At 51.5% G+C, this 70260-nt stretch overlaps 2 protein-coding genes across 35 annotated transcripts in view; both read left to right on the forward strand.

Annotated features, from left to right (window-relative positions):
* Window positions 1-1080: 1080 nt before the first annotated feature.
* OPRD1 (opioid receptor delta 1) lies at window positions 1081-40507 on the forward strand. Its single transcript, XM_082684906.1, has 3 exons — window positions 1081-1543; window positions 31135-31484; window positions 33844-40507. The coding sequence occupies exons 1-3, from the start codon at window positions 1323-1325 to the stop codon at window positions 34383-34385; spliced, it is 1113 nt and encodes a 370-aa protein (XP_082541032.1). The 5' UTR covers window positions 1081-1322; the 3' UTR covers window positions 34386-40507.
* Window positions 40508-50169: 9662 nt separating this feature from the next.
* The window catches only part of EPB41 (erythrocyte membrane protein band 4.1), a 189916-nt gene continuing 169825 nt past the window's right edge, over window positions 50170-70260 (forward strand). For 12 of the 34 annotated variants that reach the window (XM_082684779.1, XM_082684747.1, XM_082684780.1 and 9 more), the window contains exon 1: window positions 69517-69775. The gene's annotated coding sequence lies outside the window, so the exon portion shown is untranslated. Of the gene's footprint in view, window positions 50589-69481; window positions 69776-70260 lie in introns of those variants that run through there. The other 22 variants (XM_082684755.1, XM_082684762.1, XM_082684770.1 and 19 more) reach the window with 11 other exon arrangements.

Below are 70260 nucleotides of genomic sequence, written 5' to 3' on the forward strand. Positions count from 1 at the left end.
AAGGAGGAAACAAGCTCAGATAGAAATAATTATCATAGGGGATAAAATAGTATCTCGCCTAGACTTCTCATCTGTAAAATGGGGACACTAATAATAGAATCTATTCCAAAGTGTTGATGCATGAGTAGAGTGCTTATCACAGTGCCTGGAACAGAGTAATGGTTGGTAGAGAGAGTGCCTGGAACACAGTATTGCCTAGTAGAGAGAATGTTCTGGGAAGGCTAGGAACCCAAAAAGGAGGATGGCTCTGAACCTGGGCTGGTCAGGTTAGGGCAGGGCTGTGGGAGGTGCCCCCCTTTTCCCTGTGCTTCTATAGCAGCTGGAGTGATTCTTAGGTCTCCTTTTTGTTCTTCTGACCACAGGGTCTTTGCACATGTGGTTCCGTTGTCTAGAATGCCCTTTACTTATTTCTTCACAAACTTAGTTCCTCTCCAGACTTCACATGCTGACCTCTGAGTTTTGTTGGCCCCGCCACAGGAATGCCTTGCCTTGCTTTCCTTCCTTTTGTCTTCTGTAGTGTGATCTCAGGATTGATTTACCACTCAGCTATAAACCCCAGGAGGTAAGCTTCCTATCTCGGTTTGTGCGCTAATGAACTGATCCCCGGTAGTACGCAACTCTTATATTAAACACCCCAAAATATCTGTTGAGCAAATGAATAGGGTGCAGGAAAATCATTTACAGAGTACCTACTGTGTGCCTGGCACCGAGCTGAGTTTTTTTACCTGGGTCATCTTAATCTCCACAACAACCTTCTGAGTTGTGGTGGTGCGATGATTCGCATTTTACAGTGGAGGAAAATGAGCTTGAGAGAGATTAATTGACTTGCTCAAGGTCACTCTCTGTTCGTTAGAGTAGGAGCGAGACGTGGGATTCACATCTAGGTCCTTCAGACTCCAAAGCGGCAAGGGGTGAGGAGGTGACCCCCAGCGGGGGTCGGGGTGCACCCGAGCGCACGGAGCATACCTAGGGAGGAGTGGGAAGCTTCTTCGGCCCAGCTCCAAGCCGGTGGTGCAGCGTCCGCCCCCGGTCGCGGGCGCAGACTGGCGGCCGCCTCCGGGCCACGTGGTGCGCGCGGCGGGCGCGTCCAAGGATCCCGCAGCGGCTCGGGCTCAGAGCGCTCGGGGCTCAGAGAGCAGCCGGGCGCCGGGGGGGCCGGCGGCCAGGCGCGCGGAGGGGACTCGGGGCCGACCGGGCGGCCGTGGCACTGCAGTCCGTGGCGTCGGGGCCGCGCGGCCCTAGCCCTCGCGCATCGCTCGCATCGGTTCTCTGCGCCCAGGGCGCACGGCGGGGAGGGACGCGGCACCCCCTGCCCGGCCGCCATGGAGCCGGCCCCCTCTGCCGACGCCGTGCTGCAGCCCCTGCTCCTCGCCAACGCTTCGGACGTCTTCCCCAGCGCCTTCCCCAGCGCCAATGCGTCGGGGCCGCCGGCCACCCGGAGCGCCTCGTCCCTCGCCCTGGCCATCGCCATCACCGCGCTCTACTCGGCCGTGTGCGCTGTGGGGCTGCTGGGCAACGTGCTGGTCATGTTCGGCATCGTCCGGTGAGTCTGCTGCGGCCTGCTAACCCCCCCAGTCCCCACCCGGGGTGAGAGTGGGGACCGCGGACCGGGGCCCCTGACCTCGGACCTGGGGCTCCCCGCACCTCCACACTTCCTGCAGGGGGAGCCCGGGGCCCAGCGAGGAGACCACTTCCATTGAGAGAAGGACGCTGGAGAGATTGAGAGAGTGAGTGACTGTGTGTGTGTGTGTGTGTGTGTGTGTGTGTGTGTGTGTGTGACTAAATAACATTTGATCGTTCACATTCCCTTGCTTTTGCGGGAGGCTATGTGGGATAGTTTGGCGACAGTCTGTCACAGTGGGTGATTCTGTGTTGGGGACAGTACACAGGAATTGAGGGTTTGGACCTCTACAAGCCTCCTGGGAGGGGGCCTCAGGAGAGCCAGCTGTCCGTGCAGGTGTGGGGATGGGAGAAGGGCTGGCCGGTCCCCACCACTCTGTGGACACATTGACAAAGTCCCATTTGATGACCATTCTCTTAGGGTTCCTATGATGTGTGTGCTTATCCCACGCCGTCAGTTGGTGATTCTCTCTGTATGAGACCGTGACTATGTGACCGTGTTGTTTTTTGTCAAGTCCCTGAAACCCGTGGAGGAGGAGAGTACCCGGAGTGGCTTTGGAACCTTCTGTTTGTGCACCTGTGTGCGCATTGGCGGAGGAGGAGCCCATGGCTCCTGCATACGGTGGGCAAGGGCTGTGGGCCAGCCAGTCCCTCCCCTGCTTCCGTCCTCAGTGGCCATCTGGCCTGGAGCCCTGGGTGTGATTCAGCCAAGTCTCACCCCCTCACAGATGCCCCGTCTCATTCTCTTCTCTTCCCTGACAGGTTTTTCTTTCTGCTGGAGGCAGCACTGGTTTGTCTGGACGGGAGTGGGGTTTGTACTTTTCACCTCAGGAAGCGAAATTCTCTTCTCCAATATCGATGTAGAGTGCCGGGACTTTCTCAGGCAATCTAAAACATCATCGGCTTGCCCGGAAGCAGCCTCCTGACCCAGTTCTGCCAGCTCAGACATGGGCAAAAAGGATCGAAAGGAAACTCCTAGCCTTATAACAACAAAGATGCCCTTGTGTTTACTGACACTTGGAAATGGGTCATCCATGCAGGTTGACTGAGGGCAGAGCCTTAAACCTCTCTCTGGGCTGTGGTGCCACCCAGCAGGGCGGAGGGCAGACGGTGGACTCTGAGGTTGGACCTAGATATGAACTGTGGTGTCAGCTCAGTCACTGATGCCCATCACAGTGGGCACCCCAGGCCCCTGTCCCACCATCCACCTCATCTGTCTGTTTCCCTGTCTGAAGAATAGAGACCCAGTCTCCTCAGGTGGGAGTCTGAACTCCAGAATCTGGGATCTCTGAAGGAGAGAGTGTTGTGCCCTGGAGCCCTGGATGAGTATGTGGGTATTGAGGGAGCATTGGCACTGTTGCTCCCCCAGAATGAGTGGAGGACACAGGATTTCCTCTGTTTTTAGTGGCTCACCAGCTACGGTGGGAAGACTCCCTCAAGCATGGGCAGGATGAATCTTTGCAGTGCGTTTTGTCGGTGATTCTCCCTACTCTGTCTTTGGAGGTAGTACAGGCTTTAGAGTAGAGCCAACCTGAGTATGAATTCCAGTGACTTGGTTGCATAACTTACTCTTTTGAGCCTCAGTTTGTTTATCTATAGAATGGGGTAACAATAGAACCTTCTTCAATAAGGTTTTTGTGAAGTGTCAGGGAACAAACATATAAATTGCAGCTGGCCTGGTGCCTGGACCCAGTAAATGGAAGGTGTCTGTGTTATGACGAGAAGGAATTTTCCAGATCCCTTAGAATCTAGTGCTTTTTAAGGAAGGGAGGGTGAAAGAGGCACTTGTCCTAAGGTGGGCCTGAGAATAGCTAAGAGTCCCAGTCCCAGGTTCTGCACATATACCCTCTCTGGGGAGCTCCGGGTGCTGAAGAACGGGGAGAGCTGTGTCAGTGTGTTCTGTCCCGTTCCCAGCTCTTCTCCCGGGACTCTGGTTGTTGGGCTGATGAGCAGAGCTCCTCCACTCCCACTGAACCTGGGGAAAGCCCCTCACTTCTGACAGTCCACTTGGGGAATGTTCTGGGCTCAGTTTGCTAGGGCTGCTTCCAGCCAACCTTCCCCAAATCCCATTGTCAAATGCATCTTGCAAGCAGCAGAGCTAGCCCCCATAGGTCCCCATGTTGCTAAGATGTTTCCCGAGCCAATCATGTACGTGAGAACTGTCTCTCTAGGTCTGAATGATTTAATCCTCACCTATAAGCTGGTGGGATAAGCATTAGCATCCTCAATATGATCGCCTCATTTTGCAGCTATGGAATCTGTTGTTCAGGGAGAGGCAGGATTACTTGTTTTCCAGAGGTCCCACAGCTAGCCCCAGACCTGGAGCTAAAACCCTGTTTTTAGGACTTCAAGTCTATAACTTTTTCAAGAGCTGCCTAGGGTAGGGGAGAGTCAAAGAATTGCATGGAAGGAGGGAGCAGAATTCTGTGCTTCCTTGTGTCTCAGGTCATCTGAGAACAATGGAGACAAAGGATTGTGAAGCTTCACATTATTTGGCCTAAGTATTTTAGGCTGCTGTCCTGGGGGGAGGACTAATGATGGGGCTGGCACTTAACTCTTGTCCCCTGACAGTGAGGCTAAGGGTAGGGCTGCTGCCTGGTGCTCTGCTTCTGCTGGCAAAGTCCCAAGAGCAGTGGGAGGAGGGCAGCCCAGGATGGAGGGAAGCCCCTGATTTGTCTGCTTTCCTGGCACCCCATGCAGAGCTTGGCACAGCCCCCTGCCAAGCTTGGTAAGTGAGTCACTTGACTGGTTGAACGAATGTATGGTTGAAAGAATGAATTCTGCTTGTCAGTCCTGAGCTTGGGCAGTTGGGGGGCAGGGGCAGGTTTCTAAGGGAGGATCCAGAGAAATCCTTGGGGTGGGAAAGCGGGGTAGTGTGTGTTGGCAGAGATTGGGCTCTGGAGCCAGACTTCTTTAAGTTCCGATCCTGAGTTCAAAACCACTTACTTGCTGTGTGTTTTGGTTAGTGACTTTACTTCTCTGAAACTCATTTCTTCCCTTGTAAAGTGGGAGGAGCAACAGCGTGTCCGAGGCTACGGTGAGGGCTGGAAGGGTTGCAACTAAGCTATTTACCTCCTCTGAGAAAAGGGATTGGCACTCTGTGAAGGAATGAAAAGAATGAACTCATTCAAAAAAATTCTATGGATACACTGGGCTAGATGCTGCGGTGCAGTGGTGAGGAAAAAAATACACGGTCTCCGCCCTCATGGTGGGAGAAATGACAATCATCAGCTAGTCATCCAACGAACTTGTATTTGTGCTGAGGGAAATGGAAGAGTAGGTGGGCACTTGGGGAGCCCACAGTGTGTGTGTGGGGGGTCTCACTTGGTCAGGGAGCTCTGAGAAGACCTCTGAGGATCTGCAGGATGAGGAGTGGGTAGCTCAGTAAGTAGCTGAGGGAAGAGCCTCTGAAGAGAAGCCTAACACAGATGAGGGGCTGAGAAAAAAGAAGCTCAGAATTCCCCATCGTGAAGCACCCTTCATTCCTGCTTCCCCCACACTCCATGGATCCACTTGAGAAGCCCACTCGTCCTTCTGGATGCATGAGAGGGGCCTCTGGGAATTGTGCTTTTAGCGAACAGCCTCTGGTCCCCAAGGCTTCTGTGAAGTATGAGCAGGATTTGGGGGACATATGGTCCCCAGGCAGAGCGTCACCACTTAGTCCCACAGTGTGAGTTCAGCCAGTGGTGCGTTCACCACAGCGGTGGCACTGTGGGTCCTCAGAGCAGATGCCTGACAAGCCCTCCTTCTGGGTGTCTGTGCCCTGAGCAGGACCACCATCTCAGAGTTCTCACTGGTGGCCCACTGGGTAGGGCAGAGTGTGGAGGGTGTAGCAGACCCCCATCTCTGACAGGTGACCCCGGATGTCTTCCTTCTGCATGGTCCAGGACTTTCTGGTTTGCCTGCCCCAGAATCCAGGCAGGAGAACGGAGTCGATGCTTTTCTGCATGGCCTCCTGTCTGTTCCGTAGCCTGCCCTGTTTCCCTGCCTGCACCTCTCCCTGTCCCGGTTTCAGCAGGCTCGTACCCTGCTGTGTCTCCGACCCCCTTTCCCTCCCCTACCTGCTCCCTGCATGTAACTGGCCTCAGCCTGCCTCTTCTTGACTGTTTCAGGCCCTGTGCTTCTCTGCCCCTCGGTCTCTCCCTTGGCCCCTCTCTCTTCTGACTTCTCCTCAGATTAGATGTGGGCTCTGCTACCTCCCAAGGTTTTTAGTGAGCTGGACTGCCACCCTGCACCTTGGTTTCTTCATTTATAAAGTGTGGATCAGAGTTCCTGCCTCAGACAGACAGGACGACATTAGTCAAACAGCATGTTTATCCCTCCCATCGTGAGCGCCTCCCTCCCGGGAGGGGAGGCTGGGCTGGGCAGCCTGGCCTGGGCTGGGGTTATGGCAGATGAATGAGGAACTCTGGCTGTCCCTTCCCTCTACTACTGGGGTGCCAGGGGTTGCTGGGACAGGTCCTCAGGGGTTAACTTTGCAAGATTGGGAGCTCCGAGTCCCCACCGTTTTTCTTTGGAGGCCCAGACCAAGCCCCTTGGCTTCTTGTCTTCCTCCCCTCTCTTACCTGGGTTGGAGTCCACGGACCCAGGGTCCCCAGGCCTGGGGAGACAGAGAGATGCCAGTTCTTAACCTCAGCTCGACCACATCCCAGCGGCGGGCACTGTGGCGAACAGCTTGCCCTCCCTGAGCCTCATGTCTGCCTCTGTCACATCGGGGTGATCAGGGTAGATTTGGGGGAGGGTTAGAGGAACTCGTGTGTGTAAAGTCTGCACTGCAGCACCCAGTATCTAGTAGGCCCTCAGGTGTGCCAGATGCCATGATGAACCAGCACCCTGCTTCTGTGCCGGGAGGCAGTGCGGCACCCCGGGGTCTCATTCTTTACATTTTCTGTCTTTGGCCCTTGCCTGCTTCCCGAATTATCTGCACATCTGCTTATCCAACATGCATTTGCTGATGCTGAGCCCTGCCAGGCCCGTCCGGCCTCAGCTCGCTGAGCCCTGCCAGGCCTGTCCGGCCTCAGCAACCAGGGCCCAGACCTGCAGCTGGAGCTTAGGCACAGCCTCTGGCTTCTCACACCGCCCGGTATCTGGCGTCCTGGAGCCGCGGGGGTTCAGGGCAGGCCCCTTGACCCAGCCAGAGGAGGTGTTGCCTGTGCTGCATCGTGAAGGGGCAGGAGCAGTTGACTGCTTGGAGAGGGGTGGAACATTGCTGGCAAAGGGAACAGCATGAGCAAAGAGAGGTTCCCAGGATCTCCCAGCGCTGCAGAGGGCGGGGAATTTCACCTTGGGGCGGAGCTGAGTGAATGCCAGCGGCCAGGGTGGCTGTCAAGTGGGAAGGCTGCAGGGACAAAAACCGGATCCCAAGCAGGTACCCCTTCAGCACGGTGTGGTTGTCAGGTGCACCAGCTGAGCGTTGAGTTTTGGTGTGCCCATTCTGGTGGCGAGGGGCCAGGGACAGAGGAGCAGCCCAGAGTCAGGCCAGCATGGTCATGGTCGTGTCAGGGGCCTGCGGCTGTACTGAGGCAGGAGTTGCCGGTCCAGGCCGTGGGAGCTAAGGCTGGGTGGGCTCTTGGGTCCCATGGTAAGGTGACCGTTCTGGGAAGTGAGGGAGCTTTGAACCACAGACCATGGGGAAGAGGACTTTGGAGCAATCTGTGTTCAAAAGGATGAATGGGGTGCGGGTGGGCCTGGTGTGGGACAGAAGGGGAGGGCCTCAATGAGGGGAAATCCGAGGCCTGGCTCAGGGTGATGGAAGAGAGCTGTGCCACTTTGTCGGGGTCACTGAAACCCTGGCCTCAGTTTCCCCTTTCTAAAATGGAGTGCTGGGGCACCTGGGGGCTCAGTCAGTTAAGTGTCCAACTCTTGATTTTGGCTCAGGCCACGATCTCAGGGTTGGGAGATGGAGCCCCCGCACTGGGCTCCTTGCTGGATGTGGAGACTGAATAGGATTCTCTCCCTCCCTCTGCCATTCTTCCCCTCCCTTTCTAAAAACAAGTAACAAACAAAAAAACAATGTCCTTTTAAAAATAAATAAATACATACAATGGAGTGCTGTTAGACCTTCCAGAAGGCAGGAGGCTGGGCCAGATGACCCCTCAAACCCCCCCTCCCCCAACCTGAGCAGGGAGAGCAAGCAGTAGCCCCAGCTGGCATCTCCCAGTACTTCCTGGCCTTGTCCCCCTCCCGCACTTCCCAATTCTCAGGTTCATTTCCTGGGGAGTGTGTGTGACTCACAGAGACACTGGAGGACACCCAGAGTCCCCAAGGGCACCAAAAAGCCTCTCTTGAGCCACCGCCTTGGGCCAGAGGCTTCTTCATACCCACGACGGCCCTGCAGGGGGCGCTGTGGGCTCTCATGGATAGATGAGGACCGGAAGGCTCAGAGGGAGCAGCTGCCTGTCACAGTCCAAAAGGTGCCAACTCAGGTCTTTCCGACTTCAAACCCACTCCATGTCCCCTCCACCACTTGTCCACAAGGCTCATGGAGCGAGGACTAGTGACGTCCAGTTAGAAGAAGGGAGAAGCGGGCCGACTGCAGCCTATAAACCTCTGAGGCCTCTGCGTGGCTGACGATGGGTGACAGCCTGGACCTCGGAGCCAGAGTGACCTGGGATCCGGGCCCAGCTGTGCTGTTTCCTGGCAGAGCGAGCCTTAGCCACAGACAACCTCTCCGAGCCTCAGTTTTCTCATCTGTGAAATGGGAGTAGCATGAGAACTTCACAGGGTGGTTTTGAGGCATGATGTGAATGAAGGACTTCAGCACAGAAGCAGGCATTTGGCAAGTTTTCAGTAAACATTTTCTTTCTTTTTTTTTTTTTTCCCCTAAAGATTTTATTTATCTATCTGACAGAGAAAGAGAGTGAGCACAAGCAGGGGGTAGGGATAGCAGGAGAAGGAGACTCCCTACCGAGCAGGGAGCCCAATGTGAGACTTGATCCTCGGACCCCAGGATCATGACCTGAGCTGAAGGCAGAGCCACCCAGGCGTCCCTCAGTAAACGTTTTCCATCATCCCCTCCCTCCCCCCCCTTCCTCCTTCCTTCCTCTCTCTCTCTCTTTCTTTCCAGATTTTATTTATTTGTTTGACAGAGTGAGAGTACAAGCAGGGGGAGTGGCAGGCAGAGGGAAAAAGCAGGCCCCCCACTGAGCAAGGAGCCCGATGTGGAGCTCAATTCCAGGGTCCTGGGATCATGACCTGAGTTAAAGGGAGATACTTAGCTACTGAGCCACCCAGGCGTCCCCATCGTGTCTGTTTCAAGGGCTTGCTTCTCATTCTTTTGATTAGCATTTTTTTTATTTTTAAAAAGATTTTATTTACTGATTTGAGAGAACATGAGTTGGGGGCTAGGGGAGGGGTGGGAGGAACAGAGCAAGAGGGATAAGCAGACTCCCTGCTGAGCAGGGAGCCTGACACCACATGGGGCTCAATTTCAGGGCATTGAGATCATGACCTGAGCTGAAGGCAGATGCTTAACTGACTGAGCCACCCAGGCACCCCATCAATCAGTATTTATTGAGCCCCAGAGGAACTGGAATTATTGGGTAGATTGTATAGGGAAGTTTTATTAGCTCAATATTAGAAATTTTCTTTTGCTGTAAAGGTAACACAGTTATTTCAGAAAATATGGAGAAGTTTAACTAGAGATATACATTACCCATAATCTCACTACAAAGAGAAAAGCATTGTCATTTGGGTGTATTTCCTTCCCATCTCCCTCTCTCTCTTTTTGCCCGTGTGTGTGTGTGTGTGTCTTAATGATATCAGGATCACTGTATTGGAATAGTGATCATGTTATATATTATACTTTGTAAGCTGCTTTTCACTTGACATTATATCATGAGTGTGTTGTCACGCTCTCAAACATCCTTTGAAAACATGATTTTTTTGATGGCTACATTGTATGAATGTGTTCTATTTGGGGGGACTTATGTTATTTCCAGTCTTATGCTGATCTAAACAATGCATCTCGAACATTCTCAAACACTTAGATTTTGTATATGCCTCTTATTATTTATACAAAGAAATTTCCAATAGAGCTCTCCAGGGGTGCCTGGGTGGTGCAGTTTGTTGGGCATCTGACTCTTGGTTTCTTTTCAGATCATGATCTCAGGGTTGTGAGATCAAGCCCCTGCATCAGGCTCTGTGCTCAGCAGGGTGTCTGCTTAAATTTCTCTCTTCCTCTCTCTGCCCCCACCTGACCTGTATTCTCACATGTTCTCTCTCTCTCTCACTCGCTCGCTCAAATAAATAAATAAATAAATATTTCTTTATCTATTTATAATATTTATTTATTTAAGATTTTATTTAAATGTCAGAGAGAGAGAGAGTGCGCGTGCGTACCCATAAACAGAGGGAGAAGCAGGCTTCCTGCCAACCAGGGAGCTCGATGAGGGGGTCAATCCCAGGACTCTGGGATCATGATCCAAGTGGAAGGCAGACGCTTAACCAACTGAGCCACCCAGGTGCCCCTAAAATAAATAAATAAATCTTAAAAAGCTGTCCAAATGGGTGTGGGCTGCTGTGTAATGTAGGGAGCTTCCCATCTCTGAAGGCATGCAAGAGGACCCTGGAAAACCACTGGGTGGAGGCAGGGCACTGGAGATTTGGGTGGAGAAAAGATAAACGTAATTGTAGGCTCCCTTCCCCAGCACTGAGATTCAGAGATGCTGTCATCTCAGATTCCCCTTTTCCCCTTCCTGGCAGATGATGCCTGTCTGGAGGCTATGCAAAGGGCAAGGCATGATTTCATTAACCTCAGAGTCCTGGGACCTCTAAATCCAATTGGCTACCCAGAACATCATAACGTGCACAGGAAGAGGGATAATCGTGGGCATGAGCAGAAAGCCTGGCTTAAATTAGCAATTTACCATCATGCAGGCTGCAGCGGCCCTATTACCAGCTGGGGGATATGGGGTGGGATGGGGTGTCTGGGTTGGGTTCTATTGATTTATAGCTCCCAGTGCAGCTGCAGAAATCAACAGCTTTGTCTCTGGCCAGGGTGGGTGTATACGGGAAGAATCTTGTCTTCTGGAGCTTTCTGAGTCTTGATACATTGAAAGAACTCAAACTTCAAAGTCCTGTGAGGTCAAAAAGCCCCATCCAGTGAGTACAGCACAGGGAGAGGTGGAAATGACCTCATTCTTCTCCCCTGCCAAGGTGACCTTTTCACCAAGGTGTAGAGCTTTGAATCATGGATGATGATTCTCTTGACTAAATGCTTATTTTGTGCCAGGCAGTCTGCTTAGAGAGATAGAAGTATTACCCCATTTCATCCTCACAGACCCGTATGAGGTGAGTTTCTTATCCCCATTTATAGGTGAGGACACTTGAGGCACAGAGAAGTTCTGTTACATGCTCCAAGTCCTGTCTGATCTCAGAGCCCACGCTCTCAGCCATTGCCCTATCTTTTGCCACCTGTATGTCAAATTCAGCCCCTGTGATTGAAAAGTGAGGGAACTGAGGCTTGGAGAGGTTCAGTGTCTCTTGAGTTAGTGGATAAGGCAGGACTGGAACTTGCCTTTCCTAACCCCTTGTCCCTTCTTTGCATCTCTTTCCATGCTTGGGATTACCTGGGCTAAGAGAGAGCCAAAGGGTAGCTAGAAATAGTCATAGCCGGGACGCCTGGGTGGCTCAGTTGGTTGAGCAGCTGCCTTCGGCTCAGGTCATGATCCCAGCGTCCTGGGATCGAGTCCCACATCGGGCTCCTTGCTCGGCGGGGAGCCTGCTTCTCCCTCTGCCTGCCATTCTGTCTGCCTGTGCTTGCTCTCTCCCCATCTCTCTCTCTGATAAATAAATAAAAAATCTTTAAAAAAAAAAAAAAGAAAAGAAATAGTCATACCCAGGAGCATGGGGAGTGGGTTCCTGTACAGGGCAGCCCAGTGATGGGGGGCGGCAGCACTGATGTCTCACAGGCCCAGATAAGTCCCAGATTCCTGGGGCAGAGCCAGTATCTGGCGAGGCAGCCTCATCCTTCAGATGCAAAGAGATCAGGGTTCAAACCCAGTTCTGCTTCTTGCTGGCCTCCACCCTTGGGCTCACCTTGCCGAGCCTGTTTTCTCATCTGTACGAGAGAATGATAGAAAACAACCTACCTCACAGGGTTGTGGCAAACATGTATTCAGCAGCTCCTCCTAATATCGGGCGTTGTTCCGGGGGCTGGGCGTGTAACAGTGATCAAGATACCGTGCCTGCCCTCGTGAAGCCGGCATTCTAGCGGGGGAAAGATAGACAGTAAATGAGTAGATGTTAGGCCAAGGCTATAGGAGACCATGAGAGAGAGCGGTGGGGCTGCGGTTGTATGGGGTGAGGTCGGGGAGGAGGAGACAACCAAGAAAAGGCCTGCCACTGAGAGGAAGTGTTTTAGGCAGAGGGAACGGTGAAGGCGAAGGCGAAAGGAGAGGATGTATGGCCCTAGCTCAGGGCCTGGCCCGGAACACGAAGTTGTTGGTGATAATGGCGCCTTCTGGCTGGTTTCCCAGCACTCGGGAACTTGGGACAGGATGAAGCCAAGGGAGAGAAACAGCTTCTCCAGCTAGCCCAGATGCCCCTGCAGGACAGATGGAGATAATCTGTTTCCTTTGGTTATAAAAACTCATGCTCCTGAAGTGCTAGGAAGTGCCCCCCATCTGGTGATTTTCCGTTCCTCCCTGGGAGAGGTGGGGCAGGGACACCAAGCAGCCCAGCCTGTGACCAGAGAGGGCTGTCCTGCTGGAGGGGCAGGTAGCCCGAAGACACTCCTGTCACCTGTGCAGGCACTGTCATCCCAGCGAAGTGTGGCGTATTGACTCCACAGGACTTTACACCAAAAATAGCCCTGCCAGCCTTTCTCGAGTGCTGACAGGGTGGCCAGTTCTGTGCGGAGAGATCCTCTCCTTTAATTCTCCCGAAGCTCTGAAGCTGGTAGCATGATTCTCTCCATTTGACAGATGAGGACACTGAGGCTCAGAGAAGTGAATTCACTTGCCCAGGGCCAGAGTTGGTAAATGGCAGTCAGCCCGTGAACCGAGCCTCCCCTGACTCCCAGAGATTGTGAAGCAGTGCTCAAGAGGGTGGGATTCATGACACCCTCTGATTCCAACTGTGAAAAATGACTTTTTTAGAGCACCCGGGATGAGGAGAGGCCGTGGAGCAGGATAGACTGAGTTGTAACATTATTAAAATAATAAATTGTTAATAAATAAAGGTGAAACTTTTATGTGTCAGGCAGAGGGATATGTGATAAGGAAGGCCCAGCATGGCCAAAGGCCCAAAGGGGAGATACCTGGGTGTTTTGGCACACCTGCCTTTGGATCCTGGTTCTGTCCACTCTGTACTCCTAGACAAGCTCGTCTGCCCTGTGGGTCATTTGCCTTCTGTGAACAAAATGGGAGTATATGGGTACCCACTTCCCACAGTGTGTGTGAGTCAGAGGAGAGAATAGACGCGATGTGCTCTGCACAGGGCTGGCTTTGTCTGTTGTCCTCAAGGAGTGTCCCTTGGGGCCTGGGGACAGGTGAGGCAAACTATATCATCCCCATATTCCTCATACTGTGGTCACTAAGAATGACCAACTTGCGTGTGGTATTTTTACATGGAATTGTGGGATTTTCACTTGACGATGGTAGGGACTCAAATGATCAAGAATCCATCAAATCCAACAAGGGCAAAAATGAGCATGTGCTTTGGTAATATCACAGGCTGCACACAGAGGACCTTGCTTGGAAACTCTCAATCTCTACAACACTTTCCTAGGGGCTGGTGTCTTCGCCCCTTCTCTGGTGAGAACAGTGTGTGGCTCCCTGGCATTCATGTTAGCCTAGATCATGGCCTTTCAGGTCTGTATCAGACACGGTCCTACCAGAAAAAAAGAACCATGAGGATATATTTCAGGGAACTGGCTTATGCAGCTGTGGGGGCTGGCAAGGCTGGCCGGCTGGAAACTCTCGGGCAACAGCGGATTCTGTAGTCAATAGTCAGAATTTCTTCTCCCCCTGGGAAGCCTCAGTTTTGCCCTTTAAGCTTGAGCTTCATTACCAAGGATAACTTCCTTAAAGCCAACTGATGGCAGATATTAACTACATCCACAAAATACCTTCACAGCAACACTGAGATTGCTGTTTGAGTAAATAACTGGGTACTGGAACCCAGCCAGCTTGACACATAAAACTAATCATCACAGAATCAGACAGACTTGGGCATGAGTCCTGGTACTAGAGCCTACAGGCTGTGTGACCTTGGGTAAGTTTCTCTGCCTCGCTGAGCCTCAGGTGCCAAACGCAGTGATAGCACTTACCACGGTCATTTGTTGTGAGGAGGAAATGCAACAATGTAAATCAGGTGCCTTTGCCTGTGCCTCGCATAGAACAAGGGGAGCCACACACAAGTACAGAGGGTCATGTTCCTGAAGATCCTCCTCCTGGAGGGTGGGATCTGTGTCCTGTTCATCTTCTATCCTATTTCCTAGCTCCGTGCCTGACCCGAAGGAGACGTCACTATTTCATAAATATCTAGTTGACACTTTGTTAATGAGGTTCTTTCTATGGAGTACTTGGGATCTATAATAAAAATCCCTCAACTGCAAGACAAGAGGGAAGATGTGCCGGAACCTCGGGCCTCTCTTCTTTCTAGAATAACCCTTTGCTTCTCTGCTTTGCAAACCCCTCCTCCGGGAAGCCTTCTCTGATGCCCCCAGGCCCCCACCATGTTGCCACAGTGTCCAATGTGTCCCTGATGCGTACATACTTTTTCATGCACACGATTGCTTATCTCTCCCTCTCTCTTCCGAGGAGCAGGTGTGTGTGTGTGTGGGTGGGCGGGGAATAGACTTTGCTCACAGCTGGAGCCCCAGCCTAGGGTCTGACACTCAGGCAGAAGGTCAGTAGGTGTTTGTAGGAGGGACATGTCCTATTTCCGGAGACCCGTGGGCTGACATGCTATACTTGAGGAACTCTGCTATCTTGGGGCCCCATTCCCTGGCCCAGCCACCCTTAAGCCAGAAGCAGAGTCAAGGCGATGGAGAAGAGCTTCTCTTCCCTGGCTTCCACGTGCATGTTGTGGTCCTTGAGCTGAACAGCCCAGGCTTCTGCCCTGTTTACTGCTGAGCGTGACGTGGCCATCCCGGGCCCCCACTCATGTTCAACTCAGGGCCCTTTATTTCCATGTTCCAGCCTTTAATCTTCTCCATGACATGCCTTGTTATAATTAACCACTTTCCTTCCCCAGCCTGTGCCAAAACTGAGATAGCTAATTAATTTCTGGCGACTTGCCACTCCCGTTAAATGGTGGGCAGGGACAAAGCTTGCAGCCCTTGCTGCCCGGCGGGCTTGTTTCCCCAGTGGGAAGAGCAGCCACCCTCTGTATACAAATAGAGGGTTCCCCCAACTGGACCCCGGCTGGTTGGTTGGCAGATGCTTTGTTTAAGCTCTTTATTCTCCACTGTGGGCACAGCATCTGTGACTGGTGCTGTCTCTGTGCCTTGGCTTCCTCCTTTGTAAAACAAAGGGATTGAACTTGATACATAGGGAGAAGAAGATGCGGTAGAGGTTAGGTTGTAGGTTCTGGAGTCCGAGGACCCAAGGCCCAGCCCCACCACTCCTAGCCCTGGGAATTTTGGTGAGTTACTTCCACCCTCCGAGCCTCAACATTCCTCACCTGTAGAATGGGGCTAAAGTTCATGCCCCGTGCAGATTCAGTGGGCTACAGACATACTCGTAGCACTCATGTAGCAGCACAGCTAGAACAGTTGGCACTTAGTAAGTGCTCCATAAACAGTCTCACCTGCCGCCATTCCTTTCAGTGCTCACATTCTATATTCCTGATGGGGAAATAAGTTTTTTAGTTGGGAGAACTGAGGAGTGGTGTGATTTGAACAGACCTGGATTGCTTCTGTGTTTGAGGCCATGGCTAGCAAGATGTTTCACCCCTCTGTATTCATGTCTGCGGGCTGCCGTCACAAATGACCATAAACAGGGTGGCTTGCAATGACAGAAATGTATGCTTCACAGTTCAGGAGGCCCAAAGTTCATGAAATCAACCATGGCAGGCTCCCTGCAAAGGCTCTTGGGAAGACTCCTTCCTCGCCTCACTTCTGGTGGGTGCTAGCAGTCCCTGGCATCCCTCAGACTTGCAAATGCATCTCTGCACTTGTTGCTGCTGTTTTCCCATGGCCATGTTCCCTCCTTGTGTCTCTGTGTTTCTTCTTATAGGGACACTAGTCATCGTGGAGTTAGGGCCTACCCTGATCTAGTATGGCGTCATCTTAATGATGTCTGCAGAGACCGTTTTCAGATATGGTCACATCAGAAGTTCCAGGTCGACGTGAATTTTGTGAATTTTGGGGACACCTATTCAACCCAGGACACTTCCCAAGTCTCCGTACACTCCCTCTTCTGCATAGGGATGATAATAATAGTAGTGATTTCATAGGGTCGTTGGAGTAATTAAATGAGCTAATTTACATGAATGTTATGGTAGAATTCAGTAGAAGACGTCAGGCCCGTGTAAGCACCGAGTTGCCATAGCTACCATGATAGAGATGGCAAAGGTGATGACGGTGATGGGGACGGTCCCATCGTGGACCTGCCCCAAACTGGTTAATCACTGGACGCAGAGACCTAGGATGTAGGCATCTACTAAGAGTCGCCCTCATCAGGAATTCTAAAGCCTTGGGCAGGAGCTACCCTTTTCCCTTTGGCCCCAGCTGCCTTGAGCCCTCATCTTAGAGTTAGCTTCTAGAAGGACAGCTTAGTAGAGAAGAAAGAACTTGGCCTCTCAGGAATCAGGGAACTGACACCCTGAGTCACCTCATGCAACTATCCTTCCCTTTCCGGGCCTCAGTTTCCCAATCTGTAAAGTGGGAGAGCAGGTTGGACCTCAGACCAGGTCCTCAAGTTCCAAGTTACAGACCAGGGCTCAAGTTCTAGCAGAGGGCTCTGAGTCCCTCCCCAGTCGTGGCAGGTTACCAAAGGCCAGCACAGGAGTCAGGAGAGAGCTCGGGACTCCCAGGACAGCTCAAGGCATGTCATACCCCTTTTTCCTCCTCTGGACAGGAGAAACTACTATGATATGAGCAGCGTGTTAGGGAAATCATAGGCAGGAACAAATGAGGTTCTCGCCACACCTTCATGTGGTACGATTATTATACCCAGTTCACAGAGGAGTAGACTGAGGCTTGGAAAAGTTAGAACTTGCTCAAGTTTGTACAGTTAATTAGAGGCAGGGCTGGGGATTTAGTCAAGGTGTATCTGGTGTCAGAGGCTTTGCCCCTGGGCTGCACCATTCCTGTACTAGTTTCCTAGGGCTGCCCTCACACACTAGCATGAGCTTAAAATAACAGAGATGTATCTTGTCACAGTTCTAGAGACCAGGAGTCCACAGAGTGTCTGCAGGGTCATGCCCCCTCTGCAGGCATATGGGAAGAGGTCTTCCTTGCCTCCTCCAGCTTCTGGCGGCTCCTCGCCTGTCGGGCCGTGTGGCTGCGCCCCTCCAGTCTGTACCTCTGTTGTCCCCTGGCCACCTCCTTGTCTCCCCTTCTGTCTGTTTGTCTTTTGCAAGGACACCAGTCCCCGGCGTTAGAGCCTACCCAGACAATCCAGGATGGTCTCATCCCAAGTTCCTTAACTTAAACACGTCTTCAAAGACCCTTTTTCCAAGTAAAGTCAGTACATTCACAGGCACTAGGGGTTGGGATGTAAACTTGTCCTTCTTGGGGCCACCATCCAGCTGAACATGGTTATTGAAGGCTTGGTGGTGATGGCATCTGCCAAATCCCTAGTCCACAGTGTGGACATGCAGGGGATGGGGAATTTCTGGAGCGGTTTAGAAGGAGAAGGAGAGGAACACAGTTGTGAGCTGAGGAGGCCAGCTCGGGACATGTGTGACACGGTGGTCCTGTTTAAGCCGTTATTTGCATCGGCAGTGAGCCGTAAGCTCGGAAACACTGAAGACCGCATCTGGATATGGGCACGAACCTGAACACCTGTCCATGGACGCCGGCCCTGCTGCCTGGGGTATCGGTCCATGTGAACAGATTCGAGGTTCTAGATCCCAAAGAAGATGGATTTGGCCTCACTTACTTGCCTGGAGAGATGGGAGAAGGCCAGGCCTGAGCACCGTCTGTGTACCCATCACATGGTTGACCTTCATCATCTTTGGCCCTCTGTTAACCCAAGAGGGTGATATCCTCTGTCCTCAGATGATCACACTCAGGACTGTGCCAGAACAACTCAAGATGAGGGCACCGAGGAATGACCACGTGGCCCTGAGCAGGCAGCTAACCAAGCAGCCATAACGGCCAATGTGGCCTGAGCACTTCCTTGTGTTCACTCTGGCCTCGCCACAGCTGCATGAGGTGTGGAAATTAACACCTGCCATTTTCCAACACGTGGAAGGAAAAAGGGTTAGACATTGTGATTCTGTGAGCAGAACCAGGGAGAATCGTACCAGGTGAGAAAGAGGCAGCCCTTGGCTCAAAAAGAGAGAAAACTTGCTTCCTCTGTGTGTGGTCCTAACAACACGGTAGATTGTGCCTGCAGGGGGTGAGTCCCCCGTCTCTGGAAATACTCAAGCAGAAACTGCATAGCTATTTGTCTAGAGGGCCTTAGAGGGAATGCCTTCACTGTGAAGTTGCTCTCTAGCTCTGGGCTTCCAGGAACTTTCCCCTAGGAGATGCACAGGTATCTGTGTGCACAAGGGTGTTTATCACAGGGTTTTTTGTAATAGCGAAGACGTGGAAACAACCCACATGTCTTTCAACGGGGGATTTATTAAGTAATTTCATGTAGGAGCTTCAGTGTCCGCAGGTGAGGCCAGATCCGGCCCACAATCTGTTGTGTGGTCCTTGAGCTATAAATAGTTTTTGTACTTTGAAAGGGTTGCAAAGGAGAAAGCGAGACGGTGCCACAGAGATCCTCTGTGGCCTGAAAACCTAACATATTTACCCTCTGGCCTTTTACAGAAAATGTCTGTTGACCTCTGGATTAGAATCACAGGCAGGCACCAAAAATTATATTAACTTGTATCTATGGACATAGAGAGATGGTCACAGCATATTTTTGAGAGAGAGAAACAGGTTATAGAACAGTACTAAAGCAAGGTCCCTTTTATGTAAACCGGTATGAGTGTGTGCATCTTATCTCTAACAGTGCTCTGGAATTTGAACAGTGATTTTAATTTTTCTTTATTAAATGATTCTATGTTGTTTGAACTTTTTTTTTAAAAAGGAAATTATTCATTTATTTGACAGGATCACAAGTAGGCAGAGAGAGGGGGGAAGCAGGCTCCACGCTGAGCAGAGAGCCCGATGCGGGGCTCAATCCCAGGACCCTGAGATCATGACCTGAGGCGAAGGCAGAGGCTTAACCCACTGAGCCACTCAGGTGCCCCTGTTTGAACATTTTATAGTGAGAAGCTATTATTTTTGAGATCTTTAAAAGGGTTTGGAACCAAGTGAATTCGAAATATGCCAGCAATCCATGCTGTTTGGAACCAAACGAGTTTTGATTGAGCCCGAAACCATTTTGTTCGCTTTGTCCCCGAGGTGCCGCAAGGTCAGTCAGGCTGAGGGTTAGTGCTCTTACCTTGTTGCTGTTCTTGGTTTTGTCTTCAGGTCTCTTGCCCCTGCTTTGATCCTCATGGGCTGTGGTGTCTGAGTGGAAAACATACCCTTAGCTTCATTAGAAACAGATGAGCTACTTTGGATAAATGATTTGACATTTCCTTTGGCCACGGCAGAACTGAGTTGCTTCCATCTCAGGCCAAGCGGGGTCAGGCTCAGGCGTCCTTTGGGGGACCCGTGTTTTTCTGGGTTGAGGAGGGAAGGGGAAGGGGGAGGAAGAATTGTCCCAGTCCAAGGTCTTCAGTCTGGGGCTGGTTACTTTCCAGGATCAGGACTGGAAACTCTGGACTCCTCTGTCCCACTGGATGTCCTCCAGTAAACCGTGTCTCCTCTGACCTGGCCCCATGCTGATCCTGGGATACAATACGGAGGGGTCATGGTTCCTGCCCGAAGGATGTCCTAGTCCAGTGTGGAAGGTGCTCGTGACATTTAGTCATTTACCAAGGGTGTTGAGCACATTATTATTGGTACGAGGGACTGCTGTAGGTTCTAGGTGCCTAGTGGGGAGCAAGACACACACCATGCCTTAAATCTTAACTGTCAAAGAGAGTATGTGAGGGGTGCACAGAGCATTTTGGGTCCTCAGGGGAGAAGCTGAAATGGAAGTCAAGAGGAAGGCTCTGGGGGAAAGCACTCAGTTTGAATCTCCACTAAGCCTCTTTCTGACTCCGCAACCTTGGGCAAGTCCCTTTACTGCTCCCTGTTACTGGGGAATCCTAAATTCTCTCCACTCTGTGTGGGTCCAGGGAGGAGGAAATGAAGGAAAATGTTTTCCCTGTGCCGGCATGGCATGTCTCGGGCGTAAGGAGCACGTGAACTCGTGCCTGGGAAAGACCTGGCTCGGAGTTGTTGTCCATGAACACCGGTTGCCACCCCTTTGTGACCAGAGGTGTATGTTTTGTTCTGAATTGACCTCTTTCTCTCATGCCTCGTCACGGTGCCTGTGACATTTTTCTGATGTCTGTAGGCCTGTTCTCCCCAGCCCCACCTGGATTATGAGCAGATTGTCTGCAAACCCCCAAACCATAGCAGGGTGGAGGAACGTGTGGGAAACAAGAAGCCCAGGGAGCCCACCTGCATCCAGATGTGCTGGTCCAGATGTTCGCTCCACTTGGCCTTGGCCTCCAGACCAGGCCCTGCCCCAGGGCCACAGTTTGCTGACCTAGTGCAGGCAGCAGGGGGCCGTGGACTCTGGGAACCCGATCTGAGTTGGCATCCAATCACTGGCACTCCGCAGCCGTGTGTCTCCAGGTGCACCAGCTATCCCCAGCTCCGCTGTGCGGTGGGGACAGCGAGGACGCGGTAAGCAATCAGGCTTGCCATGGGGATGAAACACATTCGTGCGTTCACGGTTTCCGGCCCAGTGCCTGGCCAATGGAGGAAGTGCTCCTCAGAGAACACAAACACAAACAACCCATCCTAAGCCATCAGACCTGTCCCAGGCAGGCCTTGCGCCAGGGAGGGAATGGTTTAGCCTTCCCAGCACCTGCCACTCACTGCTGCTCTAACCGAGTGCTCTGGCTTTGCTGGGGGGAGAAAATTCTACTAGGGTCTTACTTGTCAGCCAAGAAGCACAGCTCTCCGGAAGGCCCTGGAGTGCTCCTGGGATGTGATGTGCTTCAGAGCACACCCTCTCTTAGTCAGGGTGAAGTGGGGATGCTCCCCCCTGCCAGTGGGGCTTGTCTGACAGACAAGGGGATGGGCCTAAAGCTGTGACATGAGCACGGCCCGTCACTCGGTGCTGCTTCTGTAGGAAGCCTCTCCAAGGGCTGAGACATGTGGCTGGGAGCAGGTTCCCTTGCAGCTGCTGAATTCAAGATGACCTAAGGGAGGATTCTGACTTAGAAAAAAAAGCAAAGGATTTCCCAAGGCCTCTCAGAGTCAGCAGAAGTTCACCAGGCTTGCTGTCCTCACCCCCAGGAATGGATCCAGTGGGAACCCTAGGAGAGAAAAGCAGAACGATATCAGGGGATAAAAGCCCAAAAGGGCCGCCTGTTCTTGTCTACATGCCAGCCAGTAAGCTAGGCAATTTCACACGTGTTATTCCTAAAAAGCCAATTACATTGAAATTGCCAATGAGGAAGCAGGTTCAGAGAGGTGAAGTCATTTATGCAAGATCACACAGTCCAGTATGTTGTGGAGCCAAGATCTAGAGGGCCTTAAAGGATTCCCACACCACACTCTTCAACTTAGGGAACACACACAGTGATGGCACGTTAGTCACGTCTTTTTTTTTTTTTTTTAAATTGTAAAATACACACAACAGAATTTACTGTTTTCACCATTTTTAAGCACATGAAGCACATTTACACTGCTGTGCAGCTGTCACCACCATCTCTCTCTAGAACTTACTTCATCTTCCCCAGCTGAAACTCTGTCCCCATTAAATAACAATTCCCCATTCTCTCTTCCCCCAGCTCCTGATAAACCCCCATTTCACTTTCTGCCTCTGTGAATCGGACTGCTCTATGTACCTCATTATAAGTGAGGTCACACAGGTTTTTGGTCTTTCGTCACTGGCTTACTTCACGTGGTCCGGTGTCCTTGAGGTTCACACCTATTGCAGCAGGTATCAGAATTTACTTCCTTTTCAAGGCCAAGTTAATGTTCTGTTGTATGCCTGGGCCACGTCTTGTTTATCCATTCATTTGTCAGTAGACACTTGAGTGGCTCCCACCTTTTGGCTCTTATGAAAAGTGCTGGTTTGAATGTCTGCAGACACCTCTTGGAGACCCTGATCTTTGTGCTTCTGGGTATGTACCCATCAGTGGGGTTGCTGGACCTTATGACACTCTGTTTTCAGTTTTTTGAGGAATTGCTATGCTGTTTTCCACAGTGACAGCACCACTTCATATTCCCACCAACAGTGTACCAATTTCTCCACATCCTTCTCAACACTTGTTATTTTCTGTGTTTTTTTTTTTTTAAGATTTATTTATTTCCTAGAGCATATGCACTACCATAAGAGCATTGGCATGGGTCAGAGGGAAAAGGAGAAAGAGAATCCCAAGCAGACTCCCCTGAATGTGGAGCCTGAATGTGGAGCCTGATGATCCCTCCACCCTGAGATCATGCATCTGAGCCAAAGTCAAGAGTCAGATGCTTCACTGACTGAGCCATAAGGTGCCCCTGGTTTGTTGTTGTTGGTTTTTTTTTTATAGTAGTCATCCTAATAGGAGTCAGGTGGTATCTCACTGGGGCTTTGATTTTCCTGATTACTAAGATGTTGGGCTTCTTTTCATGTGCTTATTGGCCATTTTTATATTTTTAAAGAGATGTCTATTTAAGTCCTTTGCCCATTTTTAAATCCAGTTGTTTGCTTTTTTTAGTACTGAGTTGTAGAAGTTCTTTTTTTTTTCTTTTTGAAGGTTTTATTTATTTATTTGACAGAGAGAGACACGTGAGAGAGGGAACACAAGCAGGGGGAGCAGGAGAGGAAGAAGCAGGCTTCCTGCGGGGCTGGGAGTGTGATGTGGGGCTCAGTCCCAGGACCCTGGGATTCTGACCTGAGCCAAAGGCAGATGCTTACTGACTGAGCCACCCAGGCACCCTTAGAAGTTCTTTATATATGCTGCATATTAATCCCTTATTGGATATGTGATTTGCAAACATATTCTCTCATTCTGTGTGATCTTTTTACTCTGTTGACGGTGTCCTTTGATGCACCAAATTGTTTAATTTTTTTAAAAAGATTTGTTGGGATGCCTGGGTGGCTCAGTGAGTTAAGCATCTGCCTCTGGCTCAGGTCATGATCCCAGGATCCTGGGATTGAGCCCCATATTGGGCTCTTTGCTCAGCGAGGAGTCTGCTTCTCCCTTTCCCTCTGCTACTCCCCCTGCTTGTGTGCTCTCTCTCTTTCTGTCAAATAAATAAATAAATAAATAAAATTGTAAAAGATTTATTGATTTATTTTACGGTCAGGAGCAGAGGGAGAGAGGGAATCCTGAAGCAGTCTCCCTACTGAGCATGGAGTCCAACACAGGGTTCAATCCCAGGACCAGATCATGACCCAAGCTTAAATCAAGAGTCAGCCACTCAATCAACCCAATTGAGCTGCACAGGCAGCTGACCAAATTGTTTAATTTTGACATAGTCCAGTTTATCTGTTTTTCTTTTGTTTACCTGCGCTTTTGGTGTCATATCCAAGAAATCGTTGCCAAATCCAATGTCATGTAGCTTTTCCTCCAATGTTTTCTTCTATGAGCTTTATAGTCTTACCTCTTACATTTAGGTCTTTCATCCATTTTGAGTTAATTTTTTATATGGTGTAAGGCAAGGGTCTCAGGTCATATCTACAACTTTTTGAAATAGAAAAAAAAATTAGAGATCAGCAGTAGGGTTTTGAGGGGTGGGGCAGTAAATGATTTATCTTTCCAGAAAGTTCAGTCTCTCACCCAACCTCATTCTTCCCTTCATCTCGCTTCTACACAGTAGTCATAGTGATCTTTTATGAAACATACATAAATCAAACCACATCAGTCCCTTGCTTAAAATCTCCAGTGGCCTCCTGCTGCACTCAGAATAAAATCCAGACTTCTTGCTGTGCATGATTTGACCCTTTCTGACTTCTCCCTGCTGCATCTTCTGTTGCTGCTTCTCAGACTTACTGCCACTTAGTCACACTTAATGTCTGACCATCCCTGCAGCTCATTAAGCTCTTTCCTGTCACAGGGTCTTTGCACATGCTGTTCTTTCTGCCTGAAATACCCTACCTCCTTAACTTCACATGGCTGGCTCTTCCTCATTCTTTCCAACCTGGTAGAAATGTCACCTTGTCTTAGCTCAAACCACCATAACAAAATACCATACACTGAGTGGCTTAAACAACAGAAATTCATTTTCTCACAGTTCTGGAGGCTAAATATAGAAGATCAAGGTGCCAGCATGGTCAATTTCTTTTCTTTTTTTTTTTTTTTTTTAAAGATTTTATTTATTTGTCAGAGAGAGAGAGGGAGAGAGAGTGAGCACAGGCATACAGAATGGCAGGCAGAGGCAGAGGGAGAAGCAGGCTCCCTGCCGAGCAAGGAGCCCAATGTGGGACTTGATCCCAGGACGCTGGGATCATGACCTGAGCCAAAGGTAGCTGCCTAACCAACTGAGCCACCCAGGCGTCCCCAGCATGGTCAATTTCTGATGAGAGCTCTCTTTCTGGCTTCTAGATTGCCACTTTCTTGCTCTGTCCTCACTTGGCAAGAAAAGAGAGAGGGAGTGGGAGAGAGGAGCAAGTTTCTAGATATCTCTTCTTATAATTCAGTTCATAGCACACATCTCAGAAAAGCCATTGTTGACCTTCTGATATAAGCCAGATTCCTTCCACAAACCTCCCTCCCACTCTTGCTGGGTAGTGTCCATTACTTTACCCTGTTCTTTTCCTTCATGGTAAAGCAGTAATAGTGGGTGACTCTATATTAATTAGTGTAGCAGTTTGTTCAAAGTCTGATCCCTCCCTAAGACCATAAATTTCCAGAAACTAGACTGTCATCTTCACACCTATATTCCTTACTCAGCACCTGGCACATACCAGATACTTGATTAATACCTGTCGGAAGAGTGAACAAATAATAAATTCACATTACTTCACTTTTTCACTAACTATGGGACGGGGTGGGGACAGGAAGGGAGGTAACATGCACTGAGGAGCAGTACAGCAAAGTCATTACCACATGTTGGCACTAGATAGCCTGAATTAAATACCAGCGCTGCTACTTACTGGTCATGTGACCTTGGGCAAATTACTTCTCTCTCTTGTGCCTCAGGTTATGTTCCTTAAGAGATGTCAACACATATTTGGATGATGAAAAGCAATTTGAAGGAGAGTAACAGGCTGAGCAGGGGTGAGGTGTGGAACTGAAAACAGGGGCAGAAGATGGATTATCTATAGAGGGAGCATTGAGACCCTTAGCACCCCCCCCCCCGCCATTGTTATGCTGCACAATCAGGTGACTAACCCTCTACTCTGCAAGAGGTTAAGGGTTTTTCTTTTGAGAAGTTAACCTGGAAGAACTCTGAGCAGCAGACACAGAAAGGGTCAGAGTGAGATACCAAATGGAAAGTGCGGTGTGGGGGCGTCCACAGACCCCTCCTCCAGCTCTGCTACCATAATCCTGACAGCTGGAAGTGTGCTCCCTAAGCAGGAGGTTGGAGGATTCTTTCTCAAGGCCCCAGAGAAAACACATGCTGGCACTGATATTTGGATGTTCCCCTGTATAAAAGCTCAGTTTTGGCCCAGTTCCCCTACTGTGAGGCTCACTAGTTGACAGGACCCCCATACTGATGTGTGCACATGTGCATGGACACACACACACACACACACATACACATACACAGGGCTGCCATTTACTTATTTAGTGCCTCACTCAAAGATCAACCTGTACGGGGCACCTGGGTGGCTCGGTCAGTTAAGCATCTGCCTTCAGCTCAGGGATTGGGCTGGGATGGACCCCTGCATCGGGCTCCCTGCTCAGCGGGGAGTGTGCTTCTCCCTCTGGTACTCCCCCTTCTCATGCTTTCTCTCTCTCTCTCTCTCTCTATCTCTCACTCTCTCTCAAATAAATAAAATATTTTTTAAAAAATCAACGTTTAGTCTCATATCACTAGATGTTTGAAGGAAGTCTCTAGGATAAAAGGGGGGGGTAAGCAAGCAAACAAATGTTTGAAGCAAATAGATAATGCAGAAAGCAGAAGAAAATACAAAGCAAAAATTATTAGTATCCTCAGAGAAACAAGAGAAGATATTGTATTCATGAAATAAGATGCAATAAATGCTATATAAAAAAGAAATAATAAAAGAAAAAGAAATGACACTGGGAAAATAAAATGTGAGAGCCAATATAAAATAAAAAAGTCAATAGAAAGGTTGAGAGGTAATGAAAAGGAAATTTCCCAGAGGATGTACCAAAAAGACAAAGAGATGGAAAATGGAAAAGATAAGAAAATTAAAGGATCAATCAAGAAGCCCAATATCTGACTGACAATTTTCTAGGGATTCCAGAGAAAGCAGAGGGGAGTTAATTATCAAAGAAATGAAGTGAGGATATTTCACACTGAAGGACATGAATCTTCGGAATGAGAGGGCCCAGTACAAATGAAAAAGAACCATCCTAAGGCATATCATCAGAAAATGCCAGAATACCAGGGATAAAGAGAAGATCCTAAAAGTTTTGGAGGTAGGGGGAACGGATTATATATACATCATGAATGGTTTTAGATAGCTCAGTGGCAGCACTGAAAGCTAGAAGATAAGGGAGCCATGCCTTCAAAATTCTGGTGGAAAATTATTTCCAACATACTATTCCATATATAGTCAAGGAAATTAGAAGTGAGCATAGAATAAAGACATTCTCAGACATGCAAAGATATAAAAATTTTGCTTCCTATGTGCCCTTCCTTAGGAAGTGACTAGAGGATGTGTTTCACCATAATGAGGGCATAGACCAAGAGAGAAAAGACTTGAAGCTGATTCTTCAACATAGTAGAACAGGTATGCAGGTGGCCTAGAAAGCAACCAGTCCCAAATTGAAAGGGAAGAGGAAGGCTTCAGGAGGTGAAGCACTAGGAAAACAAAGGGAGCTGATAGCCTCTGTGACTATGTGGAAAAGGCATTTTACAGATCTGCTAGAATGTTTGCAGAGATTTAGCAATGTGTACGTAGAACTAAGCAAATGAGGAAAAAAGGCAACTATTAACTCCAGGAAAAACAAAAATATGTACAGAAAATAAGTGTAATGATAGTATACCATTTGGTTCAGCAATGGACAATATAAAGTCATAAGAAGGTAAACTCTAAAAGAAAGACTGTATAACCCCCAAATTTATTTATTTATTTTTAAAGATTTTATTTATTTATTTGACAGAGATCACAAGTAGGCAGAGAGGGAGAGAGAGAGGGAGAAGCAGGCTCCCCGCTGAGCAGAGAGTCTGATGTGGGGCTCCATCCCAGGACCCTGAGATCATGACCGAGGCGAAGACAGAGGCTTTAACCCACTGAGCCACCCAGGCACCCCGAAACCCCAAATTTAATTTAAGAATTTGGCAGTTGCAATTAAACTTATGAAAGGATGGAGAAAGGAAGTGGAGCTGGGTAGTATAAGAGTTAATACTCATCTACTGTATTGGGGGTGTGTAGAAGACATTACTAATGTTCACTGATACCTGGTCCTTCTTGCTTCGGGGCACATAGAAGACTGTACTTCTTAACCCCTTGTAGTTGGGAGCAGGGCCATGGCCAGTCCAGTCCCTAAGCTTTAGGTGGAAATGCTGTGTTGCTTCTAGAAGGAAGCTGAGATGATCCTGCAGCTGTCTCTTCTCCCCCTGTGGTGATCAAGGAGGCCTTGGGTTAAGATGACAGAACCACAAGATTGAAATGGGGCTGGCATTGCCTCATGGGATATAGTCCCAGAGATGCTGCATGGACTCTGCAAGGATGAGAAAGAAACCTTTATAGTGTGAAACCACTGAGATTTTGGGCTAATTTGTTACTGCCATGTAGCCTGGCTTACCTGATACAAACTTCAACACGTACTGTGTGAAACTGATAAATTAGGAAAATTAAGAAATAGCCATAGAAACGTGTTATTTAGAATTATGGAGATGATCACCAGAAGAATAAAAATATTAAAAGTGGTGGTCTCTAGGGAGCAGGAAAGAGGAGTGAGTAACCTGTATTCATTATAACACTATATGACTTTTTTTTTTTTTACACAATATAATTGTATTACATTGGCAGAAATAACACTTTATAAAATCCTGTATGTGTGTGTGTGTGTGTGTTGAAAGGATTCCCACCAAGCCCTTACAGTGGCTGGCCATAGCAGGGAGGGCATGCTAGACTAGACATCTGAGGAACCATGGATGTGGCTGGGCATGGAAGGCCCTGTGGGAAAGGAGGCCACCCGGATGGATCGGCAGTCTGAGGAGTCTGATTTTCATCCAGATGGCGGTGGGGAGCCGTGGAAGAACTGGAAGCAGTAGAGTATCCGGAGCAAATGTACTTTTGTAGTGGGCCCCCTGACTTACCTGGATGATGAATTGTTGGGGAGAGAGGGGGCTGCGTGGTCTCCGTGAGAGCTGATGAGGCCCCCGGACTAAGACCTGGTTCTAACAAGTGTCTGTCAAGGGCCTGCCATTTTCCAGGCGCTATTGGTAAATCCCAGCCATTTAGCAGGGAACAAGAGGGACCGATCCCCCTGCCTTCGGGGATCATACATGAGCAAGAGAGACAAATGTGGAGGAAAAAAAGTAAAAGTCAGATGGTGGCTCATGCTGTAAAGAAAAATGCATCAACTTGAGACAGAGAGATGAGGGGGAGGGATACTCTACATAGGGTGGCCAGCTGTGGGCTCCCTGAGAAGGTGACATTTGAATAGAGCCCTGACTTAAGAGAAGGAACAAGCCATGCAAAATGTGGGGTTCTGGGCAGAAGGAATAGCGGCCCGGAGGACCTGAGGTGGGAGTAGGCTTGATATGCCAAGACACAGCAAAGAAGTCCATCGTGGGGGGGCGGGGGCGGGGCCCATCCATCAAGGGGAAAGTTCTGGGACCAATTCATGGAATAGGGAGAGAACCTCAGGGAGCCACTGGTGGGTTGAGAGCAGGAGAGCGGCCTGATTTGTCTGAGGAGGCCAGTAGGGCCAGGCTTGGCAGCCCTTTAGCTGGGGGTGTGGGGGGATGGGCTGGCTTTTTAGGAGGGAGCCTCTGGGGCTCTGCCCAGCCGTCAGTGCGGTGCCTCTCAGGCCGCCTGGACCAGCGACAGCAGCTTCATCACCCGCTTCCCAGCATCCCAGCCCCCTCTGGGAATTGAAGGATCCTCACAAATCAAAATAGCAGGCAAAGAACAGCCTCTAATTGTTCTGCGTAAAAGAAGCGAAATTAGACGAGTCAGCTGTGGGCTTGAGACCGCCTCCCACACAGCTGTGATCCCGCACCCCGCGGAAGACAGACTTCCCAAGACTTGAAATTCTGCTGTCGCCAAGCAAAACTTTTTGCTTCTCCAGCCCCAGGACAAATGACAGTTATTTGGGGAGGGAGTGGGACAGATGCTGGCCCTGGAGGACAATGCATGAATCCAAAAAAAAAAAAAAAAAAATCAGTCCCTTCGTGAAGGAGCAGCCCTAGCTTGGTGTGGATTCGTTCCGTCATTCAGAACACATAGAGGGCACTCGGTGTGCTATCATCAGCTCGCACGGGGGTCCAAGCCTGGGTGTGGTAGAACAGGGTTTCCAGAGCGGGGGAGGCATGCGGTGTGGTTCCACCCTGGGGGTAGAGTGGGGAAAGAGCACTGGTCCAGGAGTCAGGAGGTCTAAGTTCTTGCCTTGGCTCTGCCGCTGTGTGACCTTGGGTGAGTCATGTCACCACCTCCATGGGCTTCAGTTTTCCTGTCTTTTCTCTATGGGCTCTAGGCCACATAGTGCTTCTCAAACTTTAGAGCCTTTAAGAGTCATTTGGGGGTGGTGCTTGTTAAAGATGAAGATTTCCAGGGCGCCTGGATGGCTCTGTCAGTAGAGCATGTGACTTTTGATCTCGGGGTCATGAGTTCAAGCCCCATGTAGGTAAGATTTAGTAGGTCTGGGGTGGGGTCTACGAGTCTCCTATTCCAGGAATTCTGAAGAGAGTCCTTGGACCACACTTCCATAAAATCATTTTCCCTCAATCTCTCAGGGCTCCTCCTGCTCAGAAATTTGAGGAGTCACTCATGCAGCCCTTCTCTGGGTTTCTCACATCACTCTAGGGGCATGAAAGCAGTCCTTGTTCCCCCTTGATATACCTGTATGTTCCTGCGGTGATCACGCTGCACCGGGACAGTGTGTCTTCCAGGCTGTCCGCTGCCCAGCGCAGGCCGGGTACAGAGGGGGACCATGACAGACATTATGGCCCAGCAGGGGGCTAGTGTGGTGCAGGAGGCTGCAAAGCAGAGTCCGGCATGGAGGGGTGTTTCAGGTGGAGGGGGGCTCAGTTGCACACATCTGGCTTGGATACCTGGGCTCATGCCCTGGGTTGAATGTGAGTCCAGCTGCCTGGGGATGAGAAGGTCTGGATGGGACCACAGGAAGAACTGGGAGCCCTGGCCCTCCACAGAGGCCTCACCCAGTCTGCTAGGCAGAATCCCTTCCTCAGAGCTAGCCAGTCGTATTTCCCAAAGATCAGTGGCAGAAGCCAGAGGCTCAGGTCACTCTGGTCTAGTCCCCAGCTTCATCCTTCATAGATGAAGAATAGTAACTGTCATATACTGAGCACTTGCCAGGGCTTTGGGCTCAGGGCTAAGTAGATCATCCCGTTACATTTCACATCACCACCCCCCCCCTCTTTTTTTCTTTACAGTTATAGATACTGATGCTTAGAGAGTTCACATGACTGGCCCCTCGTCCCTCAGTCAATAACTAGGAGAAGCGGGGTTAGAACCTAGACCTGTTTTCCTCTGGAGCCCAGGTTTTTTGTTTGTTTTTTTTTTTAACCATGTTGTTTAGTACCCCTCAGAAGAGGAAGGGTTTTTCCTAAAATACCTTCTGCCAAAGTCAGCTACAGCCAGAGAAATCCTGTTGCATCTGTTATAGTGAAAAGAGGGTGATGTGGAGTCAGGTGGTTCCGGGTTCTAGTCCCACCTCTGCCCCTCACCTTTAGCATGACCTTGGGCAAATCATTTCTTCTCCCTGAATATTTTTTTTTAATTTTTATTTTATTTTTTATTTTTTAAAGATTTTATTTATTTATTTGATGGAGATCACAAGTAGGCAGAGAGGCAGGCAGAGAGAGAGGAGGAAGCACGCTCCTTGCTGAGCAGGGCTCAATCCCAGGATCGATCATGACCTGAGCCGAAGGCAGAGACTTTAACCCACTGAGCCACCCAGGTGCCCCCCACTCCCTGAATCTTAAGTGAAACTGAAATCTGTTGAATGGAAACAATTACACACATGCTTGTTTTGAAGGTACACTAAGATGAAGACAGCCACCAACATCTACATCTTCAACCTGGCCTTGGCGGATGCACTGGCCACCAGCACGTTGCCCTTCCAGAGTGCTAAGTACCTGATGGAGACATGGCCCTTTGGGGAGCTGCTCTGTAAGGCTGTGCTCTCCATCGACTACTACAACATGTTCACCAGCATCTTCACCCTCACCATGATGAGCGTCGACCGCTACATTGCCGTCTGTCACCCTGTCAAGGCCCTGGACTTCCGCACGCCTGCCAAGGCCAAGCTGATCAACATCTGCATCTGGGTCCTGGCCTCGGGTGTGGGTGTCCCCATCATGGTCATGGCTGTGACCCGCCCCCGGGGTGAGTGAGTGCGGAAGCTGTGGTACAGGCCACTGACTCCCCGGGTTCAGCATGGGGGGCCCCTGCGGGAGGTGTGCATTCCCGACCAGTGAGAGTGTGGGGAGTCAGCCAATGGAGTGTAAACAGTTGTTGTGAGGATGAATGATTCAGCAACGGGCAGATGGGTTGCTGGTCAAAGGAAATGTATGAATGGGGTTGTGGAGAGGCGGGCTGTGGGTATGCAGCCCCTGGCCAGGAGTGTGTGGAGATGACTGACTTAAAGGGAGATAGACAGAGGCCATTAGGGCGAGAGTGTCCCTGACCAGTGAGCCATGGAGGCCATAAGATCTGCGGTCTCAGCCCAAATGCCCTTCCACCCCAATGTGAAAACCACTGGCCCAGCTGACCAAGGCAAGGCCCTAGAGAATAGCCTGCAGAGAGTGACAGGTACGTGTCCTCAGAGTGTGAATGGTCACTAACATAGTAGCTGCGTGTGTCAGTCCGAGCAGCAGCTGTAACAAGCCATCTCCGGAGTTCAGTGCTGAACGGTACGGAGATTTATTCCTCACGTCACCATTGAACGTGAGCTGGAGGAGGAGCTCGATTCCCCAGTTCTTCAGGGAACCGGGCACCACGTGGTGGCTTTGGAATCCTCCCCTGCTGGCATCTGGCCAGCAGATGAGTACGGAGAAGAAGTGATGAGAGCATGGCCAGCCTTGAAATGTTATGGCCCATTGCTTCCTAGTGATGGCCGGTTACATTGTCCCAGCTTGACATAAGGAAGCGGGACAGGTCATCTAGCAGGGTGCCAGTGACACGGGCCATTGACCTCTCCGAGCCACACAGTATCATGGGGTGTTGAGAAGTTTAAAGGAGACTATATGTGTAAAATACTTAAGACAAGGGACTCCTACCTTTATTTGACCGTAAGAACTTCCAGAATCAGAGAGGTCAGGTGGTTTACTTAGGGTCACAAGCAGGCTTTTGGTGGAATTTGACCTACAACCCTCGACTCTGACCTATTGCCCTCACGCCTCTTACTCCTGTTGGCTGCTGAGGTGGAGGATTGCAGAGGGTCGGTGCTGTGGATGGAAGGGGAGTAGGCCTGGGGGGAGGCGTTTTGACCACCCTTAACCCCCGCAGAGGCAGAGCCCCAGGTGCCCTCACACAGCTGCCATGCAGTTGGTCTTGACTCAGCAGCTGGGCTCCATTCCTCGCTGTCAGCCTTCAGTTTATGGGCCATTAACTGCAGCCCTGCTGGGGGCCAGACCAGATGGGCCTCCTCACTGCACGCTCCATCCCCTGCACACACTCCCCAACTCAGCACTTGTTGGTTCTGTATGTAACTTGCTGTGTGACCTTGGAAAAATGCTGTTCCTCTCTGAACCTTGTTCTGCCATCTGCTTAACGAAGTCCTTGGACTCAGTCAGCCCTGAGGGTCCTGCCATCCTGCTGTCCGGAGGACCCACTGTGAGGATCCCCAGTACCCTTCCTACAACTCTCAGGCACCAAGTTCACTGCCTGGCTCCTCAAAACCCAAGGTTCTAAGAGAACTTGGGAGTTCCCCAGGTCAGTTTCAGGCCTGTGTCTGAATCCAGAAACATCCCTAAGGTGCTCGTCCAGCCTACACCCACACTCCAGGAACAGGGAGCTCATTCCATGCTGGGTGCGCCTCTGGACAAATTCTGCAGTCAGAAAGTTCTTCTTGCCATTAAGCTGGGCTTTGTCTCCCTGGCTCTAGCCCTGACTTCTGGACTCCTAAATGTATCTCCCCCCCCTCTCCTGTGAGTGCACCAAGAGCTTGAACCCCCTCACCCCCCGCTGTGCTAAATGTTTCACATGCCTGAGCCCGTGGAATCCTCACAACCCTGTGAGGTTTAGATACTCTTATTAGTTCCACTTTATGGAAGTTCTCCTGGAGGCTGAACTGTTTGCCCAGGGTCACACCATACAGCTGGTAGGGCCCAAGTTCTGCCCTTAACTCATCATACTCTCTAGATCTGTCTGAGCAGTGTTGTCCTCACTGGAGCTAATCTGGAAATGAGTAGGATGTTTTGAGGCCTCATAATGACTGGCATTTGGTGGGTTTGGGCTAAATTATATCATTACTGTGGTCCATGGATGTAGAGGCTGCTAAAGGGATCGGAAGAAAATATAGAAAGGAGACCTCCTAGATTACAGCCAATCCCTCTGGGGTCTTTAAGGATGAGTAGGAGTTCACCAAGTACGGAAGTGTAGGAGGACATTCCGGGCAGAAGAATCACCCTGAACAAAGGCCAAGAGGTGTGGGACTTGACCGAGCCAAGAAGGGTAGCGAGCAGGCGGGGTCGCTTCTGCCCCCGCGCCCCTCACCTGCTGTCTTTCCTTGCTTCCCCCGCAGACGGGGCTGTAGTGTGCATGCTCCAGTTCCCCAGCCCCAGCTGGTACTGGGATACCGTGACCAAGATCTGCGTGTTCCTCTTCGCCTTCGTCGTGCCCATCCTCATCATCACCGTGTGCTACGGCCTGATGCTGCTGCGCCTGCGCAGTGTGCGCCTGCTGTCGGGCTCCAAGGAGAAGGACCGCAGCCTGCGGCGCATCACGCGCATGGTGCTGGTGGTGGTGGGCGCCTTCGTGGTGTGCTGGGCGCCCATCCACATCTTCGTCATCGTCTGGACGCTGGTGGACATCGACCGCCGCGACCCGCTGGTGGTGGCCGCGCTGCACCTGTGCATCGCGCTCGGCTACGCCAACAGCAGCCTCAACCCCGTGCTCTACGCCTTCCTCGACGAGAACTTCAAGCGCTGTTTCCGCCAGCTCTGCCGCACGCCCTGCGGCCGACCGGAGCCCGGCAGCTTCAGCCGCGCCCGCGAGACCACGGCCCGTGAACGGGTCACCGCCTGCACCCCGTCCGACGGTCCCGGCGGGGGCGCCGCCGCCTAAACCGCGCCGGCCCGGCCCGCCTAGCGCCCCTCCGGGGTGACCTGGCCGGCACCCGGGGCCCGCAGGGGGCGGGGCCGCGACGCGGAGTGGGGCCGAAGGCGCCCCTGTTTTGGAGAACCGGGTCGAGCGGGAGCCTGGCTGGGGCCGAGAGGCGGGGCCCCTGCGGAGGGGCGGGCCTCCGGGCTGGGGCGGGTCTGGGGGCGGGGCCTTTGGGCGGCTGGCGCGGTCGGCGGTTTGGGGTCGGGTGCCGGAAGCTAGCTAGCGACTCTAGGGAAGTGGGGCCTGTGGCTCTGGGACCAGACCGCTAGACGGAACCTCTGCGGCGGGCCAGCCTCAACCTTGGGACAGCCTCGGGTACTAGCCAGAGCCGGCCTTGCTGGCCTGGGACCTGAAAAAGCCAAGGACCCAGGACTCAGGGGGCCTTGGTGGAGACCTAGGCTTGAGAACAGGGCTGCAAGACTGGGTCTCTCTCTGGTGGGGGGGGGTCCTCTTTTGGGGGCGAGAGGGAGGGACAGGTCAGCCAAGCGGCGACAGCTCAAGACTGGGCCACGAGGTAGGCTAGCGCCGCGAGATAGGCTGTGTGCAGGGGATGGCGGCCTAAACCTTGGGGTAGAGTCCCAGCCCTGAGTTGTAGCCAGAGGCGGGGTTGCTGAGGTCCAGGTCCAACTGGACTGTCGTCATAAATAGAAAATAAAATCGAGAGGGAGAGAGAAACAGTATGCCTTTTCTGTCCTTGACAGTCGTTTTCTTGGAATGGCCTCAGCATGGATGTCGTGTTTCCCGCACTTTATGCCAGTGGGGCTTGGGACAGGACAGTGGAGCAGGGCCAGCACCTTCAGGCTAGGATAGCAGGACAGGCCCTCAGCTGGGGTAGGATCCCCAGCTCCGGGTTCTATAGGGCTCAGAAGGAGGAGGGAGGTCTGGCAGCTCCAAAACCAGAGCTGCCAGGTGGCCTCTGTGCCAAGGGTTGGGGGCTGGGCAGAGGCAGAGGCGAGGCTGGGGAACTTCTTTGTAGACAGTAGGTCCTCAAGCTGGGGGGCAGACGCTTTTGGGGGTCCCCAGGGGCCTGACTTCTCTGTCCAGGTGCTGGAGGACAAAAGACAATGCTAGCAAGAGCCCCATGCATGGTAAGTGGCAAATGGGACTGGGTGGGGGCATCTGAAGGACCAGTGTGGACTTTTCTTCCTGCCCATCTTGGGTCTCTAAGAAGAACCTCCAGGAGATCCTCCTCCTTCTCCCAACACCTGGACGTGTCCAGTGTGTCCAGTGTTTACAGGCAGCTGGAACGGCCCACACAGGAGCCTGTCTCTGAAGGAACTGGGAGGAAGAAGGCTTTCCTAACTGATAGGAGTTTTTCTCTTCATATGTTTGGCATTTTATTCAGGCACTCCCAGATCTTTGCTCTCCTATCAGGGTCTGTCCTTGTTCCCTGTGCCTCCCCCATGCTTCACCTCCTCTCCCCGCCCCCTCCCCACCACAGACACTGCCTCAGTCCCACACCCCTGACTCCCTATTGAAGCAGTGAGCTGACATCCTTGTAGAAACAAATTAATTTTCTTCCCTTTTTGGGACAGATGGTGAGAAACTGACGTCTTTGTCTCAAACCACAAAAAAAAAAAAAAAAAAAAAAAAAAAAAAGATACCTCTTCTCCCTTTGACAGTCATTTCCTTGGAACAAAAGCCTTTCTCTTGTCTGGGAGACTGTCACTCCAGCAGGGGCTGATCTAGCGTTCAGGAGGTTGAGGGCTTAGGCACCAGGATGGGTGCTGGGCACATTAGGGATAGGGATACCCTTAGTAGACAAAGCACAGCTCCCCTCTTGGGGTGTGGACCCCAGAAAACCCCAGACCTGGGAATTTGCTTCCTCCAGGCAATGGCTTCAGTAGCACTTTGGAAGATGTAGGGCAGTGCCCAGTGCCCCTGGAGACTTCTGTGTCTGAATGGGAGGGGGGTGTATCAGCAAGGCAGGGGACCCTCCTGGACACTCCTCTTCATGTGGGACCCCCTGTCTTGGGGAGATGTCAGAGATCGGGGACAATTTAGGGACTAGGGAAGACTTCTGAAGAAGTTGACATTGGATCCAGGCCTGTTGATTCTCTCTGCAAGGACTCTGTCCCCTTCAACTCTCCCTCCCTGGATCTGCGCCTGCCGTCTCCCATGGCTATAACAAATCTGACTGGTTTTTACTACTTCTCATACATAAATGTGTCCCAGGGTCCACAGAGGCTGGGTCCAAACCACGTGCATTTAAGGTAAAGTGAATTTGTACCAAAATCAACTTGATGCCAGGCTGTGCACCCTAGGGACTGGGACTCGGAAATAAGTCAGATACAGCCCGGCCCTCAGAAAGTTCATGCCCAGGCTGGGAGACAAGGTGTCCGCAGAGCATCATCTGTGTGTGATGTGTGCAATGAAAGGAAGCCCCTGGGAGGGTGTCTTGGGGAAGTGTGTTTTCTAGCTTTTTACTAAGACACATCCATAGAAATTCTAGAAGGGGTGGAAAAGAGAGGGGCTTAAAGGATATGTAGGGGTTGGCCACCAAGAAGAGGGAACAGTGTGTGCAAGAGCATGGAAATGTTGAGGTGCTTGGCAAACCCGAAAAAAGCTGTCCACATCTGGAGTTTGGGGCTTAACTGAGAGCAATTTTGAGTGTCAGGCTCTGTGCTAAGCGCTTTGTGCACATCGTCCCTTCGAGCCTCGTGAGAGCCCAGGGGAGGTACTGGTACCCTTATTTTAGACCACAGGCTCAGAGATCAAGTCACTGACCCCTAAGTCACAGAGCCTATGGTGGCAGCAGAACTCAGGTCAGTAGGACTTCAGGGTCTGAGTTCCTGGTAAATTCCAGGGATCATTGATACAGAAGAGCCTTAATTGCTGGAACTCTGGAATGAGGATTTTTGAAGATTTAAAACCAGGAAAAATCTGAAGGAAAAGGGCAATTTTGCATGAACTTTTGTTCCTCCTGTAGCTCTCCAAACCTTCACATTTCAAAATGTACTGTGTGTGATACATTTTAAAGCTCCAAATTGACAGTGTAATTCTAGATCATCACAGGGCTCTCAAAACCGTGAAGTAGGTTCTGATTCCACACACCCCCCTCCCCGTTTCCACTCCTCTCTCTTCAGGGCAAGCTTTTGCCTCCAGTTTCAAAATGTCCTACAATTTCCTGTCTTTTCTTGTGGTGACAGAAGTAGCGGTGAAAGCTGGAGTCAAGATTTGGGTTTCCCTCACTGTGCCTCAGTTTCCTCATCTGTAGAACGGACTTCCTTCATGGGCTTGCTGTGAGGACTTAATGAGTTCATTTACAGATAGGGTCCAGATCATAGGTCAGCTCTCAGCACATGGCAAATAGCTGTCATTAGGAGGTCTGCTGCAGCACGAGGTCAGAACTGGAGACCCAGAGGGAAAAGCAGATGAACTTTCAGGGGCAGCAATACAGAGAGAAGAGCCCGGGGACCCAGCCTGAGGATCCCCCTGCTTTCTAGGCTCAGGAGTCACAGCGCAGAGAGTGAGATGCTGCTGAAGAAGCAGAGGAGGTTGGGGAGAATGTGCTGCCATAGAAACTGGAGGAGGAGGGCGTTCCCAGCGGGGAGGGAGTGATGGATAATGTCAAGTGTCATATAAGAGAGGTTGGTGGTGGGGAGGGCAGGAGGGTGATGAGAATAAAACAGAGCCTTCAAGTTCAGTTTCCTACATGGCTTGGAAAACCCCAAATCTGGATTCAAATCTCAGCACTGAAGCTAACCAGCGGTGTGACCTAGGCAAGGGGGTTGCCCTCTCTGAGCTTTGCTTTTCTGTTAGATCTAAGACAAGGGAATGGGTCAGTCTCTGAGGTTTCATCTCTGATAAGTGTCCTGATTTTGCTGGGTTCTTGGCTGCTTGCTAGCAGTGGGATCTCAGGCCGGTCATTTCACCTCCAAGGGTCCCATCTGAAGGCTAGAGATATGGCAATTGAGGTTCCTACCAAAGTGCCTGACACCTAGTAGGCCAGGGAATACAGAATTATTCTGTGACGATAGTGGGGAGCTAAGGAGACCTGCTTAGCTTGGAATTTGAAATGTTCCTCAAGGTGGAGAAAGCCACTACTGTCTGGAGAGAACTTGGAGGGGCCACAGTCCAGGCTAGTCCCCTACTAGACCTCTGCCCAAAGGCCAGCCCATCTATTTTCAATGGCAGAGCCTCAGCTGGCCTCTGGCTGCCTTCTCCCACTGGACCTACTACAGATCCAGGCTGGGAACCAGCTCAGAGGCTTCAGAGCCCCTAGGAAGTAACGCTCCCCCTACTCCCAAGGTCATGGTCCCGGCACTCACACGCGAAACACTATACACAACTTTCTCTTCTCATTTATGTATTTATTTATTCTCCTTCACTTCATTCCTGGGCACTGAGCACACAGTGCGGACAGCTCCAGGGAGGGAGCCCAGCTCCGAGTTTACAGATGCTGGGAGACCAGAGGAGACTGGGGTGAGGATCTAGCAGCAGGTGGCTGGGGAGATCAGAATGGGGCCCTGAGGGGCTGCGGAGAGGCATCGCTTATCCTGACCTGGTCAAGCGCTAGAGCTGGGGGTTGCCCAGGTTCCAGCCCCATCCCTGGCGCTGGCCATGAGCCCCACTGTGGTAATACTTGTATGTGGTACACAGCACCCCCCTTTGTTCTAAGCACTTTACATGGTAATTTACTTAATCTTTGCAGCATGACTCTGAGGCAGGCACTATTAGAATTATTACCACTACTTTATGGATGAGGAACCCGAGGCTCAGGGGAATGGCCTGTCCAAGACCACAGAGCGTGTCCATGGCTGGGCCAGCTAGGATCATGTCTTAGATCTGTCAAGTCCACTTCCTCTGCTCTTCTCCTCCTGCCTCCCACGAGGAAACTGATGGCATAGAGGGCACCAGGGAGACTCCTGTGTCCAGCTCATAGTCCGGGACTGAGCCTTCCTGGTGCTGGGTTCTATGCCTCATCATCTTGGCGTCAGACACCTCCCAAGGAATCGCTGTGACCTTAGCGGGGCCCTCTCCCCATCCATTCCCTCCCTCCCTTGGAAGCCTTGCTTGTTCTATAATTTTTCATCTGCCTGCTAGGACTGTGCTGTATGACCTTGGGCCAGTCACTTCACTCTGGGAGCCCCTTTTCTCAGTCATGGAGGACAACAATCACAAGAAGTTGTGAAGATTTACAAAAAGGCTTGTCTGTTTGGTGTCACAAATGTTCTCAGCAAATGGCACTACGGCTGGCCCACAGTCGTCATTCAACCAAGTGGATGATGAAGTGCCTGGTGCAGAGTAAATGGCTGAAATGTGGAGCTTTTAATGCGATTGGGCCTTTTAGGTTATACCCGCTCTGACCCACATCTCTTAATACTGTAGGCGGGTCAGGAGCAAGGACTTTGTTTCATAACCATCTCCTTGAGTTTCAGAAGATGGGACAGTGTACCCTGGAAAAGGCATTTTCAAGAGGACATCTTCTCTGCAAGTACTTTATACATAGCTGTCCCCTTTTGTCCTCACCAAGCCTTGCCCTTCCAGGCACCCAAGAGAGGGGCCCAGTCTGGGAGGAAAGGAAGATCCCTGGGTGGCACTGGCCTGGGCCTTCTGGCCAGAAACTTTGGGTCATGGGGGTGGAGTCCCTTGGTAGGTGGTGATGCAGGTAACATCCACCTGCTGGAGCTCACCTTCCAGAATCTCCTCTTGGAATAAATCCCAAGCTAGGAGATGGAATATGGGCTTGACTCTGTCCTTCACTTCATTGCTGTGTGACTTTGGGCAGGTCTCTGTCCCTCTATGGGCTGCTGCCCAATGGAGGGACAGAGGTAGGGGTTGATGGGTTCCAAGGGCTTTGCCATCCTGGGAGAGAACAGAGATCTTTCCCGCATGTTCCTTGATCCCAGCAACAGACATCTCCGGTAAGATGCACTGGGCATTTGCCCAGAGGCAGAGAAAAGGGTGCCTAGGGGTCTGGTATTTGTAATTGGAGCTGCCCTACTTTTGGGATGAGGTTGGCAAGCATGTCAAAACAAAGCTTGACTCAAACACCTGATTTTTTGCCTATCTCAGGTCCCATCTTGGTACAAAGGACCAAACTTCTGTTTTCCCAATAAAGAAAAACACTATTCTCGGTGTCCACATCTCTGGCTGTTTCTTTTGCTTATTTCTGTGGTCTCCTCATGGTGGGGGGCTAGTCTGGGGCGTGATACAGACCTGCCTGCTCTCACTGGGTGGGTAGACTAGCTCTACCTTTGGGACTGTCTCAGAGGGAGAGGCAACACTGTCGTTAAGAACCCTATCTGGGGGTTCCTGGCTGGCTCAGTCTGTAGAGCCTGTGATTCTTGATCTCAGGGCTATAAATTTGAGGCCCACATTGGGTGTAGAGATTACTTAAAAAATAAAATCTTAAAAAACAAACCCATCTGATGGGAGGCATACTCAAGGCAGTTGTAACCACTTCTTAGAGCATGCCCCAAACCAAAGCTGGCTTCTAGAAGCCCCCACACCCCTAATCTCCCAAATTGGCTCCTCCTTCTCTGTGGCCCACCCCCAATATCAGTCCCTTGTCCTCCAGAACCCTGCCCACCCCATGTACCTATTGGGGCTTTCACTAACTCCCCCTCCTTTTCCCTCCACCTTACTCCCACCTCTGTTCCATGCTCCTGCCCCACAGTGACCCTTCTTTTGGCGACAGAAGCCCTAAACCTTCTCTGGGAACATTCAGGGAAGCCCTGGGTGTGGGGATGGATGTCCCAAGAGACCTCCACCCCCCTCTGTGCACCCTTCCTCAGTGGTTGCTGGTCCTCATGATTCATAAGTAATTCTCAGGAAGGAAAGTTCCTGACCCAGGATCTGTCTTCCCAGTAGGTGTGACCAGGTCTTTCAGAGAGCTCCAGGGCCTGGAGCTGCTCCTCCCCTTCTGAAGCAACCCCCCTTCAGAGACTCTTAGCCTCTTTCTGCCCCTGCGGCTGCCCATCCTGGGACCTGCTGTGGGCAGGTACTGAGCACCAATTTGGGTGGGCTGCCCTCACCTGGACTGGGATCCCAGCCCCCCTCAGCTGCAGACTGATTGGGTGGGGTTGGGGGCAGGGGGCCTGACTGCCCAGGGTGGGGAGGGGGCTTAACCACCTGGCCTCACCTTCCTCACAGGGGGGGCGGGGGGGTTGCTCAGGTGAAGACTTCCCAGAGGTCTGGCAGCTCTGCCCAGAGCTTACTCCCCCTGAGGCTGGGAAGAACAGCCCTGAAGGGTGTGTGTGTGTGTGTGTGTGTGTGTGAGAGAGAGAGAGAGAGAGAGAGATTGCACAGCATGTGTGAGAGCACCTTGGTGTATATGGAAGTGTGCACGGTGGAGATTTTCATTCACCTTTGTGTCTGCCTTGAAGAAAAACATATCTGCTTGACCACTGCGGGCATCCCTTTCTCTTCTGTAAAATCTTGTGATTATTATAGCTAACTTACCAGGACTCTTCTGAGGACCCAGTGAGGCAACAGCTGTACATGGTAAGCAGGACACAGTATTAGTGATGGGGAACACAGTCTGCCTTTAACCTTCGATAGCTCCCAGTTGCTTGGAAAATCCAGAGGACCTCTCATGCCCCTTCCCAATGGAGGATTCTAGGAATCTAAGTTCAATCTTGTCTGCCTGCAACCTCCAAATTCCCTCAGAGGGAGACAAGGCTGCACTTCGGGAAGAGGACTGCTGAGGCCTGGCCCAAGGATGGGCAGTTCTCAGAGAAGTACAGCAGGCAGGACAGACAGCAGTCATGTGCCAACTCTGTTACCTTTCCAGGTCAGCTCCATTCCCTCTGCCTCCAGGAAGCCTTCTCTCATTGCTCTGTTCTGATCCTTTGCCCTGTTTAGACCTCCCACAACTGCTATCTGGGCACCCACAAGCAGGCTGCTGGGCTCCCACAGCCTCGTCAGACATATGGGAACCCTGTCATTCCCCAAAGGGAGAGAAAAGGCCCCTGAAAAGGAACACAGGTGTTTCCCCCCAATAATGTCTACAGTTATTACAGAATACTCATTATAAAAACTGAGAAACCTGGTAAGTTTGGAAAGAACAGGTAAAAACATCACCCATTGTTCCTCATTCTATTGACTTGTGAATGTTCTTCCTCACCCAGGGGAAGCCCTGGGCAGGGGGTGGGGGCCACAGGTGACCCCAGAGCTCTCTGAAATGGCATATGCACTGTGTGTCACCTTGCACACACCGGATGTTCCAGGAATCCAGGACCAAAAAGTTAAGAGAGGTTTCCTTGAGTGGGGGGGTCCATGCATACAACACAGTCACATGCAAATAGACCCACAGACCTGGAGGCCACACATATACACCAGACTGCACAGACATCCTCCTCGCACACACACTTCCTTATACACACACCTCCTACCGAGGCACACACTCATTTATACACCCATGTTCGCAAACGTGAGACAGCCAAACGGCTCGTCCTGGGAGAAACCTCTGTAAAGTGGCAGGACAGGCTCATTTCACAGACGCTACTGCCACCTACTGTCCATTCCTTGCACCAGCACCCTTACTCACTTTTCCTGGACTGCGGTGGTCGGGGGCGGAGGTTCATCCACCACTCCCGGCTCCCTCCATCTCCTCGGAAGCTGTGGACTGGAACTGGTTCCTGAAAGACGCCCTTGAACGAGGGAGGCATTCTGTTGGAAGACACTAGGTGAGTGTGGGCTGGGCGGGGAACGATCAGTGACCGCCCTTTATGTGTCAGGCTCTGCTGTCCTTGACCACTGTCACCTCTTTTCTCAATCCCACGTGCTTTATGCAGCACCCTGGCACATGCGAAATCATAACAACTATTACAAGTGAATAAATCAAGACATGAAGGTTTTGGTCCCCCGCAACCCTGCCAGGGGAGGTTGTTTAATGTAAGGTTTGTTTGTTTGTTTGTTTGTTTTTAAACATTTTATTTATTTATTTGACAGAGAGGCAGGTAGAGAGAGAGGGGGAAGCAGGCTCCCTGCCGAGCAGAGAGCCCAATGCGGGGCTTGATCCCAGGATCCTGAGATCATGACCCCAGCCGAAGACAGAGGCTTAACCCACTGAGCCACCCAGATGCCCCTAATGTAAGGTATTTTTAACATATCTTGAGATGGAGGCTCAGGGCAAATGACTTGCCCAAAGTCACACAATAGCTTCCTCTGTTGTTCTGAAGAGAAAGAAAAGGAAGATACAGCAAAGCTGAAAAACTTTACTAAGCTGGAGAGGTCCAGCTCAGATCTCATCTCTAGAGGACCAGGAGAAGTGCCCAGAGGTGGATGAAGTCTACCTGGAGAGATGGTTTCTCTGCTTAGGAAGGTTCCCCTACCCTGAACTTTGGCTTCAAATTCATTCCTTCAGCTAGTATTTATTCACAGTGTGGCAGGCTCTGGGCTCAGACTGAGGACGAGCAGTGCACAAGCAGAGGAAAGTCTAGTCTCTGCCCTCATTCCAATGTTGCAGCTCCAAAAGGGCCCCTTCCTTGCTCTCTTACTCCCAGGGCCCCTTCTCTTTGCCAGCTGTGCTGAGTGGATGGGAATCCAGAGTGACAGCAGGGGATGTGAGTCGGGGAGGGAAGGGATGATTCCCACCCTAACTGTCCAGTATTGAGATGGAGCAAAGAAAGCCTTGAACCTACAGTCAGGCAGACCTACATCTGAATCGGCCATGAACTTGTTTTGTGACCTCAGTCAAATCTCTTACTCTTGGGCTTCGGTTAAAGCAAAGAGCTTGAACATCAACAGTTTCTCCAACTCGTGGTTTCTTAGAAGGGCTGGTGGAGGCCAAACAGGGGAAGGCTGTGGGGGAGGCCAAGCAGAGGGCACCCCACACATGCCCTCATGCCCACTGCTTTACTCAGAAGAGCACTGCTTCCCTCTGTTTCCCTCCTTGGGCTTCTGTGGTTAAGTGAGTCTGACAATCACTTGGACTAGTTGATCTCCAAGTTATTGTTAGGTCTAAAAGGCTTTTTTTTTTTTTTGGTAAATATTTTATTTATTTATTTGACAGACAGAGAGAGAGATCACAAGTAGGCAGAGAGGCAGGCAGAGAGAGCTAGGGGGAAGCAGGCTCCCCACAAAGCAGAGAGCCTGATACAGGGCTCGATCCCAGGACCCTGAGATCATGACCTGAGCTGAAGGCAGAGGCTTAACCCACTGAGCCACCCAGGTGCCCCAGGCCTAAAAGTTTTAAGACTCGGTCCGGATCTTACTTGATCCCCAGCTGATGAGCTAGAGGAGAGCTGGGACTGGGTCTGAGTCCTCTCGCTGTCTTCCCACCCCCATCCTGCAGGCCTGGCTACAAGAGGAGGGGCTCAGGATGTGTCCACCTGGTGACCACATGTGGGTGACATCAGACTGATAGCACAGCAGGGACTCAGCCAACAGCGTGGTACTGACCACACACAGGGCTGGCACTGCCCAGGAAGGTAAGGGCAGACAGGGAAGGCTGCCTGGGGGCGGTGTAGGGGTGGGAGGGAGGCATGAACCCAGATCCTACACCAGCTTCTGAATCCCCAAATCTCCCATAGGGGACCTCAAACCAGACTCACTGGGAGGCTTAGACATCAGTCAAGACTTCACATAGGCCCTAGAAGGATCCTGACTTTGGGTTCACAGGGTCATATATTTCTGTAAAATTTGCAAATGTCAAATATATTAATTTGCATTGGCTGAGATCTTCCCACTCTGACTTCCTTTCCTTCCCACTCATACCCTATAGCTTTGAATGGCTACAGGCATTTTCTATTCTTAATCCTTCATTCTTCTCCACACCCCCACCCAAGTAAGCTCCATGCCCTACATGGACCTTGAACTCACAACCCTGAGATCAAGAGTTGCATGCTCTACTGACCGAGCCAGCCAGGTGCCCTTTCACTCTTTTTGTTAAAGAGGCCCCCAGATAAGCTTTAGGCCCCACAAGCCTGAATCTACCAGGATCCTCTGTTTTCTCTGTTTCAAAGATAGATAAAGGCTGTGAAAGGTCTCCATAGGAGTAAAAATGACCTCCCTGAGTCCTGAAGGCACTGAGAATTGAGAAGCAAGGAGGAGTGACTTGCCTAGGGTCTCAGGATCCAGGACGGATCCACCTGAGCGCCCAGCCCCCCTTTCACTAACTCCCTGCTGACCCCGTGATGCCCAGAGCAGCTGCCCCCTCTGGAAGCCCAGAGAGCTGGGCTCTGTGCCTCTGCCCCAGTGGCTCTAGGACCACGAGGGGGCAGCAGACACCGTGCTTCCTTCTCCCTGGAGGCCTGTCCGACACAGCTCCCGGCCCCTCAGAGCCAGAATCTCAGTGGGTCCCAAACACCTCCTTTAGCTCTTTCCTGCCATCTCAGGAAACAGGCAGTTCTGGCCTCGCCACTTATTGGCTGTGTACTCGTGAGCGAACACTTTGCCTCTCCAAGCTTTGTTTGACTCGACCATATAATAGGGATATCTTGTGGGTACAGGTTAGTAAAGCTCCTAGCAGATACATAATAAGCGAAGCATTAGCAACCACAGCTGGTTCAATGGGGGCTTCTGGAGATGGAGCCTTCTCTCCCGGCGGGAGTGGCCCCCTCCCCACACTTGAGCAAACCCAGAAGAACTCATAGGCAGCAGGGCCTTCCAGAGCCCTTATGTGTTCATTGGTGGGCACGCTCTGCGTCCATGCCTCGGTCCCTCCCTGGACCAGGGCATCAGACGGCATTCCCTCCATCCTTCTCTTGGAAGGGGATCTCTGCAGCCTCGTGTCCACCTTGATGTCACCCTGGGGCTCTGCCTCTGGCCCAGGCTTCAGATGGATTGTCCTGGGGGTCCTTGAGCCAAGGACTGCCAATTCTCCTTCTCTTCTCAGCTTCCCCCCATCAAAGGATTGCCACACCCAGCCAGGACATGGCTATCTTTACCTTCAAGACCTCCTGGCTGTCCCCAAGTCTGCCACCCCCCCCCCCATATGCCCCCATCTAAATATGGCATTCACTCTGGGCCAAATATACCAAACCAGCTTTTGTTCCCAGGGTACAACTTCACCATCCAGGCCCTGATGCAGGCTGTTCCTCCACCTGGAACACCCTCTTCCATTTCCACCTAGTAAACTCACCCTTAAAAGTCTAGCTGGTAGGCCACCTCCTCCAGGCAGCTTTCTCTAATCCCACAGTTGGGACCCTTTCTCCTCTCTGGGCTCGGGGTATACTGTTTCTTTAAGGCCTTTCTCATAGGAGGCCACAGATCACACCAGGACCGTCCATTATGTCCGGAGAATAACTCTGTTTACAAATGGCTTTCCCTTTTTGTGTCTTGGAGTCAGGAAAGCAGGCAGAGTTGTGCCATTACCTCATTTGACTGACACGGAGACAGGCTAGGAGAGAAATAGGACTGGCAGGTTCCACGCCCTGCCTTGCCCTGCCTTACTGAAACCGGCCGCAGATCCCAGCCACACCCCCTGGTTCAAGCCTGAGCTTGTGTCTCCACCATTCCATGAGGCCTGGTCTTGTGACTCTCCCCCCCGCTTTTTTTTTTTTTAAGATTTTATTTATTTATTTGAGAGAGAGACAGTGAGAGAGAACATGAGCGAGGAGAAGGTCAGAGGGAGAAGCAGACTTCCCATGGAGCTGGGAGCCCGATGTGGGACTCGATTCTGGGACTCCAGGATCATGACCTGAGCTGAATGCAGTTGTCCAACCAACTGAGCCACCCAGGCACCCTCTCTTCCCCTTTTATTATTTTTTTTATTTTTATAAAGAATTTTTTAAAGATTTTATTTATTTATCAGAGAGCGAGCACAGGCAGACAGAATGGCAGGCAGAGGCAGAGGGAGAAGCAGGCTCCCCGCCGAGCAAGGAGCCCGATGTGGGACTCGATCCCAGGACGCTGGGATCATGACCTGAGCCGAAGGCAGCTGCTTAACCAACTGAGCCACCCAGGCATCCCCTCTTCCCCGTTTAGACAGAGCAGTGTATTGGCCTGTTTCTAAGAAGGTGCTCAGTAAAGTTTTGAAGTAACAGATGCTCCCACATTGGCCCTGGCCCCTCGCCCTAGCCCCCAGCCCATCCCCCTGCCTCTTTTTATCACCCAACTCAAGACCCAATCACCCAATCCAAGCTGGTGGCCCTGTTCAGGCGCTGGCAGGATAAGGAGTTGGCCGGAGGCCCAGGAAACTCAGAGGAGGAGGGGGCACATAAACAGGTTCCTTCCCCTGCCCCAGAAGCTTATCAGCGTCCCACAGGCTCCAGGCAAACTGGGTGCTCAGCTTAGGGAGGTGATCTGCCCTCTGTCTGTCACCTTCATGGCTTCCATTGCTCTTCAGCTGCATGACCTTGGGTTGTCACTTCCATTCTCTTAGGTCTCAGACCCTCTTTAGAACTCTCTTGGCCGTAAGGATTCAGCGAGGTCAAATGAGAATAAAATAACAGCAATCACCAAATGCAAGTCATCCTTTCCAGAGGTCTCCCCCACGGGTAGCTGCTCAGGTAACAAACTACTACCTACAGTCTGAGAAGGGTGGGGGAGTGGGGTTGGGGGGTGGGGGTGGTGCTGAAGTCCAGGCAGTGACAGCACCCAACTCTCTTCTCCCCACCCCCCAGGCCAGTGACTGACAAGGCCAGGTTCACCCACATAAGTGCAGAAGTCACCTCAACAAGAAACACAAGAGACTGCCCAGGCAGAGAGGCCCCTGGAGCCAGACAGAGCTCTCTAGATCCCCAGGGCCTGGGGATTGGGGAGGGGGCGTGGGCAGAGAAGGGGGGAACGTGTATATAAGACACAAAGAGAGAGGGTCACACAGAGTCACGCCCTTTATGCAAACTCACCAACAGGGGCACACCAAGACACGGATGCACACCCGACCCCCCCCCCCCACGCAAACACACAGCGAAGAGTCACACACAAAATCAAGATCACAAACACAACCCCACAGGTACTCCGCATGCACAAACTAAAAAACCGGAGCCCTCCCCGGCCACCCCAACACACACATTCACCGACACACATACACACACACACACACACACACACACTTATCAGGCCGGGGCAGGCGCGGGTGCTGCTGAGTCACCCGCAAGGCAGCTCGGCCCTGGAAGCTGGAGCTGCGAGCCCTCCCCGATCGGGGAGGGGCGGGGCTTACGGCCCGGCTTCGCCGGAGCCTCCAGTAACTCCGCGGGGATTCTCCTCGCCCCGCCCCCTTGACAGGGGCGGAGCGTCAGAGCGGCGGGAGGGAGAGAGGAAACCTCTTTGCAGTCACTGAGTCTTGGCATTCACAGTCTGCTTTCTCCTGGGTTGCCTGAATACATGTGGGAGCAATTAAAAAATAACACTGGATGCATTACTGGGTATTTGCATATGTATTTTCATTCTCTCATTTAATTTTCGCAACAGCTCTATATGAAGTTTGGGCCATTATTACTCCCATTTTACCCTCGAGGGAAAGTGACTTGCCCAAAGGCACAAAGTGTCGTAAAACGCGGAGCCCAGACTCAACTGCCTCCAAAGCCTGAGCACTTAGCCCCTGGCCGTTATTACCTGGTGGGCAGGTGAAAATGGAAGCAGGTGAAAGGTGTGTCAGTAGGCTTGGGAGACTGCATGTGTGTGACTGCTTTCCCCATGTAGTCTACACGGTTAGAGACCAAGGGGTGTCAAGTGTCTAGATTTCTGGTTAAAGAAACTAAAGCTTCTCTGGTGCTGTGAAGCACCCCCCCTCCCCGTACCCCGTATCAGGAAGCATTCCCCTAGATCTAGGGGCTCAGTCATACCCTCTGCTAGACTGTGAGCTTCTTGAGGGAAGGTATCCGGTTCCTGAAGCCTAAAACAAGACCTGACTTGGAAGTTGCAGTGAATTTGGTGGGGGCAATACATTAATTTGTGACCTTGATATAATATTAACATCAATAATCATAAGTCCTAACACTTTTTGGAGGCTTTTGAGACTGACACTGTTCTTAATACTTTACATGGATCATTTCATTTAATTCTCACAACAATCCTTGAGGAGAATACTTTTTTTTTTTTAAGATGTTTATTTATTTGAGAGAGAGACAAGGGACAAGGGAGAGAATTTCAAGCAGACTCACCTAGAGCCGGGAGCCCCACGCAGGGGCTTCATGCCGGCCTCAAACCCATGACCCTGAGAGCAACCGAGAGTCAAACGCTGAACCAACTGAGCCACCCAGGTGCCACGAGTAAAGTACTTTTATTGACTCCATTTTACATCAGAGGACCTGGCTTGGAGAGGGTTAGTAGCTTGTTCAAATCAAGGGCAACGCTGGGGATTGAGACCCAGGCAGTTTGATTCCAGGACCCATCTAATAAGGAAGACCACTGAACTCCCAGGAAGTCACTTGCCTTTACTGGGCCTCAGTTCCCCTCTATTTGCCCCAAAATTAGGTAGCAAGGGGAGGGGGCTTGGACCAGTGATGAGGTAAGCCCCTTCCAGTGCTGGTGGGATGGACCATAGAAGGGAGACAGTTTCTGACAAGAGTGGCAAGATGGGGATGGGAGGAACAAGAACCATACTTACTGAAGGGCACCTATTGTGTACCAAACCTGTGCCTGGGACTTAACATATATCACTAATTCTCAGGAAAGTGTTTTAAGATTTATAGTTGAGGAAACTCAGATTCGTTGAAGTGACTTGCTCATGGTCACACAGGACTAAATGGGGAGGGGCAGGTAATGCAGGTGAGTCTCACCATGGGTCACTAGAACCAACTCCTTTCCTACCACCCTTCCAGCCCTTAGGTTAGGGGCAGCACCACGTGGCAAGTTGCATCATACTTTTACCGTATGACGTCAGACACCACACCACCCAATCCACGAGCTCCCTACCCAATCCTCCCCTGACCCTCGGGTCAACACCGGGCCTCTCAGAGCTCGGAGACCGCACCTGCAGCCCTAGCCCTTTCCCGGTTGCGACGCTCGCACTTCTTGGCACCGTCCTCTTCCCCGCCCCGCCGATTGGCAGTTGCCTGTGCCAATCAGGAGGCCTCCCGGGACGGGGGCGGGGCCTCACTCCAGAGTTGCCCTGTCAGTGCAGGTGGAGGCCCCCGGCGGGGCAAAGTGGCAGGAACCTCTTAAAGGGCGAGAGCGGCGCAGAGCGAGAACGCGGCCCGGCCCGGCCCGGCCAGGTCCCCGCCCCGTCTGGCCCAGGTGAGTCTGGACTGTCTGGGGGCGATCCCGGGTCCCCGGGAGCAACGGAGTGAGGGACAGATGGACCTACTCCCAAGGGCCTGTGCGGTCCCGGTAGGGGCGAGACCAGGGTCTAAGGGTCAGGGGAGGGGGGCTTTAAGGGTCCCAGTTTCCAAGGTCCGAACTGGGGTCCACAGGGGCCTGGACGTCTGGAAGTTCAGGGTGCGGGGAGGGGCGCGGGCGAGAGGAGAAGGGTTCGGGAACTCGGGTCCGCGGCTGGTCGCTTGCGGCTGGCGGTCCCTGACGGTCCCGGCCTGTCTGGGGCGGGGGTCCTGGGTTCGGTCTCCGCGGGCGGGTCTCTGCAGAGTGCTGCGGCCCCAGGTGCCGCCCCACCAGCCCCGCCCTGTCCGGCCCGTAGGCTCCAGCCCGGCCCGCCGCAGCGCTCGCCGGAGCGGGAGGGCGGGCGGCGCGCTGCGGGAGGGGGGCCCCCCGGGCCTGGAACCCCGCTCCCGGCCCTTACGTAACTGACTTTGAGTTTCGGAACTGAGGGACCCGTGAGCTGGGGTGCCAGCTGTGCCAGCTAGTATGGCCCTCCTGTCGCCGGCCCAGCCCCGCACGCTCCCTTCCAGGCTTGGTCTCGGGGGACTTTCCTCGGTCTCTGGTCTCCCCAGTCTATCGGTCTCAGATTCCTGCTTGCTCTCATTCCCCGATTCCCCGTGTCCCTCATATCTCCTCTCTCCGCGGTCCTGTTTCTCTCATCCTCAGTCTTTCCTCGGGAGTTTTCTCGTCCTAACCTACACTTTCCGGAGGACCTCACCTCTTTTTGGTAGAACCCGAGTTCTCCCCTTTAGCAAATTGGAGGTGGGGACTTGTCCAAACAGACCCTAGCCTAAGCTTGCCCTAGAAGGGGAGAAGGTAGGACTATTCCTGAGGGTTGGTCAGGAGGGGGTGTTATTTCAAGGCCCACAGCTTCCCTGGGGTGGGAGTGGCTCAATGTGACCCCTCAAGTTCGCGGACTAGGGCTGAAAGCAACCCCTTCTCTGCTTCTGGAACCCTTTTCTCCAGAAGGAGGAGGCTTGGGGAATGCCTGGCCAGGCTTGGTGCTTAGGGCAGCTGGGAGTCCCTGTGAGAGTTGCCTGGTGTCAGGTCTGGGTCAGATCCTCAGCGACTGAAGGGGAGTGGGAGGGGCCAGAGCATTGGCACCCAGCCTCTGAGGTTTCAGCAGGCTCCCTACCTTCACCCCAGTTACAGGCCTGGGCAGGAGGCTGGGGATGGGAAGGGGATCAACAGGAGGAGGTCAGAGGACATTTGTGTGGGGGTAGAGGGAGGGTGGAGATAGAGGTGACAGACTGTCAGGTCTGAGGAGCATGTACTGGGGTCACCCCTCTGCCTCCAAGGCCCCTCTGAGTGCCAGTGAGACAGACACCTCAGAGATAACTCCTGTGCCTTGCTGCTGTTGGGAGTGGGTGAACAAGCAGTTAACAGCAGCCATGAGGTGGGAAAGATTAATTCTGACTGGGACTGTGGAAGGAGAGACTTGGCAGAGAAAGGTGGAAGGTTTGGGAGGAAGGGGATCCAGAAGCTTTAGGGAACAGAGAGGGGGAAGGAAAGCAAACTTTGGGTGCCCTGCAGGCTTTGTCTGCTGCAGAACTGGGTTTAAATCTTAGTCCTGGCACTTTGCTGTGTGACCTTGCATGAGTCACTTCCCCTCTCCGAGTCCCCAGCTCTTCCTCAGTCCATAATCCAGACCTCACAGGCATTAGCAGAATCAGATGAGGTAATAAGTGTGCAGTGACCAGAATGATAGCTGGCCTGGAAGCAGGCCAGTGGGAGTGTTTTAAGAAGAGAACGGGGTGAGAATGCCCTGAGGTTTCCTCTGTGTATTAGGAGCCAGGCAGAGCCTGCCAGGACCCAGCAATGTGAGGGGCAGCTGGAGCACCTGCATGGGGGTGGCGATAGTCAGTGAGGAGAAGCGGTGGCACACCCGTCTTTCTCCCAATCAGCCCATCCCTGAACAGCCTAGACCAGGCTGGCCTCCCTCCTATAGGCTGCAGGTGCCTGTAGAAGCTCCCAGGAAGCCCAGGCCGCTGCACCCGCTAGACCGGTGGGGGTGGGGCCCCTGGAAGGGCAGGGCCAGCACCCACTCTGCAGAGTGGACCCTGGCCAGGAGCCTGGCTGGCTGTGCTGGGCAGGACTATCCCAGCCTGGCTGGGAAGATGCTGACGCTGTACAGGCCTCTGGAGGCCCACAGCTCTGCTGGCTGCGGCTGTGCCCAGCTGATGGGACCCAGACTTCGGGGTGAGATGGAGGCCAGGGAAGCAGTGAGGAAGGGAGATGCAAGGAGCACCTGGGGTGGGGTTGAGGAGAGCCTGAGCAGAGCTATTCTGTGGAGCCGAAGAGGAACTGCATGGGTTTGTCGCTAAGCCCTTCCTGAGCACCATGTATAGGTCTGCTAGCCGCAGAGCTCAACAGGGGTACCCACAAAGGGCTCCCCGTAAAGATCATGGAGGCCTGATATTGGTTGAAGGCTTGCAGAATGGATCTTTATGATAGTCCCCTAGTCGGGGTGGGGCACGCAGGGTTTTCCTTGGGCCTGGGATTCTGATGTTTATTTAGTAAAGGGGGCAGTGTTCTACTCCCTTATAGTCTGTGGGCCCATCGCTTTTCTCCCTGGGCCTCAGTTTCTCTTTCTGTGAAATGAGAAGGTCAGATGAGCCTAGAGTCTCAAAGGGTCCTTCAGCACCCATTATTAGAGCCTCCAGGACCTGGTTTACCTGCCATGAAGGGAAGGGGGAAGAATGGGGCAAGGGCAAGGTGGAGTGTGATGGGCCCTCGTGACCTGCTCTTGGCCCGTGTTCTCTAATCATAATTAGAGCCACATTTACTATGCACTGTGCTCTATGCTAAGCCTTTAATATGCAGCATTAACTGATATCCTTATAATCCCATGAGGGACTAGGTATTATTCCTGTTTCTCAGGAATTTAGGGAAGTGAATCTACTTGACCAGAGTGACACAGCTGGGAAGTGGCTGGGCTGGGATTTGAACCAAGCTCTGGCTGACCCCAAAGCCCAGACTCAGCTGAAAGGGGAAGTAACCACCTGGTAGGTCCTACGGCTCCCATGATACCCCCCACTTTACCTCTGGAACCTGCCTGGCCCTTACTGGGTGAGCTCGGAACTCTGGGATATTTATTCTGGGGAGCTGGGGGACAGACTGTGCAGGCGTCCACAGGCTTGGTGTATGTGGGGGAGGAAGAGCAGGTCAGGGCCTTACTTGGGGTTTCCTCAGTCAGCCCCCCCTGACTGCCCAAGGAAATGATCTGGGTACGGAAAGGGGACCTTGGATGTATGGCTCACCTTTGGACCTCAGTTCTTCCATCTATAAAACGGGGGTTTTGGTAGTTAAGTGCAGACATTCCTTGGCCAATGGATTTGTGGCTGAAGTTGGTAATGAGGTAAAAGGTTAGAGGGAGGGTCATGGTAGCAGCGGCTGAGCCCATGGAAGAAGAATTTGGGTCAGAAACAGCTCGGATCCTGGGCTGACCATTAGATAAGTATTTCAGATGAAAGGTCTGGTGCTGGAGAGGTTCAGAGTCTTTTCTGGGGCTGTCCTGCTAGTAGTACAGGCACTAGGCGGGGGGGGGGGGGGGTACTAAGGGAAGGCCCGGAGAACAAAATCCAGGTAGATGTCTGTTGGAATCCTGGCTGCTCCACTTAACTAGGCTTGGAGATCTGAAGGGACACCGCCAAGTGCACACAGAGAGGAGTCCTCACTGTCCTCATCTGTAAAATGGGAGTAGTAAGAATTTTGCCTTCATCCACTTCCTCGGTCATTGTGAAGGTCAAAGGAGGTGAGATTGTTGTAGCATCAGGTGGGAATGCTGGTTATTTTTCAGTCCAAAGTTGCAATTCTGGGTGCATGTTTGTGGGGAGAGGGCACTTCTGATAGCCCCTTGGCTGAGAGGCTGTACCCTGGGGATGAGCTGGAGAACAGCCCGAAGAGTACCACCACCATTTACTGACAGGTTACACGGGCCAGGCACCGGGCCCAGAGCTTCACTTCTATTGTCTCTTTTAATCCCTACCTTGTCAGATAGGTGGTGGCCTGACCCACACCAGGTCCCTCCAGAACCCAGGCCTACAGCTCCTTGTAATGACCGTAGCTGCCAGTTATGACCAGTTTATTGGCACAGTTTACCCTGTGCCAAGCATTGTGCAAAATGTTTTCTACATATTATTTAATCCTCCTGACAACCCTGGAGGTGGGCACTAAAATATCCCCATTTTACAGATGACTAATTGAGGCACAGAGGAATTAGGAAGATGGGCCCCAGGTCACAAAGCTAGTGAGTTAGAGCCAGGGTTTGAATCCGGGTTCGTAAGCTTCCTCATTGAAGCACTCATCACAGTTGTAACTCATGCAGGAGTCACATGCCTGCCCCCTCCCTGCTCTATGTGCTCCTTGTGGGCAGGGGACACCGTCTGAAGAAGACAGACGTGAACAGACAGAAGACCCAACACCTGGCACACAGTAGGCACTCAGTGAATATTTGTCTGCAGGGGTCCCTGGCCTCCCCGGGGCTGGGTCTGGGAGGAGCTCTGGGTATGCTATCACGTGATCAGATGGCCCGCTAAGGGGGTGTCTGCCCTAGCCAAGCCCGGGAGGCAGGGGCTGGGCAGGATGCTTCCCCCCTGCCCGGGATGAAGAGGGGCCCTAAACAGTGTCCTTGTTGGTTGTGCTCATGTCTCATTGCTGTCCTTTGCTTCCATGTGTCCCTGTGGTGATGGCTCCCCCGCCTCTCCCCGACGGGCTGGATGACCCCACTGGCTGCTGCTGGGTGAGTACTGGTTTGCCTGAATGACTGCCTCACGGCCTTAACCTTGATTTGAATGCCTGTCCTGCATCACTGAGGTCACTGGGAGGTGTCCAGGGAGCCTAGCAGTGGGTGGGGGTGGGGGGTGGGTAGAACTGAGGGAGGGCATTCTGCGACGTTTGAATCCTACCATAACCAGCTGACTTCTCCCCACATCCTTAGCACACTGGGTGGTGACTTTTGAGACAGGGGACCAATGCAAAGGTCTCTGGGGCCAGACAGGTCAGGAATCCGTATTCTGCGCCTTGTAGCTGGGGGGGCTCTCCGCAGGTCAGTTTCGCCTCTATAACATGGGAATCTCAGCATGTGCCTGACACAGGATGTTTGTTCTTTTCTTCACGTAAGCCCCAGGAGGCCTGGGATTTTGTGTGTCTGTTCTCTGCTGTATCTCCAGCACCTAGGATACAGGGGCCTGTAGTAGCAACTCAGTGAACATTTCTGAATGAGCGAATGTATTTATTTATTCCCTGTCCCTATGCCCCATCACCGTGCTTTGTGTTGGGTTAAATGGATCAGTGACACAAAGCGACCACCATCAGAGGGTCTCAGAGAACAGGCGTTCTCTCTTTGCTCACTAGACTGGGAGTTCCTCAGGGGGAGGGCTCTGTTAAGTGAGCTCTGAGTCCTCTGAACGGAGGGTGGGGCGGAGTACCACACCCATCCAACCAGACTCAGGGCCTCTGCTTAGAAATGGGGAGGAAGCTTTGGGGCCTCTAGGTTTCCCCAGGAGAGAGAGGCAGCTGGGGAGGTCTGGGGCTGAAGGTGGGAGGGTTGAGGAGGGACTCTGCCTCCCAGGACTGCCACTTTCCTCACTGTGTGACCTCAGACAAGCCATTGACTTCTTTGTTTTGGAGACCTTGTCTGCAACATGCCTATCATAACATCTCTCCCACAGGCTGTGGGAAGGAGCCAGCGCGGAGTGCCCGGTGCAGGGCCCCGCTTGGTAATTGTTGGTTTCCTCCCAGTCCTGAGCTCATTCTGGGAGGGGGCCAAGTTAAGTGTCCCTCTTTTTGGCTCCTTTCTCCTATTTTAACTTCCCACCCAGTTGGGACTAGAATCCGGGAGTCAGGAGCCCCAGACTCTCCAGAAGCCTGGCCAGGGCCCTGGGCTAAGGACTGCCACAGCTCAGTGGAGGTGGAAGTCCCAGTCTTTTGCTGGCAGACTTGATTCAGTAATCTACCTTCTCTGGGCCTCGGTTGCCTCACCTCCAACCTACGGTCACTGAAGGACACTTCCCTGGAAGATTGATTTAATGAGCAAATGGGTGGATCAGGCATTATTATCACTATTGCTTTTGGGTCTGGCTGAGAAGGCTTCAAGGGAGGGACCTGGAGTTTCTTGGCCTCGGGATCCTGGGAGTCCCTATTCACTGTATGTGTTATTGTCATCGGATGTTTCGTGTGTGCTGGCTGGGTTGTTATATGCTCTTTTATTAGTTTTTTTTTCAAGTTTTGAAAATGTGTGATTTTTTTTTAAGATTTTATTTATTTATTTGACAGAGAGTGAGAGAGATCACAAGTAGGCAGAGAGAGGGAGGCAGAGAGGTGGAGGGAAGCAGGCTCCCTGCTGAGCAGAGAGCTCAATGCGATGTGGGGCTCGATCCCAGGATCCTGAGATCAGGACCAGAGCTGAAGGCAGAGGTTTAACCCACTGAGCCACCCAAGTGCCCTTATATACTCTTTTAGCTGCATTATCTCATCTAGTCCTCCTGGCAGTCCAGGCATTATGGTCCTTGCTTTCCGGGCATGGGAACTGGTACTGAGTAAATCAGGTGAGTTACCCAGAGTCACACAGTTATTTAGGGGTAGACCTGGAGCTCAGACCCAAGTCTGCTCACCCCAGGGCCCTAATTCTTAGTGTAAAACTCTCTTGCCTCCCCCAAGGAGGGCAGAGATGGTGCCTGAGTCTGCTCTATCTCCAGGGCGAGGGCTACAGGACTGTTTCCTGTGCGCGCACACACACACACACACACACACACCTTGTTTAACACCCCCCCACCCCCACTGTGCTCAAAGAGTCTCGAAGAGAGGGAACAACAGGAAGCAGGAGAAGGCCCCATTGCCTATTGGTTGAGAGTCAGACCTGGATTTGAATTCCTAATCTATTGCTTACTAGTTCTGTGACCCTGGGCAAAACATTTAACCTTGGAGTCTTAGCTTCCTTATCTATAAAATGGGCATAATAAAAGAACCTGTGTACCTCTTGGAGTTCTTATGAGGATTAAATAATTCAATGAGGTACGTGATGGGTACCCAATGATAGTAATTATTGTTATTATCATAGTTCTGAGTGTTCTTTTAGGATTACAAAGATAGCCCTCTTGGGACAATGGAGACCGGGTCTGGGAGGGGCCTGCTGGGGACAGGCAGGTAGCCAGCTAGTCTGACAGGTTCTGAAAGACACCATTAGGGTGAAGGGAAAGAGGAGGCCTCTTGGAAGAGGTACCTCCCTTTCCTAGCCATCTGCTTTCCCTCATACCCACCCCCCGACCCCTGCCAGGCCCTGTGCTGGGCATGGGGCACCGAAATGAATCTGTGGGGTCTCTGCCTCGCCATCCTGCCCCAGTTCAGAGTCTAGCTGGGTGGGGAGGACACAGAACTACCACCTCCACCTTTGATCAAGGCACTGAGGTGTGAACTGGGACTATCTCCTTAGGCAAAGCCCAGGAGAAAGGGCATTCCTAGTGAAGGGAACTGTTTTGCCAAGCTTACAGAGTCACGACCGGCGTTCTAGACAGACAGGCTCAGGAGAGCTAGGGGGACTGACCCCAGAGCCCGTGGGGAGCCATCAGGGGCTTCCCCTGGCTTCCCCAAAATAGGGGAACGATGTGGTCAGGCTTATATTTTGGGAGGATGGTTTGGTGTGGAGGATGAATGGGAGGGGAGAGGCAGGGGCAACTCTGCAGGTGAGCGACACGGAGAGGCAGCCTGGACGGAGCCATGAGATGGGGAGAACTGGGAGGACATTAGGACCTGAGCCAGCAGGATGTGATCCTGGACTGCAGAGGGCAGGCAGGAGACGCAAGCGGTGAGAGTGAGGTCTTAGGGTCTGTGGGGTTCGGGGGCTCACTGGGGTCTCTGGCTGAGGCACATGTCCAGGAGAAGCCGGAGCTGGAGCTGGATTGGGGGAGTAAAGCCACTTGTCAGTCTTTGTCACCTTCTGCCTCAGTTTCCCCAGGCAGCAGTAATGTCTGAGCTGGATACTGGGGCAAGACCTCAGGCCACCAGGGCCCATGCCTCAGCTCCTGCCTTGAGTGTCACTTGTGGTGATCCTGGCTGGTGCGGCAGGGATGAGAGAGCTCTTTGGGGCGAGGGGCCAGGCAGGGGCTGTGGGGCAGAGAAGGCCTGGCTTCTAGCTCCACCAGTGTCACCGAACACGCGACTTTGGGAAGTCACTCCCTCTCTCCTGCCCTCCTTTTTCTGCGCCTCAAGAGAGAGGACAAGAAAACCTGTTTTGCTTGCCTCACAGATTCAGTGATAAAATGCATTGTCTAAAGACAACAAATATTTATTGAGCACTGACTTTGTGCTGGGTTCTGAGGGGGTTCCCGCCACTCAGGAAGCATGAAGCACTTCTGCGTGAGCCCAGCTGAGTGGGTGGTCAACTCTTTCTGGGCATCGGACATTTGAGCTGGGATTTGAAGGATAGATAAAGGCTCTCTAGGTGGGCAGTGGAGGGAACAACTTCATAAGCATGTCGAACAGTATGTGTGAAGGCTTAAATGCCCATAATGTGCTCAGGGCACGTCCATATGTGCTATATGGTTTGATACAGCTGGTGAGGCCGTGAAGGGAGAGGAGGCTGGGCAGGGCAGCAGGGCCTAGATCTTTCAGGGCTTTGGGGAGGGTCATGTTGGAGGTGATCACCCTCATATCTCCCTGCTCTCCTAGGACTGCTAGGGCCCTATCCACCCTACTCCCCATCTCTAGTCAGTCCCAGTGTCTGCCTCTCTGGGGAGTCAACAACCTGGGCTCCCTGCCAGGTCTACCACTTGTGAGCTGTGTGCCTGGCTCTCATCACCTGCCCTCTCTGCACCACTTTTCACCTCAGTAAATTGGGGACAGCAGGCTCTCCATCCAGGCAGGGGTGGTGGTTTCAATGGGATAATCCCCCCAGTGGCCTTGTCCAGTGTCTCCATGTAATGGACAACCATAAAAAGGGGCTCCAGTTCAGTTCTTAGTATTCGGATTCCACAGTCTCTTTGGTCCCACCCGCTTGCTTCCCCCGCCTCTCCTGACAGCCGGCTGGTCAACAAAGGGAGGAAAGGATTAAGAAACAAGCCCAAATCTCCAGAGGGGTGCTGGCCTACTGCCCAGCTCGCCCCCATCTGCCCCTTGCCCCCATTGGCCTCGGGCCCAAGGACTCTCAGTCTTAAAGCCTGGGCTCCCCCCAACTCCCCCACCCCAGGGGCCCCTTCCTGGCTGGAGGCCAAAGCCAGCAGCAGCCTTGAAACAGGGACAAATATTTTGAAAATCTGTGGCTTTATTTTTTTCCCCTGGAAGTAGATAGCTGGGCCTTCTTTTTTTTTTTTTTTTTTTTTCTTCTGGGTGACAGGGAGAAGAGTGTGATGTCCCGTATCTGTGGGAGGCCCCATAGTCTGGGCAGAAATGGATCTCTGACCCTCCTGGAGTGTACAGTAGGGACTGCTGACCAAGTCCCTTGTGGTACAGATGCAGGAGCCTCAAATCAGAGTGGGTGGCTCATGGTGTAAGGTCACACAGCAGGGACCCAGGTCTCCAGACCCTTTTGGTACTACCCTACGAATGGTTATGATGCAGGGACCTGGGCTGTCCCTTCACTTTTCCAAGCCTCGGTTTCCTCTGCTGTAAAATGGGGCTGATATTGGGATGTCTGGGTGGCTCAGTTGGTTGGACGACTGCCTTCCGCTCAGGTCATGATCCCGGAGTCCCAGGATCGAGTCCCACATTGGGCTCCCAGCTCCATGGGGAGTCTGCTTCTCCCTCTGACCTTCTCCCTGCTCATGCTCTCTCTCTCAAATAAATAAATAAAATCTTTAAAAAAAGAATGGGGCTGATATTGCTGAGGACTGGCAATGATGTAGTTAGAGCACTTAGTCTGGTGCTGAGCACTATGGGGCTTAGTGGTTGGTCCGTATCGTTAATGCTATTATAAATGCAGCCTCTAAGAACCTTCTTCTTCCTGCGTCTTTCCAGTCTAGGGACTTGATACAGTTTCTTGTTGAACAAACGACACCCAGTGAACCGGTTTCATCTTTTACCCTCCTCCCCTGCTCCCCTCTCTGGTTGGCTGTGACACCCTATCCTCACCCTTGGCCTGGTTTTGGCCCCTGCCCCCAGCCCATCCTACGCTCCTGGCACCTAGCCTGCATCGTCTCTCTTCCAGGAACCACAGGAGGAGGACAGTTTCTCTTCCGCCTACCTCTGGTTCATGCCACTTGCAAGCGCTTTGGGAAGGCAGAGTCGAAAGGGACTTGCATTACCCAGGCCTAGGCAGAGGGGGCGGAGGTGGAGGCTGAGCTCCCTGGAACTCTCCTCCAGGAGCTGGGGTGACACACGAAGACTTCTGCAGAAGTGCTGAAATAGGCAGGCCTAGAAGAGAAAACCTGGTCCACGCCCCCCCCCCCCCCCCGGGGTGGAGTAGCAGGGATGCCAGACTGGGGGCTGCAGGGCCACAGCCCTCCCCCAGCTCTTCGTCTGCCCTAGCTGAGCCTCTGTTTTCTGGTTTATAGAAGGCGATGGACTGATGTCAGAGGTTTCTACTAATATTACAGGATTAAAAGAAGGGATTTGGGAGCCGACAGACCTCCGTTTAAATCCCAGCTTCAGGGGCACCTGGGTGGCTCAGTGGGTTAAAGCCGCTGCCTTCGGCTCAGGTCATGGTCCCAGGGTCCTGGGATCGAGCCCCGCATTGGGCTTTCTGCTTGGCACGGAGCCTGCTTCCTCCTCTTTCTCTATCTGCCTGCCTCTCTGCCTACTTGTAATCTGTCTGTCAAACAAATAAATAAAATTAAAAAAAAAAAATCCCAGCTTCACCATTTACCAACTGTGGGATCTCTAGGGAATTCTACCTCTGTGAGTGTTAGTTTTCTCACTAGTAAAATGGGAAAAATATTAGCACCTTCTCTTACGATTACCTGAGGGAGGCTAAGTTAGGTAATTTGGGTAAAATCCTCAGTCCACAGCTGGTACATTGGAGTTATTGTGGTGGTTATTATACTATGATTAGTAGAGACTAGAAGGCTGGCCTGCAAACAGTTCATTGAGAGGGCAGGGCTTGAGGAATTCATTCGTTCATTCCTTTATTCACTCAACAGATACTTAGGATTTGCATGGGGAGGACCCAGAGAAGAGAAGCAGGGAGGCCCCAGCAGGCTGCCCATTCCAGCTGTGTGATGTGGATCAGTTACTTCTCTTTTTTGGGTCTCACCCCCTCACCTGGGAAATGGTGAGATGGTGAGCATAATGTTTACCTCCCGAGTTGTCCTAAGGCTTAAGAGAGTTCAAGTACACAGCAGGTGATCAGTCTGCGTATGATTCCTTTCCTCTCCAGCTCTGTTAATGACTGGGTCTATGATCTCAGGCAAGTCCTTGAATACACCAGGCATACCTCCACCCCAGGGCTCTTGCTGTTCACTTGTTGTTCACTCAGCTTGAAACTCTCTACCCCCAAATACTTTCATGACTTGCTCTCTCATGTCCTTAATTTTTTTTTGTTTAAATGTCCACCTTCTCAGTAAGGCCCTTCCTATCTAACTTAAAATGGTAACACCCTTTCCTGCCACAATATGACCATTCCACATCTTCCCTCGAGGCCAGTTTTTTTTCTCTCTCTCTCTGTAGCACTTATCATTCTTTGACATACTGTATTTTAGTGAACATTTGTTTATCATTTATCCCCCACCATTGGAATGGTAAGCTCGGTGGTGACAGTGATTTTTGTCTGTCTTGTTCAGTGTTACATCCCCTGTACCTAGAAGAGTGTTTGGCTCATAATAGGTGCTAAATAAATATTTGTGGAGCGACTTAATGAAAAAAATGAAGCTTCTTCTCTCTGGGTCTGGCATTATACGATGCAGATAAATAATTCTCAATAAGTAATTGTATGAGTAGCCATCATCCTCTCCATTGGCCAGATAATACTTTGGCTGGGTCAACCCTAAAGCCCTTTTGCTTCTGATATTTTCTGCCAGGGCATCAGTTTCAGTTGGAGTGCCCAAATCTTTTGTTCCTGAGCCTGAGCTATGCAGAATTTCTAGTTGGGGCTGTTTGGCTGTTGGGCCCACAATGGTTATTATGTCATTACTGGTAATTAGCAAGTAGGCCCAGAGGATTGAACTTTTTGTTTTTCAGCAGAAATCACAGCAGAGAGCTGTGCCAGCCAGGGAAGCCCAGGCCTCCTGTGCAGCTTCCTCTGTAACACCCCCTTCCCAGCTAGGGGTACATGGCTTAGGCAGACCAAGGCAGAGGTCTCCAAAGCTCCAGGCACCTGGGTAACCAGCTCAACCACTGTCTTCCCCAGGTAGTATCCTGCCAAGTTTCTCCTCCACACCCTCAGCACTCTCTGCCTGGCCTGGTATGGGAGGGGTTCCCCAGTCTCCCTGGGGGAGCTAGGTATAAGGTTTCCAAATATCCAGTTGACAAGGACATTTTCTGATGCGCAGGATTCAGTAGTATGGGTGGGGGAAGTAACCCCGGGTTTAAGACTCAAAGGCCTGGGTTTCAGTTGCTCAATTGTTGGGTTGCCATGGACAACTCACTACCTCTTGCTAGTCCTTGGCTCTCTCCTCTTTCAGAGATAGAGACACCTACTTGGCCATCTTGGAAAGAGAGGCGGGTTAGTGTAGAGGGCAAAGGAGAGGGTTCTGGAGTCAGACAAGCTCGGCTTCTCAACTATACCCCTCCCTAGCTACATGACCCTGGGTGAACTGCCTCATCTCTCTGACTTCACCCCAAAGCTGCAAAATGGGGTTAAAATAGTATCCACTCCACGGGGTTGTTGTGAAAATTAAATAAGAGAAGGTGAGGTACCTTCTCTAATAAGAGAAGTGAGGTACTGAGGCACCTAGCGAGTACACTGTACATCTTTGCTGGTATGAGTACAATGACCACTGTGGAAATGCAGGCAATCTGTAAACCGTAAGAAGAGTGCTAGCAGTAAAGCCTGGCAGATGTGGATTTGCATCTGAACTTGGACACTTATTAGCTGGGTGACCCTGGGTAAGTGTTTTGCTTCCTCATGTGTAAAATGGGAATTATAGTCAAGGGACTATTGCGCAGGTTCCCTGACGTGCTGTATATAAAAAGTCCCTGGTACGCAGTGTTTGGCACATGTTTTCCACATAGTATAGACAAGGAAGAGAGGAGAAGGGACTTGGTGTAGACTCACACAGCATCTCAGTGGTGGAACTTTGATTTGAGCCCAGGTCTGCCTGCCTCAAAAGCCCACATTCCTTTTACCTCTTCTTGCCGTCAGCCATTTATTGGGATGATGGTAATGGTTCATTACCATTACCATTACCAATGGCTTATTGTTGAGGATTCACCTCGTTCATTTGAGACCCCCAGTGCCTCTGCTATGGAGGAAGAGCTCACTCCTCCCGCCTGCTTCCCTGTGGCTCCTCCTCCACCTCTCCTTAGTGAGGGTGGGGCCAGGCTAACTTTACCAGTTTTAGAAAGGACTCAGCTAGCTGGTGGCACTGAGACTCTCCCCGTGTTTCTTGGGAAACCCTCTAGACCTAGAGGATACCTGGGGAGAGACAATTAATGGGTGAAGCTTGAGTGAGCTGGAGGCTTTGCTGGATCAGAGTCATTAGGCTCACTCCAGCTGGCCAGAGAAGGGGGTTGGGGAGGGTCACGGCAGGCCAGATCCTTGTGTCCCCTCTTTGAATGTCCTAGGGCTATAGTCAGAAGCAGTCACAACAGCCTTTCCCTGGGGTTTTGGGACAGAGGTTGGGGTTGCTCATTCAGATCATTTCTAAACTGCTTTTCTGAGAGTGATGTAAAAGCCGCAGAGGACAGTGGTATCGCACAGACCTGGTTTAAGCTGTGTGATGTTGGGCAAATCACCTCACATTTCTGGGCTCTGATTTTTCAACTGCAGTTGAAGGTAATATTACTTTGTAGGATCTTTATGAGGCTTAACACAATAAATGCATATAAAGTACTTAGTGTGTACCCTGCATTTAGTAAATACCTAATAAATGCCTTTGTCATTATTCTTATTAACAAGTTATCTCTAATAACTTGGCCCTTAAGTTATCTCTAATAACTGGCTCTTCCAGCCTAGACATTTCTAGGTTTTTCTGGCTGTAGAATTTAGGTTGGCCTGCAGCTTTGAAAGGGAGATGTAGGCGGGCTCACAGGGAAGGCGGGGAACAGACGCCTCCAGTAGTGTGGTTCAGAAGACTGGCGTTCAAGTTTGGGCTCTGCCACTCTCTGCTATGTGACCTTGCACAAGTCCCTTCCAGTTTCTGCACCCATTTCCCAATCTTTTTAAAAGTCTGCAGCTTGGGCTTGACAATCTCCAAGGGCCTATCCAGTTTTAACATTTTGTGAATCTAGAGGCCTAGAGGAGTGTCTTAGCTACCGTCTATGCAGTCCTCTTACAGTTTCAACTTCCTTCCCTTCTGCTCCTCGTTTCTTGGAGTGTCTTCACAGCAGAAAGGACATCACTTGCCAACTCCAAAGTATGTATTTCAGTCACATTTTTTGATCTTAGTGTGCTTTAGGACCCAGCTCAATGCAATTGTTGCAAGCAAAGTGTATTGTGTCAGAGGGCAAAGCATGCTCTGTGTTTTCAAATACAAAGACAAGGTATTGTATAAAATCACTGCATATGCTGATTTCTTTGGTCTTTATCTCAGAAATGACCAGAACAGGCCACCTTTGTGCAATAATTGAAAAAAAACCAACAACGCTGCAATCAGTGCATTCTAAAAAAAGGGATCATAGGTATGCTTAGATAAAAGGATGTTTGTTGAGTAAACAAGATAAAGATGGAACAGTAAACCTATATATTGGACATCTAGGTTAACTAAATTATGGTATATCCACTTGAGGGCACTACTAAAAATGGTGATGCAAATGTCACAATATATTATTAGGTGGAAGAACTCAGTTCAAAAATAGTATGATTTAAGTTTGAAAAAAGAATTAGGTTGAACTATACAGTGTCGCTTGACCATTTTTAACTTATACAATCAGCAATTTTGTATGACTAAATTTAATATACATTAAAAAAGTGTACGTGTAAGAGAAGGTATTAGAGGGGAAGTCCGCCTCCAAAATATTGGTGGTAGTTATTTCTGATTGATGATTTTAGGATGATTTAAATCTTTTTCTTCTTATTTAACTGTATTTTCTTTCTTTTTTATTGTTAAGTAATCGCTACACCCAGCCTGGGGCTCAAACTCACAACCCTGAGACCAAGAGTCGCACGCTCCATTGACTGAGCCAGCAAGGCGGCCCTTATTTAACTATATTTTCTGTAGTACTTGAACAATTCAAGTACTACTACTAAAAATAATTGCCTAGATTGACATACCATTGTATGAACAGTAATTTTCCTTATCATAGCCTTTTTATCATTTGTGTTTAAAAGGTCTAAAATGGCTGCAGCCTCACGACCGTGGGCAGGTTGGAAAGACAATTCTAATCTTCATGTACTTCTGTTACAAAGATTGATTTTTATTCAATAGTGACTGTTCAGAACACTTTGCTGGTGGGCCCAGCTTTTCAAAACCCTCTTCATCTCTTGCCACTCTGCACAACAGACAAATGTTTTCCATGAGCCCCATCACTGGGGCGTAAGGCCAGCTGTGTCCCTAATCCGCCCACGTCCCAGATTTGGGATGGTTCAGGCTCCAACTGTTTTCCCCTCTCTACCCCTGCTGTCTCCCAACCTCATCTCTTCCAGGTCATTGAAGGCCCCAGCTACCATCCCTGGCCTTCCCCCCTGGTCACCATCTAATTTCACCCTCTTCTGTGCAGCTGGTGTTTGAGCTCAGTTTGTAATAGGAAAGGATTAGGACCTTTTCAAGCTGTCTTTTTTCTTTTCTTTCTTTCTTTCTTTTTCTTCTTTTTTTTTTTTTCCCTTAGTGCCCTTGACCGCTCCAGGGGCTGATAGGCAGCAAGCAGGGCCTGTATTCCCTAGGAAGGAACAGGAGGGGTCTTGGAGGAGGCAGTGGAGGGCTCAGCTGGCAGGCGGGATAGAGATGGCCCCTGGAGACCCCAACCTGGGGCTTGGAGTATGGCACAACTGCCACCCAGATGTGAGCATGAAGCAGGCAGGCAGGGAGCGGAGTTTCTGCCTAGAAAATTAGCCTCAGGGATGGTGCTTGGGACCTTTACCCTTGGGACCCAGGGGCTGCCTCTGCGGCGGGAACTGGAACTGGATGTCTGTATGCAGAGGCCTCTTCTGAGAGGGCAGCTGGGCACATGACTACGGGTAGTTTGGGAAGCTTCTCTGCCTTCAGACTGGGCATTACTTATCCCCCTACTCCCTACTATGTGGTGGGTCCAGCTACACTCTGGGTAGAGCACTTTGCCTCACAGGTGACGGTGTGTAACTTAATAAGAAAACCAGTCATATATGCACAGTACTTTAGAGTTTACAAAGCCCTTTCATCTCCAGGCTAAGAATTGAAAGCGAAGACTGGAATTCTGATTGTAAAAGCCTGGGCCAACAGTTTTGGTGTGGTGTTGCAGAGTACTATGATTAGGAGTGGTTTATACATGCCTTAGTTTAGCTATTTTTTTCTTAGCCTGAGACCACTACATTTTTTTAGAGTGATGATTGCTAAGTACTACGTACTCCATTCATGCAAAGGAGGCTTTTAATTTTTTAAAGTTTTTAAAAAAGATTTTATTTATTTATTTGACAGAGAGAGAGTGATAATAAGTAGGCAGAGAGAGAGAGAGGAAGCAGGCTCCCTGCTGAGCAGAGAGCCCGATGCGAGGCCCGATCCCAGAACACTGAGATCATGACCTGAACCAAAGGCAGAGGCTCAACCCACTGAGCCACCCAGATGCCCCGCAAGCAAGGCTTTTTAAATATGATGTGTCTTTGGCTGCACTTCATGGGATAGAGACTATCGGTTTTTATGAATCTAAATTTGCTGGATAACAAAGTGGTCAGGGTGGTGACTGATCTTCAGGATTTATCCTTCATGGTACCAGATTTCCAGGTCTGATATGGAGGAAGCCTGTGAGGCACAGACACAGTAGGATGGAGCTCCCTGAATCAAATGTATGGCTTAATCGGAAAACCTGAGGCAGGGAACCAGAATATTCAAGAGTAGGTGCTTCATGTCAAGTATACAGAATGACCCTGATCTGACCTTACTAAGCTTCAGCTTCCTTATATGTAAAATGGGGATAATTTGTTCACTTGCCCAACAAACATTTATTGACTATGCACTGTTCTGGAAGATGGAAGGCAGCTATGCTCACCACTATACCACCAACGCTGCACTGTTCTGGAAGATAAGAGGGACAAAATCCCTGTCCTCTAGGAGCTTGTCATTTAGTGGATCTAAACTGCAACAATGTATTGAGAGGAGCAATAAATAAATATACAGAAAGTCAGTAGAAGTGAGGGCTATGAAGCAAATTAAAGCAGGGCAAGGTAAAAATAAAATCTCAAAATAAAAGGGGGTTGGTGCTTGGCTGGCTAAGTTGGTAGAGCATGTGACTCTTGGTCTTGAGGTTGTGAGTTCGAACCCCATGTTGGGTGTAGAGACTACTTAACAATAAAATCTTAAAAAAAAAAAAAAGGGCAGGGCAAGGGTATGTGGGTGGAGGCTGTTTTAGACAGGGTAGTCAGGTAGTCCTCAAGTGGTTCACTTAGGATGTTTCAAACAGATAATTCATGCAATGTGCTCAGCTCAGTGCTGACAACAATTGAGAGCTTAACAAACATATTATTAGGTCAGCCTGCTCCACACCTTTCAGTCCATATTTTAGTCTCTGAATAGCAGTAATAATGAACACTTATGTAGCTCTTGCTATGAACTAGGCACTGTTCTAAAACCTTTTACATATCTTAACTGATTTAATTCTTAAAATAACTCTTAGGAGGTAGAACTATCATTATCCCCTTTTATGGGGTTAGAAACAGACACAGAGAAGTCCAAACAGTGAGGGAGGACTGGAGGCTGGGAACTGAACCCCAGCTGTCTGTTTCTAGAGACTGAGCTGTGGATGGGAGGGGGCTGTGATCAGATAGATACCAGGAGACAGTGAAGCTGGCATAGGCAGGTTCTGATGTCAGATGGCCTGGCTTCTTATCCTGGCAGGTCTAAACCTCTCTGCCTCAGTGTCTTCATCTCTAGAATGGGAATATCAGAACCTTTCTTACCTTATAGGGACCGTGCTTTAAAACATGAGCCTTCATTCTGCTGTGTGGGGTCCCAGCCTTTTCAGAGTCCAGCCTGGCAGGGAGTGCGAAGAGTCAAGGGGCCTCTGAAACTTCTGAAAGGAAATAAAGGCACATCAGGCAACTGTCAGAGCGACCCTAAATTCAGCTGGGGTGCAGATCTCGGAAGTTAGGCCTTTATGATTTTGAGGGTGCCAAGGTGGAACTGGGAGGTTCTTAAATGCAAAAGACAGGTGAAATCTTGCGTGGCCACAACATTCAGCTTTCGGGCCTTGCACAATTGCCTGGAGAGGTAAGACCTCCACGAATGTCAGGGTGTGAATGGCACCTAGGGACCTTCAAGTTAGTAAATGGGGAAACTGAGGCCCAGAGAAGCTGAGTGGCTTACCCAAGGTCACGAAGTGCATTAGTGGGCAGTCAGCTGGTAGAAGCCTCGGCTTTCCTTGAGGTTTTCAAATCTCAGCCTCCTACCTGGACGTCCTCTGGGTGGAAAGGGCCTCACCTCGGTCCCGGGCACTAGCTGCCTCATTCCCCACGTGGGTACTGCAGGGGCCCGGAAACCCGGGACTCCCTAGCAAGTTCTACCTGCGCTTGCGCATATGAGTCCAGCCCCTTGCCTTTTCCCCTCTTTTTCCTTCTCCTCCCCGGCCCTTACCAGCCTAGAGGAGGGGGAAACTAGAGAAGCCCAGAACTTGTCCTCAGCCAATGGGCTGGCGGGCCGTGAGCCCGGCCCCCTCCCTCCCTCAGGCGCCGTCCAATAGAAATTTACTACAATGTTGTGGCGAACGGAGGGGGAGGGGCGCGCGCGGGCTGGCTGGCTGCGGGCCGGGCGGCCTCGCCTCACAGAGCGAAGGCGGGAGGGCGCGCGCCGGGGCCGCCTGCTCGCTCGCTCACTCGCTCCCTCCCTCCCTCCCTCCGCCGGTGGGTTAGTCAGTCAGTCAGTCCACCAGCAGCCGGCGGGCCCGCAAGCCGCAGAGGGCCAGAATCTCGGCGCCGGCGCCTTCTCCTGCCATTGTTCGTCGGGCGGCTGCAGCGGCGGGCTCAGGAGCCCGGGCCCCGGGGGCCACCGGTGAGACGAGGCGGCTGCGACGCGCGAGCGGGGTTGGGGGTGGTGGTGGCGCGGAGCTGTCCCCGAGGGGACGGTCCTGGCGGCCGCGGCGGCGCCGCAGCCTCTTTGTCTGCAGCCCCCCGCAGGCCCCGGGCCGGGGGCGCGGGCTCCCGGGCCTCTGCGCGCCGGAGGCTGAGGGGCTGCAGCCGGGACGCGGCCGGCCTGAGCAGAAGGAGGCGGGGGCTGGCGGCGGGGGAGCGTTGCAAAGTTGGGCTTGGGGTCTGTTTTTGACGAGGTCCGCCCATCACTGTCCACGGGCAGGAACCTTGGAAGGAAACCGAATGGAGGAGGATTGCGGGTTCCAGGCGGTGAAGGTGTTGGGGGCAGCCGCAGAGCAGTTTCTTCCTGACGAGGTGGCTGGGCTGTCTGCAGAAGTCTGGCACCATCTGAGGGCTGGAGGGAGCCCTGGAAGGACAGGGAGGCCTTCCCACCCCGAACTGCCGCCC

Source organism: Mustela nivalis (assembly GCF_964662115.1).
Source record: "Mustela nivalis genome assembly, chromosome: 10".
Lineage (NCBI taxonomy): Eukaryota > Metazoa > Chordata > Mammalia > Carnivora > Mustelidae > Mustela > Mustela nivalis.

Bases quoted from the DNA above. Each gene is read 5' to 3' on its own strand.
- OPRD1 (XM_082684906.1), top strand. From the start codon at position 1,323: ATGGAGCCGGCCCCCTCTGCCGACGCCGTGCTGCAGCCCCTGCTCCTC. The intron at 1,544-31,134 runs GTGAGTCTGCTG...CTTGTTTTGAAG, and splicing joins GTCATGTTCGGCATCGTCCG to GTACACTAAGATGAAGACAG. The intron at 31,485-33,843 runs GTGAGTGAGTGC...CTTCCCCCGCAG, and splicing joins GGCTGTGACCCGCCCCCGGG to ACGGGGCTGTAGTGTGCATG.